Source organism: Hibiscus syriacus, unplaced genomic scaffold, assembly GCF_006381635.1.
Source record: "Hibiscus syriacus cultivar Baekdansim isolate YM2019G1 unplaced genomic scaffold, ASM638163v2 tig00116938_pilon, whole genome shotgun sequence".
Taxonomy (NCBI): Eukaryota; Viridiplantae; Streptophyta; class Magnoliopsida; order Malvales; family Malvaceae; genus Hibiscus; species Hibiscus syriacus.
In genome coordinates, this window is record NW_024063476.1 from 711,123 (window position 1) to 783,211 (window position 72,089).

Below are 72,089 nucleotides of genomic sequence, written 5' to 3' on the forward strand. Positions count from 1 at the left end.
GCTCCCAAATGAAAATATGTTGTGTTAACCAAAGTCATTACTGGTAAATGACATGCCCCTTTAAGGTCAAATTGATAGCCTCAACTAAGTTGTCGTCATGTGTCCATATCGATAGTCACTATCATATGTATTTGTCCACATTTCTTTGTTGATAAGGCCGATGTAATTGTATCCTTCATCATTATTTCCTAGCAAATCTTGAAGCATGGAGTCAAATGTTTTAGGTAATAGTTCGTAACCTTAACATCAAATGTAGAACTTTCCATGTCGATTTTAACATACCCATGCGCATAAGTAATTGGCGCTCATCATTCTTCTTAAACTTTCCATGTCGATTTTGGACATAGGGTGGTTGACACATTGGACCCAAAGAATCCATTGCTGCTATGATCTCAGCTTCGCGATCTGAAATGACACATATTTTTTCCCTTGTGACAACATGTAAGCGTAAGTTTATGAAGAAAAAACCCATGAATCAGTATTTTCTCCTTCAACAAGGGAAAAAAATTGGAAGAATGTTGCAATTACCTACCATCTTGGATAACTGCCAATAGTAAAACTTGCTGGTATTTTCCATACAAGAATGTCATGTCAATTTGGATCACGAGCTTACAGTATTTCATAGCATTAATGCACTGTGAGTAAGTCCAAAAAAGTCGGTAGAATTGGCATCGATCGTGAAGCACTCAATCATTATGGTATGCATGGTAAGTTTCGAAGTCGACAATTATCCTAGGATTTAATCTGTACACTACCCTAATTCGTTGCAAGATGCATCCCATTCACTGTAAAGTTTTTTAATGGCATTATGATTTGCCTTCTATGCTTTCCTATATGAGGCGGTACACATATATTGCTACTATATAGTTAAAATCAACACTGCAATAGCTATATGAGAGCTTGCTTTTACCATGGTTATGATGGCTTGGCAGATAATGTTAGAGTTCAAGTTGGGATGATCTTGGTTGATCCCTCCAACACAGTATGTGTGAGGACCATTATATATCATTAGTTCCCATATATTGTTTTTCCTCTTCCTCTTAGATATGCAAACCATCCAATTGCATCCGTTATCACGTTGGACACAGTGTCAGACATATTTTCGGTGGTGGAATGATCGACTCTGGACTGAACAGAATTACAAATATTGTAATTCTTAATTGTCATCATCGCTTCTTCTTTGCATGGAAATTTCATTCCTTTATATAACTCACCATGATTGACTGATGCATTAAATTCATAGTCACCGATATTAGCATATCAACAAATTCTGGCCCATACATTGCACCATAGTAACTCCATACATGTGTGCTGGAGGTTCGATGTGTACTGTATTTGTGAGAACTTCATCTACATCATCATCATCGGAGTCCATGTTGAACTGCGATGATTCTGGCTGAACGAATAATCCAATCTCAACACCATCTTCACCTGGCTCACGAAGAGGTTCTTCTGGTGGAGATGAGGGTTCCTCTACAATGTCAACATTTAGGTTGAACAAGCTGGTAGTTGAATGCCTTCCCCTTGAACTTGAAGCATCTCGACATTGAGGTCGAAGAAGCTCACAGTTGAATGCATCCCCTGGAACATGAAAATGGGTACTACACAATTGTTGCGTTGAGGGCATCTCCATATTCAGGTCAAAGAAATTGGCAGATGAATGCATTCCCCTTGAACTAGACGCAATGTTGCCTTACAGATTGCTTGTGGAGCCACCTCGATATAGATCGTAACAAGTTGCTGATGAATATCTCCCCATTGAACTTGATGGGATCATACCATGATGTGAATTTCCTATTAACGAGTTAAAATTAATACATATTACTTGAGTTTGGCTGCCAACTTGATCAGCTTGTTGAGCCAATACATAGTGGGAGCATAATAACATACCACAAATAGCACACACTTCAACAAATATCGCATACATGTGTGTATCACCGTATGAATATTGATTTTGAGAAACAACCATCATAGCAACATCGCCATCGTTGGAGAGTTTGAATGTTGTATAAGTTAACAAAAATACTGTTGTTGGAAATCTGTACTGAGGTGCGAACAATCTTCTAGTACTTCCAACATGAACCTTCCTTGAAATTTTCGTTATCAGCTCCTCAAGAGTGATATTTCTCTTGAAGGATATTCTGACGTAATGATTTGATGTGAAGACGACGCCGATTTCATCTTCCTGAATTTCTCCATCATAGTAAACAATAGCCGAAATATGCATCATTTTGAGAGTTTGAAAGATTGAGAGTCTTATATCTGCAAAATCAATAACTAAAATACTAAATACATATTATATGAATTATAATATAAACTAATCGGAAAAAAATTAAAAATTTTCAAAATAATTTAAATAAAATAATTTCATATTGTTACTATATCCATAAAAATGTCTCGAGGTATGATTCCACTTTCAATTTTACAACCGCAAAAAGTAATACAAAATAATTAATACAATAGAATTTATTCAAATAATCATATATAAAATAAATATAATATAATAAAAAATAGTTTTATCTTACAACAAAAATAGAAGGAATTGATAAAAGCAAAAACAATCAAGTAATTTTGGTGTGGTGATGTTTGCATTAGGGGAGGGTTTAAAAGCTGAGATGCTTGGGTAATAATGAAGTTCCAATAATTCAACATGCATAATGGAAGGCGCGAATGGTAATATGCACCTTACCTTATGTGGCGCCAGCTCAGACAGAACCAGATAAGGCGCGAATCGTCATTTGCGTCTTTGTTTACTTGGTGCCCGCTCGGACATACCCTGCGAAGGCGCAGATGGCGATTTACACTGTCAAAAGGTGCTAATCGGTAATATTAGGAGAGAGAGTGTCTAACAGGTAATTATTAGCTGTAGGGTGATATTTCAGTAAAAAAGCTTCTAAACCATTACCTATCCTTGTTACTCGAGCCGTTATCACCTTCACCTCTTGTACCATCTTAACTACCCAAGAATCATCATTGAATTTACACCCACCTCTATTCCTTCACTATCAAACCTCAACAATTATCCTTAAATATCGGGAAATGATCACGTGCGACAGCCTTAATATACGGCTAAAAAAAGACATTATCGGTTTTATTATTATTTAAATAACAAAACCAATAAAAAATTATCGAAAACATTATTATTTCTACTGGTTTTGTTATTTGTTCTACCGATTTTGTTATTGTTGGACACTTTACCGGAAATGTTAAAAACATTGATGTTTTAGGTAAAAATAATAATGTTTTAGGTAATTTTTTATCGTTTTGTTATTTAAATAATAAAAAAACCGATAACGCCTTTTTAGTTGTATATTAAGGGTATTGCACTGCAAAACTTCCCTTTAATACCATCCTCGACCATCATCCCAAAAACCTTTAACCACCCAACTAGACAAAAAAAATCATCCGCAACAGTAAGAGGAAAACAACAGTACTATAAGGCATTACTTTGTTAAGTTCTTAAACTATAAAGTTACAAAAAAATCACTCCATTATTTATATATTCCAAACTCCTCTTTTTTTTTATTAAAATATAATGATCGTATGAGTTAGACATTAACCTACTCACTAAGATATGATAAAATCTGATCTCAGAACCGTTTAAGCTATATTTTGTGGATAGAGTCTATGTTTACATTATGCCATCAAGTCAGTGTTTGAAATATTATGTCGTCGAGCTAATGCTTGAAAGCAACGATGATGCATATAGACATCATTAAAATATAATTTTATCATATCTATATAGCAGATTAATGTTCAATTCAAACGACCATCAATTTTTTTAACGAAAAATGACGAATTTGGAACATATGAATAATTAGGTGATCATTTTGTAACTGTTACTAGTCTAAAGACTCAACAAAATAATATCTTATAGTTCAAGAACTATTTTACAACTTTCAATAATAGAAAGACTAAACGAAACAATACCATATAGTTGGGATTATTTGTATACTTTATCCTAACATGTTATCATCAGGTATTTTTAATTGCAAAGCCCAAACTTATTAACGCCGCCTAAAGAGTCGAGTTTAGAATCTCTTACAGTGTTCCGCGCCACACCAAACCAAAGCCAGGCCGGTTCTCACTTTTAACTTACCTGTAGCCAGTAAGAGTTTAATTCTCTCCCAGAGTCTGAAATTTCATCTAAAAAAAGCTTGGTTAAACGGAAATGTCTAAGGAAAGTCCGATTAATATAAGGTTGAAAAATAGAGTGACAGGAAATTTAATAAAATAATTAATAAATTTGGTAAAGAGTTATCGAAATATTGACGGACTCATAATATTGTAAGTGGAAATAAAAAAACTATTAAAAAATTTAGTAACATGTAAACTTTGGTTATCAATAAGTATTGATACACATATATATATAAGTATCCATACTTACTTCACTCAGGAAAACATTAATTTAGGGTTATATTTTAAGTGAGTTTTAAGATATTAATTTAGTAATATAAGCGTCTAATGACTTATTTTTATGTTATTGTATATATTATTATTAAATTAAAATTAATAAACATAGATATTACATATTTATTATTATCTTTAGTTAAAATTGTTAAATTTAAATTCTAAATAATATTTTATAAAAAATCTAAATAATCAAATATTTTTTGTGTAAATGAAATTATTAAATTATTGTTGTAAGTGGAAAACATGAAGAACTATAAAAAAATTTGAAACATAAATCGCATAGCTTCTGTATGCATACTTACTCTAAAAGTATATATACTGTTTCGACAGTAAGTTATGTCCAACTATTGTCCTGAAAAAGTATTCATACATATACTATATGTATCAATACTTATATTTAAAACTTAACCAGTTAAAATAAAATAGGCGCTACATATTTTGTTAAACTACCTATCGGTTTGTTTGAAGGTTATTAATAATGTAAATGGTAAAATAAAATATGCACTACCTATTACGTTAAAATACGTACTGGTTTGTTTAAATGTTACTAATAATGTAAACAGTTAAATTAAATAAGCACTACCTATTACGTTAAACTATCTACCGATTTATTTAAAGGTTACTAATAATGTAAACGGTAAAATAAAATAGGCGCTACATATTACTAATAATGTAAAATATGCGCTACCTATTACGTTAATTAAGCACTACCTATTACGTTAAATTAGCTACCGATTTGTTTAAAGGTTAATAATAATGTAACAGTAAAATATATACAACTTAACCATTTGAAATATTTTTTTTAAATTCGAAAGTATTAATACTTGTAGGTTGATGTGAGGGCTGGAATTCAACTTTTTCAAAAATATCGATACATCAGATATCAATTATCGATATTTTAATATTCACCATTTTTTTCAAATTCTAAAGTCTCGATAACAATCATAAAAAATCTAAAATTCTAAGTATCAATACCAGATATTAATAATTTTCCTGAATATGTATGCACTAAGTATCAATATTTTTATAAAGATATTTTAATGGAATTTCGTAAATAAGTCACTTTCAATCTTAATATTTCAATTTTTTTGTTCAAATTAACAAGTTTCTAAAATGATAAAATATCGAACATCATAGATGATATTGATATTATTAAAATATCGACCATCATATCATAGTTGTAACACCCCCAACCCGTACCTGACTCGGATGCGAGTCTGAGGTGTCACATTGACCAGTCAAAGTATATATTTTTATAAAAACCATAGAAAATTTAAAACTTTTATTCTATAAAGTAATTCTTTTACATAAACATATTTAAAACCTTAACACACTCCATCAGAGCGTACATATATAATGACTTAGTTACATGCCAACGTACTAAATTATATAACAAGACATACTTTACAAAATATTTATGATCTGAACTTTGCGCAGAGGTATGCTGCTTTACGAATCCGAAGCTTGATCTGACTTTTCACACCTATGTGTAAAACACTTACACGCTAAGTCATAGACTTAGTGAGATATGTAAATGCACAATGTAACCTAACAAATACATTCAATTGTCATATAATACATATCATAATTACATACCTATAGAACCAATCATATAATATGACTACAAAACACCACAATAAATGAATAATTACCATGATCATATCATACATAACCACATAGCATTTCATATAACCATTAACCATATGCACTTGTTACTATTATTATCATATGATCCTAACTTATCACTTATACATGTCACATATCACATATACCATTTCCAGAGAAACACATATATCATTATATCAAATTATGTTTTCTTTTCAAAGCCCGTGCACACTATTGAGAACTTAAGGTATGTGAGTACATAGAGGTTGTGCACAATGCTGTCACCACAGCTCGTATAAATCCCACTAGGGGCGCGTAGAATTTGTCCCGAAGGACCATGTAGATGTCCCGAAGGACCACATATAACACATATATCCCGAAGGACCACTATGTTCCGAAGGACCACGTAGACCCTCGACTCTTGGCATGCCAACTATAACTATAGCTCTCATAACACATGACATGGGCATTATCTTTTACCTCATTATAATTTACATATTCACATCACATAGTTATTTCACATAGCTCTTTATCACATTTCATATGATCACATAGTCACGTAGTTTATTTTCACGTAGCATTTTCCCATGAAATTCACATTATTCATCCTTTTCACACATGGTCACATCACATAGTTCTTTATTCCATTTCATATAGTTCACATATATAGATGCATTCAACAATTAGACATATGCATTTTCTCATATATGATACATCTAACACCATATCACTACATGTTTATGCTTTAATTCTTATATCATATAATATCAGAATTAGACTCATCGCAAGTCTTAATTCCTTAACATAATATACACTTATGATCATGTACTCACCTGGTCTCAATGAACCCTCTTAAACTCTTATTTTCGTTGCGTATCTTACTCTGTCGACCTATCCGAACTTTGCTTTCGATCGATGTCTACACAATCATATATATATATATATACTATCAGTATCCAATTAATATACTTTAATCTATCATTTCATAGACTGAATAACGATTTATTTCATTTCCCATTGAAGTGCATCGGTGCATTCTACAATGCATCGATGCATTCTTTAACAGGTGCATCCATGCATTCTTTAACAGGTGCATCGATGCACTACCATGCATCGATACACAATTTACATTCGATGTTTCCATTTTAAGGGGATGTATCGATGCACTCCTCATGCATCGATGCACCAATTGTACTCGATGTTTATTTATTTGAGAGTGCATCGATGCACATTGAAGATGCATCGATGCACACAACCCAGAAATTACATTTTGAGCCCAAAAATTCTTACTTTGACCTCAAATTCTACTTATTAACCCCTCCTTATGCCTTAAAACTTACCTATACATATATAAACCTTCTTATAACACTATAACACTTCATCATCTCACATAATTCACATAGTTCTTGAATAAAAGAATTGCATCTAATTTTTACATGTGTTCTTAATTCAATTTTATCCCCTCTAACTTCTTAATTAACCCTTTGACAAGTCAAATCCATCTTTAGAACTTCAAAAACCTTTCCATAACAAAAGTTCATTTCTCAACCCTTAATCAAATATCCTTTCTAATTCTCTCCTTTTGGTGTTTTAAGCTTATATAAGCTTTCCTTAAGCTTATATAACACTCAAGGAATAAAACCCAACTTAAACATTCAAGAATTAATCATAACACGGGAAGAAGAAATGAAAAAGGAAAAAGAAGAGTTCTAGATAACTCTTCACATCCCACGTGTCTACTCTTAATAAGGGAAAGAAAAATATCTTTTTAAAATAATTACCATAATGCCCTTTACTTATTCCATAATTTTGATTTAATCCAATACTTAAATAGTCCTATTTAAATTCTTGAACTTATCAATTTCCTTAAATTGATCCTCAAATTCCAAAAATTCTCATTTTAGGCACTAACCCGAATTTTGGGATATTACAATAGTAGTATCAATATTTATTTTAAAAATAATTGTCATCCAAAGATACATAATATATTAAATCCTACCGATATCATTAAACACAACTTTAATATTCCAGATTGCAACCTACTTCTTTATTCAAAATAACAATATTGGGCGCAACTTAGATGTTAATATTTATTTATAACAAAATAAGAAATTAACATATTTTGTTGTCGTCGGATTTTCAATGCTCCATCACTTAAACTTTGGTAACATTTTAGGCGCTACCTAATATGTTGATAATATTAATAACAAAATAAATAATTAACCTATTTTGTTATCATCGGATTTCCATCAGCTTAAACTTTAGTAATATTTTAGGCGCTACCTAATATGTTGATAATATTGATAACAAATTAAGTAATGAACTATTTTGTAATTAACCAGTTATGTTAAAGTCAATATTGTTTTGCGCATTTTACAAAGACAATAATATTCCCGATTATTACCATTATTATTACCAACAAAAATAACATTTCTTGTGAAAATATATAACATTTTCGGTAACGCTTTTAACCAGTGAAGCCGTTTTTCAGCTGTATTTTAACTGCCTCATAGCAGAATCTGCCCGGTTAAACCCTAATCCTTTATCTCACAATAGAGTTTTGGGGTAATTTTCTTTTATCTCTTTCTTGTCATTATTTCTTTGGATTACTTATTTCTTTATTCTTATTTGAGTTACGAAATTGGCTGAAATTAATGATTATTATGCATGTTCATTCATTGGTTTGCTTCCTGATTTTTCTTTTTGCTAATTATTTTGCTTTTAAATTGGATTTTTCTCATTTCTTTATCCCCCCTCTTTTTCATTTAACTTTCTAGGTAGATTGTGGAATGTTTGTTTTCAAGTGAACTGTGCTTGATATTCTTGTTAAATTGTTATTTGATAGTAGTGATGGTAAGGGCTTGTTTACTTTGATTTGGAATGCCATGTGGGAACCTCTTGGAATGCGTTCGTAGTTGATTTTGTTTTAATTGCATATTTGTGAATTCTTATTGGATTTTTTTTGTTTTGTTTTCACTTGTCATTGTATGATATTTCTGGGTCTAATGAATTATAAACGCCCCCCCCCCCAATCCATTTTCCTGAAATTTGGCATATGCGTAGGTGTTGAGGTTAAAAGTGGTCAAAATTTAAAGGTTGAATTGGAGAATGGTGGCAGTAGGATCCTGCATCTTTCACAGGTTATTATTATTAAGGAACTGTGATTTGTGAACTTATTTGACTGTTGAACAATTAGATTTCTCTATAAATTTCACCGCTATATAACTCGCAGGTTGCTCTTGGGGAGGCGACTGGTGATAAAAAGAACGAATTGAAACTATTTGTATCTATCTCAAATTCAAAAATGAGAACTTTATAATTGGAAACTTTCCCAAGAGAAATTCCCCCAGATACCATTGGATTTGGTGTTGCATGACACGTTTGAGCTGTCTCATAACTGGAAGAATGGTCGCATCTATATCACTGGGTATTATATTGATACATCTCAAGGTGGCGCTGAGTCATTCTGCGAGTAGTTTATGTTAATTTGATATCTCTTAATACCATTTAAATTTGAAATTTATGTTTAAACTTTTACTCACAGATACCGAGTCTGAAGAGGAGCTCCCCCAACCTACAATTAATCTCACAATACCTCATGCTACAACATCTGATCCCACTGCATCACAACAGGTTAAGATTGCGGAACCAAAAAAGGATGAGGATAGTAGTGATGATGAGGATGAAGATGATTCTTCTGCTGAGGATGAAGAGTACAGTGAGGATCAGGTAGATGTCTAATCATTAGTATCATAACCAACCAATAACCTCTTTCTGGTTTTATGTGTAAATCATAAAGCTGAAATAGTTCAAAGAGGGTATTAAACTGTTAATAATATATGGTTCATTAGTTTTAAATGTCTTAATGCAACCATCCTTTTGGAATATCACAAAATTGAGACTTTACTTTGACTTGCTTGGACCAGGCCCCTTTTGCAATGCTTATGCAATGTCAAAAGCACTTATTGGTTAGTTTATGTTCTGTGGGAGGAACGAAATCGTAGAATCTTCAAAGGTTGTTCTAGAAATCCAGCTGACATCTTCAGAAGCATTAAAGATCTTGTAGGTATTAAGTTGAGGGGGAAAAACATCAATAGACTTGATCATGTCAATTCCAAACTTTGTATATCTTGGGATATAGACTAAACCGATTGATTTTGTATTTTTAGAATGTAGTTATTCCAGGTGATCGGTTAATGATTTTGTAGCATTTTTGTTTCTTTAGGTAATAAAAATTTAATTATCCAAAAAAAAAAGCACTTATTGGTCGCTCAAGTAATGCCAAACACATTGCTTTTTCATCAAAAATGTGTTGTGAAAGTTAAAAAGACCAAAAGCCCTTAATTATATTATTCTTGAACATTTTCAAAACATTTTCTTCTCTTCTCTTGCCCACACTGGTATTTAAAAAACATAACCCCCCTCCACACTTAAATAATTTTTTACGTGTACCTAAATCTTTTTTACAATATTTTATATTAATTATTTAAAAGGTATTTAGAATTTATATTTCATGTATCATTATATTAAATTATTTAAATTATTTATAATATCATGTTTAAAATGGACATTTTAACTTTAATAATTTACAACAACGTTAAATACTTCAAATTAACAAACTATACTTTTCCTCAAACAATGTTAAATACTTTGAATTAACTATTCTGAATTATTATTTCAGGAACCTGCCATGCCTATTAATGGTGAGAAGGAAAGTGACAATGATACCAGTAGTGATGAGGATGATAGTGAAGCAGAAAGCTCAGATGAGGATCAAGAGACACCTGAGAAGGTAAGCGTATATGCTTTAGGTTTGTCATTCCAGACTTTGAGGAGCTTCAGCACTGAAACTTTTACTTTGTTTTTCTAACCACCGTTGAATGGTTTGGGTTAGGCTGGACCAAGCAAGAAGAGATCTGCAGAGTCAGCTTGGAATACCCCTGCTCCCGAAAAGAAGGCGAAGGTAGTGACTCCCCAGAAGACAGGTAGATTTCCCACCATCCCTGCTTTTCTATTGATGTTGATTCTAAATTACTAATGAGGGATTGCGACAATCAGTTATAAGGTTCATTCCTTACCCCTTTTCTATCACTCTATTCTAGCTTGTTCTTTGTTATTGTTATTATTAATAAAAGCGTTGCAAGTTCTTGGTGTAGACGGCAAGAAAGTGGGTGAACATACCGCAACCCCTCACCTTTCAAAACAAGCTAAAAAAGCTGCTGCTGCTCAGGCAAAGCAGACTCCGAAGTCGGATGGTTCATCATTCCCTTGCAAGTCCAGTGGCAGGTCAGTTCTTTCTTCTTAGTAAGTATTTAATCCAACCACAATTAACATTTTGTATATATATATATGTGTTGTGATAATATCATATGCCTTCAAAACTTGAGTAGGTCATTTGGCTCTGAAAATGCTTTACAACCTCACTCCAAGGCAAAGCATGGGGGGGTGCTGATGCAGTGTAAAAAGTAACGAGTGTAATATCCTTGCTTGAATATTTTGGTTTTTTTGAATGGAGAAATGGGCAGTATGAACATTTTAAAATGGTTAAAGTAGATATGTTTGATGTGGTAACCCTATGTTTGAGAAGGGCGGCATGAATATTTGCAAATAATTAGGTTATCTTTAATGAACTTCACTACAACTGGATGTACGATTCTATTTGATTGTTGCTTGCGTTTAGTTGCAACAGAGAAGAAACTATTTTGGCTTCGTAAAATAACCAAAAAAATCAGTCCCTGCATGATATATTGGATCAATCGAGTTTTTATACGAGGCTACACTAAGTCCGGATTAATCGAATACTCAATTCTGATTAATCGATTAATATGTAAGATATTGTGGTTATATATCAAATAAGTTATTCAATGCATTAATTGTTATACACATTAACGGTCGTTAAACTAGTCGGTTGAATTTATTTTCTTTAAAATTAATAAATTTTTAATATGTTTTTAAAATATAATAATTTTGTCATAACATTTTTTTTGAAAACAATTAAATATTATTTAAAAAATAATTATGACTTTTATTTTGAAAAATTAGTGATTTTGAATTAATCTGAATTAAATTAAATGGGAGTCGCCATCGACCTTTGGGCTAGGTATGTCAAATACCTAAAAACGTTTTTTAAAACAATTTTAAGAAAAATCGTTTTGTAAGACAAAATTTGGTATGCGTTTACCAAAAATTCGATTTGAAGGGTCCGGGAGTCGGTTACGCGTGGGGAAGGAGTAGCACCCCACAACGCCCAAAATTAGTACTGTGTCACTTATATTTTTTCGTAACGGTGGAAATTACAAATCGAATTTAAAGTTAAACTATGATCCATTTATTGAAATTTAATTAATTTTCTTCGAATTAATAATTTAAAGAAAATTCTTTGACTTGATAAGAAATCTCAAGATTCGCAATCCTCCGTCAGGAAAACTATCTAGACTATTTTTTATCCGTAAAAAAGAATCTTCTATCTTTGAATATATAAAAATGCAAATCGAATAAAAAATGAATATTGGTATTTGCATAAAATAACATAAATTACAATTTAATGAAAAATGCATTTTCATTATTTGAATAATAAAAAAATAATTAGTAAAACAAACCAAATTTATTTCAAGTTCTTGTTTCGTTAAAATGCCGTATCGGATCACATCATTTCGACCAAGTGATACTTTCTACGCTCATTCTACAAATCGGTTCTTGAAATTATTCAGATAATATTAATAGTTAAGGAAATAAGTAGAAACAAACATGATTATAAATGGAAAATAAAATATTTACAACATAAAACTAATAACATTTATTTAATGTTATACATGAAAATATATAATATGTGAAATATGTATATGCATAAGGAACTGAAATAAAAACAACTAAATATTACAAACCAAAATACAATGGACAAAAAATAAGTACTTGGTAATTTTAGGGACCAAAATGGTACTAACAAAAACTTAAAGAGCTAAACAGTAATTACAAATAAACTAGAACCCAAATTGCAAATGTTAAATAATACATGTATTATAAATGAAAATAACTCATAAATAATATAAAGGACTGAAACGAAATGAAAGTAAACATACAAGATAATTCAGGATTTAACCCAAAATACAAAACAGTGACCAAAATGTAATTTTCATAAACAATGAGAACAATGTCTAACATTCATAAAGTATATATAATAACAACCAAGTGACTCATATATAGATTTTACAAATGTAGGGAATAAAGTCTAAAACAAATAAATTACAACCAATGACTGAAATAGAGGATTACAAAACCCAAACCCCAAAGCATGGTTTACCCCATACAAAAAACACAGAAATTCCCTCTCCCTAAACGACAACATTTTGGTCAGGGGATATAAGCCCAAAAACGGGCTTGCCTTTCTCATCTTCCTTCATTTGCTTCAGTTTCAAAACCAGAGGGCAGAGGGAGTTTGAGAACTCTCTCAACTCCCTCATCGGAGAAGAAAGAGACTGCCGCCGCCGGTGACGCCTCACGATGGTCGAGAGACCTAACCACCCTCAAAACCTTCCTTCGCCTCCCTCAACCCAAATCCCTAACTATTTTAGCCTAAAACCCGCTCAAGAGCCCTAGATATAGAAAATACCTTTAAAAAAACAACACTCCGGCGACCTTTGGGCTTCCCGAAGCTCCTCCGACCTAGGCATGTTCCTCTATTTCCTTTCTTTTTCTTGATTTTGTTTTTTTTTCTTTTGATTCTCTCTAATTTTTTCTTTTCGGTTTTGTTTTTTTCTTCTTTTGTTTTGAAAACTCTCTTGGGTTTTTCTTTCGGTTCCCGAATATTTCCGAATGGTTCTCTCTCTCTAGCTTTCTCCTTTTTATCTGCCTTGCATGTGATAGTTTTTTGTGATTGATAGCCTTGGACTTGCTGAGATTGCATGGGGATTTGCCTTGGTATCAATATATTTCTTTTCAATTTTTATTGGGGTTTTCTTTGATTTATGTCTATCTTTTCCACTGTTGATTGACTCCTTGTCTATGTGGATAAAGCGGTGGCGTCAGAAACGGTCGGAGGTGGCAGTAGCATCATTCAGGCAATGATAGTCTATGAGGGTTAGGGTTTCAAAAACTCTATATGACCCTGATTTAGATCCAGATCCAACGGTTGGGACGAAGGCGGCTGAGAGAGATAGGGTGAAAACCCTAATCTATTGGGCTTCGAGTCTAATCTGGATTGGGTCCTGATCCGAATTTGGGCTTCAGATCGGAGTTGGGTTAACTGTTGGGTTGGATCTTAGGGTATTGGGCTTGTACTTGTAGTTGGGCTATGGGTGAGGTTTGTAATTGAACTTGGATTTAAGCCTGAAAAAAATAAATAATAAGTAATAAATAATATTAATAATAATAATATTTTTTAGACCCTAACAAAAACGGGTGTCTACAAATTTTATAAGAACTTTTATTTTTTTAAAGTATTCTTAAAATTATATTTACAGTATTTTGATTTTTTTAATTTTTTCAAAAGAGAAAATAATACTTGTTAAGGGTAAATTATTCGTATGACCACTTATTTATTGTTTTTTTCATTTTAACCATTTATGTTTCAATTTTGTCAATCAACTATTTAATTATTTAATTGTTCCAATCAAACCAATTGACGTCAAAAGTTAACGGCACGATTGACGTATGTTTTCCATCATTTTTGTTTTGTATTGTTTGATATACATAAGACCACGTCATAATGCCACATAAAGAAAGAAGCATGGTCTTTCTCATGTTATTTAAAGTAACCTTAAATCCCTTATTTCAAAATTTTCTACATACTAAAATTTCTAAAGAGGATGATGAAAATAGAAGAAAGAAAGAGTAAAATGAAAGAAGGGAAGTCTGAAATCAAAAAATAGATGCAGAAAATATGAATCGAGTGTATTTTTGTGAGTTCGTTCAACGATAATAATTGGTTGGATTGTTGAAAACCCTAGTAGGAGGTTTTGGGGTTGTGGAAAATATGGAAAATATGATATGGTTTGCAAGTTTTTTCGCTGGTATAATCCACCATGAAATTGTTGGTAAAAAATGTTATTGTTAATCTTCTAAGAAGGATTGGAACCATGGAATTGGAACAAAAGAAACAAAATCTGCTATGGATTTTTACTTTTTTGTGTGTTATTTGTGGGGTGATATTGAAAATTATCACCACTTAACTTGGTAAAGAGATTATCGAAATATTTAGAATAATATTTGAAGGTCTAAGGAAATATTATGCTATGTGTTAACAACATTTTAATATTTATGGATTAGAAGGCTTATGTTTAAGATGTTGTGTGGATTAAACCTACCCATGTCACCCCTATTTCCTAAACAGCCACTTGATGTCAAATGAGTAGTTAAAAGTGAACAAGGTAACCCTTAATACGAGTTATCTTTGTTTTAAATTTTAATCATTCAATAAAAAATAAAAGAAAGACTAACGTGTCATTTTTGTTATTTTTTAATGATGACATGTCATTACCTTATGGTGATACATCAGAATTTTCGTTAATTTTTTAATGACGGTAACCAAAATGAAACCAAAACTAAACATTAGATATGATTTAAAAAATAATTGACTGATCAAAACGGAGCAAAAGTAATAATTTGGATACTAAACGTGTAGTTTACCCGAACATATTTAGATAAACAATTCTAAACATAGCTAAGAATAGCATCACATCAAAATGCAAAGACATAGATTGAATATGGCATTAACGATGATAATCCATAGTTTAAAAGAGGGTTAGATGAATGTAAGGAAGTTGGTGCAGCTAGCAGTCTCATCTGTCAAAACCCATTTCTTTATTCTGCAATCTCATCTTGGTCAACAAGATGTTGACCCCATTCAAAGATGATAAAGCCTCACTGATTGCTGCAAAAAAAAAAAAAAACCCATAAATTCATGCATCTTTATCGTTTCAATGCTTGTTTCAATCCCGATGACTCCTGTTTAAAAGAAAATAATGAGTTTTAGTATGAAAATGTGGAGTGGGATGATAAAATAAAATAAAATAAAAAGTAGAAAACATTATTCATACTTTGTACTTGTGAAGATGGGGTGATTCTGTTGTGCGGCGTCTAAAAAACGGTTAAAAAACGGCATGATCAGTTAAAGAAGTGACCGGTTAAAATTTAGACCGGTTATGTTATATCATTTAACCGGAAATATTATCAAGCACAATAACATATTAGATAACGCTTATATAATGTAATAGGTAGCGCTTATATAATAAAACATGCATTTAACCGGTATATTTATACCGGTAACATTGCAAATTTACCTATTGCATTATAATTATTGTTTCGTTGTTTTTTGGATCGATACAATTTTAATGTATCACACTTTATGTTTGCACCTCGTTGGGCATTCCTAATTCATTCTGGAAAAAAGTATCGACACAAACTATAAAGGTGTCGATACATTATTTAGACCTATTTTCTCATAAAACCGATATTTTATACCGGGTACATTGTAAATTTACCTATAACATTGTAATTTTTGTTTCGATGTTTTTGGATCGATACAATTTTAAATGTTCGACATGTTATTCTTGCACCTCGTTGGGTTTTCATTATGGACAAAATGTATCGACACAAATTACACAAGTGTCGATACTTTATTCTGACCTATTTTCTCATAAAACCGGTAAATGTAAACCGGTTACATTGTAAATTGATCTATTACATTATAATTATCAGTTTCGATGTTTTTGTGATCGATAAAATTTTAAATGTATCGACACTTTATGCGTGAACCTGTTTGTGATTTCTTTTGGAAAAAAATATCGACACAAACTTAAAAAGTGTCGATACTTTATGTTGACCTGTTTTATAATTAACCGGTATATGTATACTGGTTACATTGTTAATTTAAATATTACATTATAATTTTTTGTTTCGATGTTTTTGGGGTCGATACTTTTTGAAAATGTATCGTCACATATTCTTACATATGTATCGAAACAAATCTTTGTGTTTACTAACTTTGTCATTAAAAAAATATATTTTTACCACCTACATTGTAAATTTACCTATTACTTTAAAGTTATTGAATGTTGTAGTTATTGTACATACCTGAATATGTCCTGCAAATTTAATGTTGTACCCACCCTCCAACTACCACTACCAATACCACATCCTATTGAAAGCACCACTGAAAACATGTTGTTCAATGAACCTTTACTTACATCTCCATCAACTCCTGTTGGGACCACTGAAATTGCACAACAAAATTTTTCCATGGATCATACTGATGCAGACAATGTTAAGCCAACCGATGAATGCCATGAAGTACATAATGTTGATGAATCTGACATATTGGTTGGTAAGCTCTTCTCTTCAAGTGATCAAGCTTGGTACTTTTACAAGGGATTCGCAGAAGAACATGGGTTTAGTGCACGTCGGGGAACAACACGGCTTGACATGGAAGGGAATGTGAAGACACAAGAATTTTGTTGTTCGAAAGAAGGGTTTCGAGAATTAAAAGTCAATATCGTTGATCTTCAACGTGCTCATACTCCAATCACAAGAACAGGATGCAAGGCTAGAGTCATAGTTACAATAACAAATACAAACGATCAGTGGGTTATAAGTAAGTCTTATCAGAAACATAAGCATGCATTGTGCACACCTACTATGACACCATTTATACGTTCTAATAGAGCTGTAAGTAAGGCTGATATCGATGAGGCAACAACAATGAAAGAGGTCGATGTTGGCACGTCACAAGTAATGAACTATTTAACGCAGCAGGCAGGGGGCTATCATAATGTTGGATTTACACATAAAGACCTCTACAATGCACTTCAAAGAGGTAAAGCAAAGGAAATCATCGATGGGGATGTGAATGCGCTTATTGCTTACTTTGATTATAAGAAACATGATGATCCCGGGTTTTTTGTGACATACTCGGTAGACAAATCAGGGGCGTTGCATAATCTTATTTGGTCGGATTCTACATCGAGATCAAATTACATATGCTTCGGTGATGTAATTGCGTTTGACACAACGTACAAAGATAATTTGTATGTGACCAATTATGCCTATGGTCGGTGTCAATCATCACCATAACACAATTGTGTTTGCTACTGCCAATATCGCTGACGAGACGTCCCAATCTTTCAAGTAGGTGCTACATAATTTTTTAGAAGCCATGATGAACAAATCGCCTATTTCAGTAATAACCGATGGGGATAGGGCAATGCAGAGGGCAATCAAATATTTTATCCCTAATGCTAAGCACATATTATGTTCTTGGCATTTTTCTCACAATGCACAAGCTAACATTGGTGACCCAAAATTTACAACAACATTCTCAAAATGCATGGCTTCCTGGTGGACAACCGACGAATTTGATATTCAATGGCGTTCGGTTGTTTCAGAATTCAACGTCGAAAAGCATCCATGGGTGATTGAGAAGGGAAATACTCGGCACTTATGGACACAAGCATATCTAACCGATCATTTCTTTGCTAATATTCGCTCAACACAAAGGTGCGAGTCTATGAATGCTTCACTCGTAATTGCACTAAAACACAAGAAGACTTATTTAGATGTTGTTCGTGCAATTGAAGATGGAATTAGTAGAATGCGTCTGAACGAGTTGAAAGCGGATTACTTAAGTTCCCAGACGAAGCCTTCCAGATCACAAAACTGGTTGAATTTGAAAGTCATGCTTCTGAGATTTTTACGCGCAAATATTTTCATGCGTTCCAAGAAGAACTTCAACGGGAGACATTGTACTGGATTCAGGAAGAGATTCAGTCCTTATCAGATGAATGCCAATATTTTTATTTGAAAAAGTACAAAGAAAAAAATAGGACATTTGAAATTAGTTTTGATTCTCGTACGGAAACTCTAAATTGCTCATCAAAAAATTCGAGACCGTTGGACTTCCATGTCGCCATCAACTTCACGTTTTGAAGCACTTGGATTACACATATTTACCCGTGTCTTTGATTCAAAGTAGGTGGACTAAGGATGCGAAGGCTTCTGCACCCAGTTTTGTTGATTTGAATGTGCCTCAAGAAATAATGCAAATGGCAAGGTTTGCTTCTCTACGTGCAACAACAAGTTTGTTATGCTACGCTGCATCCAAGACAGACGCGTCTTTCAAAACCGCAAGAGATGAGATAAAAAGACTAACAGAAGAATTTGAGAACTCGTTTGGTTTAAATGATTCAGTCAATCAAAGAAATGTATTAAACAACGTTCGCGACCCTCAACGGAAACAACGCAAGCAAAAAGAAGTAACAAAGAACAAGGTCGAGAAGAAGATTAGGCGATGTGGGTTCTGCAACGGTGAGGGACATAACAAACTAACATGTCCTCAAGTCAAGCTGGGTTTGAATACAAGCACGCAGTCTACATCAACTGATTTTTTTGAAGACGAAATGGAATGGTTATGAACATCCAACACATGATGTTAGAGACATTTGGTTATAATTATGGTTTTCGATTTTTTTGGGATCGACACTTGTTATAAATGTATCGACACTTTTTAGTGCACTTGGTTTTGAAATACATTATGGACCAAAAGTATCGACACTTTTCGATTTGTGTCGATACTTTTTGTACATCAGTTTTCTCAAAAACGAATATATTTAGACCGATTATATTTCTAATTTACCTATTACATTATAATTATAGTATTCGATGTTTTTGGGATCGACACTTGTTACAAATGTATCGACACTTTTTAGTGCACTTGGTTTTGAAATACATTATGGACAAAAAGTATCGACACTTGTTTGATTTGTGTCGATACTTTTTGTACACCTGTTTTCTTAAAAACCGGTATATTTAGACCATTTACATGAATAATTTACCTATTACATTATAATTATGTTTTTTTATGTTTTCGGGATCGACACTTGTTTTAAATGTATCGACACTTTTATGTGCACTTGGTTTTGAAATACATTCTGGACAAAAAGTATCGACACTTGTTCTATTTGTGTCGATACTGTTTGTACACCTGTTTTCTCAAAAACCGGTATATTTAGACCGGTTATATTGCTAATTTACCTATTACATTATAATTATGGTTTTTGATGTTTTTGGGATCGACACTTGTTACAAATGTATCAACACTTTTTAGTGCACTTAGTTTTGAAATACATTCTGGACAAAAAGTATCGACACTTGTTCGATTTGTGTCAATACTTTTTGTACACATGTTTTCTCAAAAACCGGTATATTTAGACCGTTTACATGAATAATTTACCTATTACATTATAATTATGTTTTTCGATGTTTTCGGGATCGACACTTGTTTTAAATGTATCGACACTTTTATTTGCACTTGGTTCTGAAATACATTCTGGACCAAAAGTATCGACACTTGTTCTATTTGTGTCGATACTGTTTGTATACCTGTTTTCTCAAAACCGGTATATTTAGACCGATTATATTTCTAATTTACCTATTACATTATAATTATGGTTTTCGATGTTTTTGGGATCGACACTTGTTATAAATGTATCGACACTTTTTAGTGCACTTGGTTTTGAAATACATTTTAGACCAAAAGTATCGACACTTGTTTGATTTGTGTCGATACTTTTTTTACACCTGTTTTCTCAAAAACCGGTATATTTAGACCATTTACATGAATAATTTACCTATTACATTATCATTATGTTTTTCGATGTTTTCGGGATCGACACTTGTTTTAAATGTATCGACACTTTTATGTGCACTTGGTTCTGAAATACATTCTGGACCAAAAGTATCGACACTTCTTCTATTTGTGTCGATACTGTTTGTACGCCTGTTTTTCTCAAAAACTGGTATATTTAGACCGGTTATATTTCTAATTTACCTATTACATTATAATTATGGTTTTCGATGTTTTTGGGATCGACTTGTTACAAATGTATCGACACTTGTTACAAATGTATCGACACTTTTTAGTGCACTTGGTTTTGAAATACATTCTGGACAAAAAGTATCGACACTTGTTCGATTTGTTCGATACTTTTTGTACACCTGTTTTCTCAAAAACTGGTATATTTAGACCGTTTACATGAATAATTTACCTATTACATTATAATTATGTTTTTCGATGTTTTTGGGGACGACACTTGTTTTAAATGTATCGACACTTTTATGTGCACTTGGTTCTGAAATACATTATGGACCAAAAGTATCAACACTTGTTCGATTTGTGTCGATACTGTTTGTACACCTATTTTCTCAAAAACCGGTATATTTAGACCGGTTATATTTCTAATTTACCTATTACATTATAATTATGGTTTTCGATGTTTTTGGGATCGACACTTGTTATAAATGTATCGACACTTTTTAGTGCACTTGGTTTTGAAATACATTTTGGACCAAAAGTATCGACACTTGTTAGATTTGTGTCGATACTTTTTGTACACATGTTTTCTCAAAAACTGGTATATTTAGACCTTTTACATGAATAATTTACCTATTACATTATAATTATGTTTTTCGATGTTTTCGGGATCGACACTTGTTTTATTTGTGTCGATACATTTTGTACACCTGTTTTCTCAAAAACCTATATATTTGAAAAACGTAAGTAAGTGTTACCTTAGAAATACATTATGGACAAATTCATTATGCACATTATCACTAATGTTGATATTTGAAAAAAAGTAAGTTGTTACCTTAGAAATGGAATTTGATGTTTTCTCCCGATGTATCCATTGAGTAAGTTGTTTTTAGGATGGATGGAATTTTGGTTTAGGACTAAAATTTACATTTAAATTCAAACTCTAATTATAAATGAAATGAAAATGAAATGCCGTGTTAAATTGAACATGAAAAATTGCATAATTGATTCATACTGTGTAATCAAACCAAAACATACATACACAATAAATTTATAGATAACAATGTTCAAATAATGTACCTACAACGAAATTAATCCGATCGAAAAGGGTTATCGCTAACGAAGTCTGGAACATTAGGCGCCTTCAACAAAATTTCCAAATACTCGCGTATTTTACCACCTTTTGCTGAGGACATAAATAAATAATTTCAATTATCAAACTAATCAGGTGCAATTTTACTAACAAGAAACTAATTTTTTTTATAAGGAACAAGAAACTAAATGAGCATAATCAGGAATAAATTTGTGTCATACTTAGAGCATCGTCGTCCGAATGGGAAGCAGCATTGAAAGAATGTGGACATATGTAATTGTTTATCTAATAAAAAACATAAATTGTTAATCAATCAATCTATGAACAACTGTTTAACTATGAAAATATGGCATGAATGTAACTTACCGGATTATGAATCATTTTTCGCGGTGAATCATCGACCAACAGTGTATTTAGGGCGTTAAAATCAATAAATTCGTTCCAAACATCATTGAGATCTTTACAGTAGGTAAACTTATCTTCTGTTTTGCACTTACTTTGATCCTGCTTACAAACAATCGAACCATAAATATGTAAGAATCTTAGAGAAATTAAAGTTAGCAAAGCGTAATAACAATCATCTTACCCAAACGAATAGAAAGTGGTCAGAGAACAAACGTAGTTTATCAAGTACACAGTCCATGTTATGCCTGAGATTGTAATCAAGTTTGAATGTTAACATTTAATTGTATATTAATGATTTTGGCTATAGTAATTTGAATTGTTCAATAGTTCTAACCTCATCTTGGATGACCAAATGGAAACAACAAAATTCTGTAAACAAAATTGCATAAATTCATATAATTCATTTCTGAGGATAACATCTGCAACATGAAGAAAATGAGATTAAAGTTGTATGCTTATATATTAAAATAATGGATACAAATTAACAGAATTGAAACCTTCTGGATGTCTTGGGATGTAGACAATGACACCATTGACATAAAAAATTACTAGTTTTCTTGCAAGCGGCGTTGCAGACACGATATACTTGTTTGGATCATCATCAACATCATCTTCATTGTCATCTTCATTGACCGCTTGGTTGTCCACATCTGTTAAAAGAAAATAAAATACATTTCAGAACGTGTAAATGTTTAGAAACATAAATAATTAATTACCTAACTCGTTTGATGTCGTTGTCGTAATTCGTCACGCAACATGGAGACTTCATCGCGCAATGATGAAATATCGGCTCGCATTCCGCTCACAAGGGAATCAATATGCTCCGGAAAATTGACCATGTATTCCATCACTGTCGTAATTGTGACATCCTGTCCAACTTGAGCTTCTGGAGCTTCTGCAGCTTCTTCCATCATTGCGTCTCCCATTGGTTGGTCATCTTCATTGTCCTCCCTCTCTAGATCTAATTCGACATCCTTGACACGCTTCCAACCGACTTTTTCAACAAAATCATATCCCGCTTTTTTAACAAATAACATGTCAATCTTGCGGGTTAATCGAACAGGGGAGTCAAATGGAAAATCAGCTTCTTTCTTATTCAACAGATGGGTGATGACACATCCATATGGTAGTGAAGTTGAAATTGATGTTCCCTTTGTGACTATATATACAATTGTATTAAAAATCAGTTTAGTAATGTTTGGAGCCGTTTTGGCTTTGGATTTATACTTTGGTATCCACCAATAATCGCTGTCTCGAAGCATTGAATATTTTCCCCCACTAGGCCGAATAAACAAAGTCAGCATTTTGTGAAACACTCTGCACTCTAGATCTAGGTGAATTGGGCTATTTCTAGCAACCCGTTTAATTGTAGACCAATCTACATCATTTTCATCTGAATCCCCTTTATTCGCTACACCTAAACCCTTCGCAATAGTTTCCGGAGATATATATATATCCTTCCCCACGACATGGGTATTAATTCCTATTATATTACTCTTATTAGGCTCATACTCGAAGGAAGCATTGTTGCAGAAGACTCTAACTAGGTTGGGATAATATTTTGGTTCTACACCAAGAAATTCAAGCCAACCCCAAGATATAAACGTGGATTTAAAACTAAAAGCATATTTATCATCGAACAAAAAACCCAAGTCAATGAGATGTTCGGGACAAATCTTCCTTACTTTAAAACTCCTTTGCCATCTTTCTTTCTCTGCATCGGATCTAAAGTTGTCAGTTTCGAACGACCTAATTTCCTCAGAATGGGTGATTGTTTGAAAAGGAGGTTGTGGTTGAAAAGAGCTGGGTTGGGAAGAGGTGGGTTGAGATTTGAGAAAGACCCCGCTTCTGACGCTGACGTTTTGGAGCCATTTTGGGTGTGGATGATATTACATTGGAACAAAAACACATTAAGGAAAAAAAAGACCAATATGCAAATCAAATAAACCCTAATTTATGGCAAAATATCAAAAAATCTACCTGAATATCTGATCGTAACAGTTATGAACGCTGGTATTCGTCGGAGTCGATGAGTTCTTTTCTGCCTTTAGGTTTAGGGTTTTTTGATTTGGAGTTTGTATCATATTTATAATAAATGAAAAAAACGAGTAATTTAAAAAGGTATCGACACAAGTTAATAACGTGTCGATACATTATGGTAACCTGTTTTCAATTTAAACCGGTATATTTAGACCAATTATATTGTTAATTTACCTATTATATTATAATTATGATTTTCGATTTTTTTGGGATCGACACTTGTTATAAATGTATCGACACTTTTTAGTGCACTTGGTTTTGAAATACATTCTGGACCAAAAGTATCGACACTTGCTCGATTTGTGTCGATACTTTTTGTACACCTGTTTTCTCAAAAACCGGTATATTTAGACCGGTTATATTTCTAATTTACCTATTACATTATAATTATGGTTTTCGATGTTTTTTAGATCGACAATTGTTATAAATGTATCGACACTTTTTAGTGCACTTGGTTTTGAAATACATTATGGACCAAAAGTATCGACACTTGTTTGATTTGTGTCGATATTTTTTTACACTGTTTCTCAAAAACCGGTATATTTAGACCGGTTATATTGCTAATTTACCTATTACATTATAATTATGGTTTTCAATGTTTTTGGGATCGACACTTGTTATAAATGTATCGACACTTTTTAGTGCACTTGGTTTTGAAATACATTCTGGACAAAAAGTATCGACACTTGTTAGATTTGTGTCGATACTTTTGTACACCGGTTTTCAAAAACCGGTATATTTAGACCGGTTATATTGCTAATTTACCTATTGCATTATAATTATAGTTTTCGATGTTTTTGGGATCGACACTTGTTACAAATGTATTGACACTTTTAGTGCACTTGGTTTTGAAATACATTCTGGACAAAAAGTATCGACACTTGTTCGATTTGTGTTGATACTTTTTGTACACCGGTTTTCTCAAAAACCGGTATATTTAGACCGATTATATTGCTAATTTACCTATTACATTATAATTATAGTTTTCAATGTTTTTGGGATCGACACTTGTTACAAATGTATCGACACTTTTTAGTGCACTTGGTTTTGAAATACATTCTGGACAAAAAGTATCGACACTTGTTCGATTTGTCGATACTTTTTGTATACCATGTTTTCTCAAAACGGTATATTTAGACCGGTTATATTTCTAATTTACCTATTACATTATAATTATGGTTTCGATGTTTTTGGGATCGACACTTGTTATAAATGTATCGACACGTTTTAGTGCACTTGGTTTTGAAATACATTCTGACCAAAAGTATCGACACTTGTTTGATTTGTCGGTACTTTTTTTACACCTGTTTTCTCAAAAACCGGTATATTAGACCGGTTATATTGCTAATTTACCTATTACATTATAATTATGTTTTCGATGTTTTTGGGATCGACACTTGTTATAAATGTATCGACACATAAGTTTACATATTCTCTCATAAAACCGGTATATTTTACCTATTAAGTTCTCAAACTTGGACAAAATGTTGGAATCAAATCTTTGTGTTTATTAATTTTGTCATTATTATATTCTATTTTTGCCACCTACATTGTAAATTTAACTATTACTTTAAAGTTATTGCATTTTGTAAAAATTTAACATACCTAAATATTGAATGATCATTCAATCCCGCACATGATGACAATTACTTTAGTGACATTTGGAATAATGCAGACAAAAAACATGAATCCTACTGTGTATAAGAAACATATACAAAAACATTTGGATAACTTTTCTCATCTCATACATAATTACATTTACATACAAAATTATAAATCGTATACAAAATTAAAAATCTTATACAAATTAACCATGCATTTACATCATCCCTTCCTTTTGTTATTCTTGTGTAGCATGGCAGCTTTTGCCATCTTCTCTCTTAGTTGATTTTGATTGTGGCTTACGAGATCGTTTAATATTCGCATACGATCCCATTCTCCAACAACCTATATTCAAATTGTCAGTACGTTAAGTATATTAGACCACAACATTCAATCTACGACTTTTAACAATTTAACCGCAAACAATTTTTTAATTCTACTTACAAAATCACAAGTAGCCCCTCTAGAACCAATCGATTCATCCACATCATCACATAAATGCCGCAATCATGTATATTCGATTGCTCGTTCATCTTAGCTCCGAATTGAATCTTTGCAAGGGGAAATTTCCTAGAGATCTACATGCTTCTACCTAAATGCGTTTCTTATTATAATTATCTAATATTTTCATCTGCATTAAAAAATATGAAGTTATGATCCAAACAAATTATGCAATATAATTGACATAATTTCCTTTAATACATACCAATCTCTTAGCATCATTCACTCTCTGTTTAGCTGCTTCAGATGTAAACAGACTATCATATACAGTTGCAACACGGTACATATCCAACCAACAGATACCAATGTGAATTATTGTGGTTTATTGTGATCATGATTTGTAACAAATTTCACACCCAATTTGATAAAATTCAACATTATATATCCAAAAACATCATTTATGCCTATTCGTATGGTGTCTTACCTTCTCACAGTTGGTGAATTTCATATAGTTATGCAATATGGGACCCCAAAAACTCGCAATACCTTCAATACAGACGTTGTCCAACACCTGTTGCTGCAATTACGTGACAATCATTATTAATTTACCGTCTATAACATTACTTTTCAACATTTATTAATTTAACTCACCGTTAAGTGGTATGGAATGTAGCCAATCGTCCGACCTGACTTTTTATAATCGTAGCATACTGTCCAGGCGAGCAAATCAATAACCTAACAAAATTAATTACACAATCAGAATATATTCAATAGGTTTTAACTTTTAATCGATGTCTACATACCACACCGCCAACCCATTCACTAGGCTTCAACGTTGCAACGTCTGTTACACTAGCGTATTGATTTCCCATTGAGATTACAGAACATCTGTATGAATCATTAGGATTAATATATTGTCATGAAATATTTAAATATCACTCGCAAAGCAATATATTTAACTTACCCGATTCTAACCCACATTCCAAAATCACAAATTGCAGCTTTGACCGGTTCAATTCCGCTTAGAATAACCGCTTTTCAACCTACAGTTTTGCATACAAATTTTAGTCACAACAACATGATAAAATCAAATTAAGTTTTCTTTATTCAACTTACCTTTTCTTCTTATGGGGCAAGACATTCGAATCCAAATCTGCATCTATAACACTCTCCGGTGTATAGATGTTAGTGATATCCTTTCTCCTCATTTCCTCCATCTTTTCTTCTTCCTCCATCTTCTCTTCAAATTTTTCAGTTCATCATATTTTGCTCTACATAGCTCTTCATCTCTTTTATTTCACCCTTCATTTTCCCCCATCCAAGTTTTTCTTAACCACCTCCTTCAGGCCGTAAGTTCACTCCTCAATTCCACAACCTCCTTGACAACTACAAATTTTCCACAGTCAACAGATTAAGTTCCCTCAACACCTCAACTTCATTCACCACTACATCTACCTTTCCTTCCACTTCCCCTTATGGCTCAAGTGTCTTCATCTCTTGATTGTCTTTGATGAATATCAAAAAGGATTTTTTAATATCAGCCAATTCAGACATCAAAATATCGAATTTACTGTTTCCCTCACCGTAATCCCCCCTGTCATCCACCCCTCCAACCATCTCTTTCCTTCTCCACTGCCTCTCTGCTTCCTTTGCCTCCTCTAACTCCTTGACAATAACTTTCAAAATTAAATTTGTATTAAGACATTGATATTCTTAATATTATTAATTACATTTATTACCATTTCTAGCTTCCTCGGTCTATCCAACTTCAACTTCGCCATCACTCTAACCACCTCTTCCTTCCCCCATGCACGGATGCGTGCCACTCCGTTTTTTCATAAGTCGACAAACTATCACACCCGACAAAAAATGAACAGTGCAACCTGCATTTATAATAAAAGTTATCATTTTATATAACTATACTATCATTTTATATAAAAAAAAACAAAACATTCTTCAACTCAGTTACCTTTAAGATTGCTATACACCCTTTGAGGTATCTCTGGCTGCCCTTTTAAAAGGTGATTATTGATTCAATCAATCTCGAATGGACATATTCAGCCCAATTGAATTCACCCTTCAAGCCTTCATCGCAATGAGCTTCATATCGTCCTTGTTGTTGTACACCCATTGGACAAAGAAATATCCCGACAAGGTAATATAGAACTCGGGCCTTCAGGTCATCCCCCCCGTAGATCCACTTTTATATCTCTTCAACTTTAGCATATGCCACCTTTGATTCAAACTAATTTGGAGGCAAGTGCTTTCCAGTCTTACTCCTACAGACTTCTACAACACTTTTGCCATTGTTTTGTACCCCAAGATGGTGCAGCAGTCGATACCCAGAGGGAATAAATAATCACCATATTTAGCAATACATTGTTTGACATCAAATTGCTCCATCAAGGATCGACACAATTCCCTCCGAATTGGTCGATCCCTCCTATCAAAATCCAAACCCCATTTCCCTCAGCACATTCAACTGATCCTTCTTTAAGGTTCAATTAATGAATTCACCATTTTTATGTTGCACTTGTCGACACTTCCTATATTTTTTAACAATATATAATGTTATTGTTCTTATATCTTGTATCAACGTATTTACAAGTTTAATGAATACCTTCTTTTCATGTGCCTTCATCCGTTCTTTGTATTCTTTATATCATTCCTTGACTGTGTGATGTAAAGTTCCTTTTCGGCATCACTCATCGAATTACATTTCGATTCACATCTTTTGTCACCTAATATTAAGCGTAAATGTTTCTTAATCAATACATTAACGCTAAATAATACTCAATGTCAATTTCATTTACATATCGAACCGCTGTGTGTGCCATCTTCCTTCATCATTTTGCATTCGGCATACTGTCAACATTTAAATTTATAATCAGTTTAAAGTTTTAATCCAATTACCAATTTCAACAATAATAACAAAAAGATACTTACTAGAAGTACATATATCCACCCTTTGGTTGCTTTCCTCCCATTGACTTCATTTTTCCTTCATATATCAGTTTGCGCAAATCAAATCAAATCAAATACTGCTTACATACACTTATTCAATATACAAAAATCAATAACCACTCTTTGTGGTAAACGGTTGGTCTTCAAAAGAATTTGAATGGCCATACAACAAGTGTCGACACATTATACAACCTAAAATATCATTTTCTACATATAATATCATTTTTACCTATAAATATTAACTAAAAGTATCGATTCGGTCTCAAATGCTTCTTTACTTCGAAACCCCCAAACAACAACACATAAAAACCCTATTTCCCATTACTGTAATAATAAAAAACTAGGGTTTCAACAACGTACCTTTCGATTCGACTGCAGCAACAAAAAACAAACAAAACTTCACGTAGAAACGCCTTCTGAAATACAACAACAATTACGCTTCGATTTCAAAAACTCTATCTATTTTCAGAGGATAACTATGCCTTATATTTACACCGGATATGTTATTTATATTTTAATATTACATAAGTGTCGATACTTTTGTCAGTGTCGATAATTTCGATAGGATATTTACCTATTTCTTTGAAATATCGATAATTATTACGCGTACTTATTAAAGTATCGACAACGTACCTTTCGATTCGACTGCAGCAACAAACAAACAAAACTTCACGTAGAAACGCCTTCTGAAATGCAACAACAATTACGCTTCGATTTCAAAAACTCTATCTATTTTCAGAGGATAACTATGTCTTTATATTTACACCGGATATGTTATTTATATTTAATCGATATAATTACATAAGTGTCGATACTTTTATGTCAAGTGTCGATAATTTCGATAGGATATTTACCTATTTCTTTGAAAGCATCGATAATTTATTACGCGTACTTATTAAAGTATCGACACATTCAACATATTCGGTATCTATTTACCGGTTTTGTCATTTTGAGAACGGTTTTATCATATTTTTACATGTTATATTGTTTTGGATCGATACATTTTCATAAAGGGTCGACACTTTTTAAGCGTTATAACTTCTTCTCTTTTAAATTCAGAAAGTGTCGATACTTATATTAAATTATCGACACTTTCAACATATCCGGTAACTTTTTCTGGTTTTGTCATTTTTGAGACCTGTTTTATCATATTTTTACCTGTTATATTGGTAAGGATCGATACATTTTAATAAAGTGTTGACACTTTTTAAGCGCTATAACTTCTTCTCTTTTAAATTCAAAAAGTATCGATACTAATATTAAATTATCGACACTTTCAATATATCTGGTAACTTTTTCCGTTTTTTTCATTTTTGAGACCAGTTTTATCATATTTTTACCTGTTATATTGTTATGGATCGATACATTTTCATAAAGTGTCGACACTTTTTAGTTTAATTTCAGAAAGTGTCGATACTTATATTAAATTATTGACACTTTTAACATATCTGGTATCGTTTTACTAGTTTTGTCAATTTTGGGACATGTTTTATCATATTTTTACCTGTTATATTGTTGTGGATCGATATATTTTTTTAAAGTATCGACACTTTATAGGCGCTATAACTTCTTCTCTTTTAAATTCAGAAAGTTTCGATACTTATATTAAATTATTGACACTTTCAATATATCCGGTAACGTTTTACTGGTTTTGTCAATTTTGAGACCTGTTTTATCATATTTTTACCTGTTATATTGTTATGGATTGATACATTTTCATAAATTGTCGACACTTTTTAAGCGCAATATTTTTTTCTCTTTTAAATTCAGAAAGTGTCGATACTTATATTAAATTATCGACACTTTTAACATATCTGGTAACTTTTTCGGTTCTTTTATTTTTGAGACATGTTTTATCATATTTTTACCTGTTATATTGGTAAGGATCGATATATTTTCATAAAGTGTCGACACTTTTTAGGCGTTATAACTTCTCTTTTAAATTCAGAAAGTGTCGATACTAATATTAAATTATCGACACTTTCAATATATCCGGTAACTTTTTCCGGTTTTGTCATTTTTGAGACCAATTTTATCATATTTTTACCTGATATATTGTTGTGGATCGATATTGTTTTTAAAGTATCGACACTTTATAGGCGCTATAACTTCTTCTCTTTTAAATTCAGAAAGTTTCGATATTTATTTTAAATTATCGACACTCGACACATATCCGATAGCGTTTTACCGGTTTTGTCATTTTGGGACCGGTTTTTTCATATTTGTACCTGTAATATTGCTATGGAGCGATCCATTTTTCATTTGATACATCGTATATTAATCCGCTTTCGAAGATATCCTGCGAAGATGATTATTTTCAGACTAATGAAGACGATAATGGAAGCTCTTTTTAGGATTAATATTATTTTTTTCTTATAATGTACTGTCCCAAAAGCCCGCCAAAATAGATACTCCCGTCAAGTACAAAGCTGAATACAACAAAACAAGGGAAATCTTGATCTATTGATTGCTTAAATTTTGGCATAAAGACAAAAGCCTATCTTATTAAATAGTGATTTTAGTTTATATTGTTTTTAGTATTTCGACTTTCAATATTTTATTTATAATAAAAAAAAATTATCTATGAAAATTGTTAGTTAACATTCTAAAATAAGAATATTTTTATCTTAAAATAAAATTTTGAGGTTAAAATTTTTATAAAAAATAAGGATTAAAGTTATTATTTAATCAAATGTTCAAAATATTTTTAATCTAGAGTAAATTATACATTTAATATCTAAACTATTACTTTTGTTTCTGTTTTGTTACCCAAATTTTATTTTATTTTTTGAAATCATACATAACATTTAGTTTAAGTTTCAAAAGGTAATACCACAACATTATTGAAAAGATAAAAAAATGTCACATCAATATTTTTGTTAATTTTTCAGCGGTAGGTATTAAATTAAAATATAAACTAAACATTAAGTATAGTTTTAAAAAATAAATTTCAAGTATCAAAACAGAATAAAAATAATAGTTTATGTATTAAACGTATAGTTTACCCTTTAATCTATAATAAAACCTTGGGAGAAAAATACTGGAAGAAAATGGAGGGGGGGAGGGGAATGAGAAATGCCTTCAATTTTCCACTGAAAATATGGGGGCAATAACTCAGACTTACCGTAGAGGATAGGGAACCTCTTGAGCAGATAGAATTCCAGTACAGATAACGATGAAGAGAACATCATGACAAATGTCCCTGTTGCACTGGCAACCTGTTAAATTTAAAGCATTTATGGTCAAGCTGGTCTGTTTGGCTGGAAAATGATGCATTTACAGTGATAACAAAGCTACCTGTGGAATGACACCAATCTCCAGGAGAATAGGACCCAAAATGAAACCTCCACCAGAGCTGAGCAAGCCCCCCACGGTGCCACCCAAGATGCCACACACTGCACAAAATGTAATGCTCAATGGACTCCATTCAATCGAAGCTTCACATATGGCTTCACTGTTCCCTCTCCTCATCCTATTCTTTTGTTCTTTGTGCAATTTGGTTGCTTCATATCCAAATACCATTACTGTACTGGAAACTGAAAACACCAACATCAAATCAGGAGGGTATATATAGTTTTTGTAATGTTTCATAACTTTTTAATATATATATATATTAAAAAGTTAAAATTTGATGAAACATTACAAAAACTATATATACCCTCCTGATTTTAACTTTTTAATATATAGTTTTTGTAATGTTTCATCAAATTTTAACTTTTTAATATATATATATATCCAACTTGATATTTACTTGACTTGTAAAATTTTCATTTTTAAATGGATGCAATTTAATTTATTTTTATATTAATTTCAGCTTCACATGTTATAATTGTTTTGATTTGGTCCCCATCCCGTCATTTGTTTAATTTATTTAAATTTCAATTTGTAATTTTATGTTTGTTCAATTTAATCCTTAAATTATTCTTTTATCAAAATTGACTCATAATTATTTTTATTTTTAAATTTACTCCAAATCTTATACAATCATAAAATACAAATCGACGTTCATGAAATATAGAAAATAATTAACTTAAAAATGATTCGATATGAAGTTCGTCCATACCCAATAAGATCCAACCTAAATTTTATCTATCAATGATGTAATCCGAGATCCAACTTGAAGTCCTTCAAATCTGAATTAACCTGATATTTAACTAATTCATACCCGAACTAAAATTAATCCGACTAAAACCCAAACTGAAAGGTAAAATTAACCCAACCATAACCTAAACTGAAATTGTTTATTTTTATATTAATTTCAGCTTCACCTGTTACAATTATTATGATTTCATCCCTATTATTTAATTTAATTAATTTTCAATTTTTAGCTTCACCCTTTACAATTGTTTTGATTTCATCCTATATTTAATTAATTAATTTTCAATTTATGTTTGTTCAATTTAATCCTTAAAGTTATTCTTTTATCAAAATTGACTCATAATTATTTTTATTTTTTATGATTTGGAGTCTTCACCTGTTACAATTGTTTTGATTTCATCATGTTATTTAATTTAATTAATTTTCAATTTTATGTTTATTCAATTTATCCTTAAAGTTATTCTTTTATCAAAATTGACTCATAATTATTTTTATTTTTATTTATAATTTACTCCAAATCTTATACAATTACAAAATAAAATACAAACAGCCGGAGTCCATAAAAGATAAAAAATAATTAACTTAAGACTCGACCTGAAATCCATCCGATCATAATTTACTCCAAATCTTATACAATTATAAAATAAGTCCATCAGTATCCAATAAGATCCTACTTAAATTTTAAGTATCAATGATATAACCCAAGATCCGCCATGAAATTTGTCCAAACTATAAAATAAGTCCATCAGTATCCAATAAGATCCTACTTAAATTTTAAGTATCAATGATATAACCCAAGATCCGCCATGAAATTTGTCCAAACCTACTGAAATCGATCCTCAATGATATAACCCAAGATCCGCCATGAAATTTGTCCAAACCTACTGAAATCGATCCGAATTAAAATGAACCGACTTAAAATTGATCCTTAAAATTGATCCGAACTAAATCTGATTTCAAAAATCAACCTGAAATTAAGACAACTCAACTGATTTGATTGACCTACCTGAAACCTGATTACATGTCCCTAATAGTTACAATTTAAATAGGCCAAGCTTATTTCCATTTGGTTGATCAATAACAGCTGCATTCCAAGTTTTAAATGCTCCACGTGCACAAAGCACGGGTGATAGCATTCCATGCGTAGTAAATGTACCATTTTATGCAACTTCTATGTTAAAATTAGCTTCTCAAATAGAAACCAAGGGGGGGGGGGAATGATGTTATTGCGTTTTGGGCATATCTTGCATCTTTTAGAGTTGCGGGATTTTTGTGATGAAGGAATATGTGGTCAGATAAAATTTTGATAGCGGCAAAATATGCGCTCTTCATTTCCCAGATTTGGAGCCACCTCTGTAAACACCACACACATCGGCAACAACTGCCCACACACTGATTGCTCAGACAACTCAAATATATTTATTTATAACTGCATAGGGGTCATATAAAGTTGTCTTCTTTAAGTATAAAGAAACTTGAACCAACTCATCTACTTATTATGAAAGCATAATCCATGGATCAAGTCCAGGTATTGAAGATGACAGCACATACAAGCATTTCAACCCACTCCGATCAGCATCAGAATTTTGTTTTCCCGGAGCGCTCATCACTAAGACTCCCAACATCATTGAAAGCTTGTCCGCTCATCTGATCAGATGCTTTGAGTGCAGAAGCAAATGCTCCTGCTGGGGTTTCTTCTACTCTAATCCTTACCCTCTCCGAATACCCACATTTATCATCTTCTCTTGTCTCCTTCATCTCTTCCATTTTCTCTCCAGCCGAATCCTTGTTTCCCTCAACTTTTCCTATATGAAGAAATTAACCACCATTAAGCATTTAATCAAATGAGGAGGTGTAAAGTAGGGAATAACAAGATTCATCACCTTGGCTTTATCCGCAGTTTCGGATGCCGTCTGCTTTGTTTCTTCCGTCTTTCCGGTGATGAAATCCATGGCCTTCCTAGCAGCACCAGCAGCCGAGTCTTTGAATTCCCCAAGCTTACTGCCAGTGGTATCCTTGCCTTCCTTTGCTTTATCAGCTGTGTAATCTGCGTACTCTCTCATCTTCCCCGCTGAAGCATCTCTTCCTTCTCTAACCTTCTCGGCCGCATATTCCTTCCCCTCTTCCGCCTTCTCCTTTTCTTCCTTAGCCCTCTCAGCTGTCACATCCTTCGCTTCCTTGGCTTTCTCAGCTGCACAGTCTTTATACTCAGATGCCTTCCCTGCTACACTATCCTTTGCTTCTTTCGCTTTCTGAGATGCATAATCTCCATACTCGGAAGCTTTTCCCGTTACTGAATCCTTCGTTTCCTTTGCCTTCTGAGACGCATAATCTCCATACTCGGAAGCCTTTTGCTTAGTAGTTTCCGTCGCCTCTTTCGCTTTGTCTGTAGGTCGACCAGCCGTATCCCTAGTGAAATCCTCCGCCTGCAGCTGCTCGTGGCTCTTATTACCAACGACGGCGTCTTTGGCATTTCCAAAGGCCCTCAAAACGCTCCCAATAACACCGGGCCTCTGTTGCTGCGACGGCGATTGATCCCATTCCTCCTTATAAACAATCCTTTTTGCATCATCTCTCTCTCTATTAACATCACTAAGTTCATCAGCTGCTAGTCTAGCCGCCGCCGCCTCCGCCCTCTGCTCTTTCTCTTGCCTCGTCGCCATTGCTGCTCAAATCTTAAACAAACAAGTCACTGGAAACAATAATATGATGTTACAAGTAATTGAGAAGAAATGTATATTGATCTTTGGTTCTTTGTATGTTTTATATGAGCTGGTGAAATGCAATCGATCCTGGGAGGATGACACGTAGGTGAAGAACGTTTGATCTGATTGGTCGCCACGTGTTTCAGTGCGATCGTGTATTGACACGTTGCAGGTAAGTTTTGCATGCAAGTCTCGGTGATTTCATAAAGCGGTGGATGGATTGGTATTTGGTCCTGGCCGTGACAGTCAAAGTCAGCAAATTTCTTTCTTCATACATTGTGCTTCCACGTGTCCCTACACGTGTCACGATATTACTCCATCTTCCTTGTAAGAGGCTGCTTCGTTAACATGATTTCTGGACGTGATGACGTTGCGATATGGATAGTACAAAATTCGGGGTAGACTAACCAAATCAACCTTATCCATCCAATTCGATTTGATTGATTTTAACTTAATTCCATTTTGATGATTTAACTCGTGCTAAATTAGTCCGATTGCAGTTTACATTTCAAGATCTTTTAATCTGAAGTATCCGATTTTTTTAATCATTAATGATATTAAAATCATAAACTTTAAACCCTAAGTCCTATACTAAATCATTAGCCCTTCTAATTGTTATTATCAATCAGCTATTATATATCATTAATCATTATTTTGGGATAAGATCGATACCAAAATATTTTTATTTTTATTTTTCTTGCAAATTCATCATTTTATGATTAGATCAATATCAGAATATTTTTTTTTTATTTCTCTCATGAATTCATCCCTTTGTGATAAAATCAATACCAGCATGTTGAGTCAATCAAATAGATAAAATAACTAAAGGGAAGTGAATTGACAAATAAATTTTTGATAGGAACTTGAAGAGAAAATATAAAAATTGAATACAAGAATTAAGAGTGATTTGACTTTATAAACCAAAGTCTTCATCTACTACCTTAGCTATCCATAGTAAGAATTTTCACAAATTCACTAATTTGTAGCTACATTTGAGGATAAGGTGTAACCTTATAACTCTCTCAAGAATTATACCTCAAATTCTTGAGAGATTCTCTCAAAGAGAAAATTACAAATTTCAAACTTATAAAAATCTCACTAAGAATGTGTTTACACAATTTAATAACAAATAAGAACACTTAATAAATAAATAAAATGAGTACAAAAAGTGTTCTTTGAAAGCAAAAGGAATGTGAAAAATGTTAACTTGATTTTGGCTCAAATTTGTTGCTTTTGATTTTCTCTTGATCTTTTATCCTCACATATGACTTGGAACCTTGTTTTTATACTCTCTGTATTAATTCTAACCGTTTGAGTTGTTGTGGGAGTAAATAGAGTCGTTGGAAGGTAGTTTCTCACAATAAATGTTGTCAAAAGCTTGTAGTATCGGTACTCGGACTTTGAGTATCGATATTCCATGCATTAAATACAAAATATAGCCGTTGGGAAAGGTATTATCGATACTGATACAAGGAGTATCAATACTACTATAATAAGTAGTGTCAATATTTGAACTAGTATCGGTACCAAATGAGTATAATGGAATTTAACAATTTCAAAAACAAAAGGATAGTATCGGTACTACCTTTTGGAGTATCGTTACTACTATGAAAAATAATATCGGTACTGAAATAATATCAGTACCAAATGAGCATTTTGTTTTGTCAAACCTACAGGAAGTATCGGTACTACTACATAATTTTGGGCTTCAACATCGATAGTTGTATTAATACTTCAGGAACAATATCGATATTGTTCCTATAGTATCGATACTAAACACTTAAAAATAAATTTTTAACTTGATTGAAGTTCGAAACCCTTAGTAAATTTTATTTCAAATATATTTCCAATATAAGACTAAATTTTTCAATAGAGTGAGGAGTAAAATAGAGTTTTTAACCTTAAAAACAATTTGTATATTCGAATGACCGAATCGAAAATAATCTTAAAATTTATTAAAAACTATTTAACATTTTTGGTATATCAAAATATCAAAGTGCGTAAAACACAAAACATTTATATTTTTATTTTTCCTGCTAATTGAATTCTCACAAAACTCATTTAAATCAATGAAAATTCAATTACAAGTTCAACATTCTAAAATTTTGGTCTACTAGTAAAATTAGATTTGAGATATATTGTTTATCTTTTCAAAAAAAAAAATATTTTTCACTGTTAAAATTTTAGAATAAATACTCCAAATTCTTCAAATTCAAAAACAATTCTCTAAACTCTCAAAATGATGAATTTTCATATATAATTTTGTTAGTTTTAAAGAGGTTTTAAGAAAATATTATGCAATAAATTAATACAAGATGATTATTCGTTGGTGTTTAAGATAATGAAAAAAGATATTAAAGAATGACAATTTTCAATGGTGGCTAAAAATAAATTCCGACAACATGAGTGATAACATAATGTTACCCATTTGGATGGATTACCAAAAATTTCACCATCATTGACATAGTTGTACTCCTTTGGGTATGTGACTTTCCTTTCCTCTAGAGTTAAATACTTGAATACATATTGAGTTTCCTCATTCTTCATTTCTTTCAATGATGATTCATCAACTTCATTTGGATTTAAGATTCTCGCATCATCATCAATACAAGAATCATTCCTCGGAAGGAGATTATCAATACAACTTCATTTGACTCTTCTACCACTAGAGTTATTTTTATTAAAGACACGATAAGCTTCAGAATTTAAAGAATAACAAAGAAAAATTTTCTTCATCATTTTTTGCATCAAATTGTCATCATTTTTTGCATCAAATTTGTCAAGATTATCTTTTCACTATTTAAAATAAAACACTTGCATCCAAATGATGAAAATAACTAATGTTAGACTTTTTATTTTTGAAAAGCTCATATGGAGTTTTCTTTAAAATAGACTCAATCATTACTCTATTAATCACATAACAAGCGATATTTGTGGCTTCCGTCCAAAAATACTTTACAAAGCATGATCCTAGCCATTTCTTCTAAAGTTCTATTTTTCCTCTCAACAATTCTATTTTGTTGAGGGGTTCTAGGGACTGAAAAATTATGGCTAATTGCATTAGAGTTACAAAAATACCAAAACCAAGATTTTCAAATTAGATTTCATGGTCACTCCTAACACTTGAAATAGAGTAACCTTGTTCATTATGAATTATTTTAGAGAAACGATAAAATTTTCTAAAACTTCATCTTTTGTATTTAAGAAAATAACCCAATTAAACCTTGAGTTTAATTGGATTTAAGATACCCGCATCATCATCAATACAAAATCCTTCCTCGGAAGGAGATTATCATAAAAAACAATATGTATTAACTCTTCTACCTCTAGAGTTCTTTTTATTAAATACACTATAAGCTTCAGAATTTAAAGAGTAACCAAGAAAAATTTCATTTATCACTTTTTGCATCAAATTTGCCAAGATTATCTTTTCCACTATTTAAAATAAAACATTTGCATACAAAAGGATGAAAATAACTAATGTTAGGCTTTTTATTTTTAAAAAGTTCATATGGAGTTTTCTATAAAATAGGCACAATTATTACTTTATTAATCACATAACAAGCAGTATTTGTGGCTTCCGCCCAAAAATATTTTGACAAATTGTTTTCACAAAGCATGATCCTAGTCATTTCTTTTAAAGTTCTATTTTTTCTCTCAACAACTCTGTAATACCCTAATTTTGTCCGGGCCTTTTAAATCCATTTGAAGATGATCGAGAATCAATTTGAAGATATTTGTGTCCGATGAGAAATTAATTCGAATGACATGAGGGTGTTGATAAAAGATAAATCGTGGAAGCTTGCATTTGGGTTAATATGAAATCGAGAAGCTTTAGGTGTTGAATTGGATTTTAATCATATTTATTTCAGTTTGGAATTCAAGAGATAAATTGGAACAAAAGCAATCGATAAAGCAAAGCGATAGAAATATGAAGACTCTTGAGGTACATTCGAAGCAGTCCAGTGGACAGTGTACGTCATCCATATTGGTCTATAATTTTGAACCCGTTACAAGCATATTTGGATGAGGAAGTCCTCTTAACATTTAATCCTCTATCTCTTAACTTTCCAACGCACTTTGAATCGCATCAATCCGATATTGATAGCTCAAGATATGCTCAGATAAATAAGGACTGTGCAAGCTGAAAAATTAATACGGGAATTACGAATTTTCAATAAACCTTTATTTTCCATTCACTTGCACAATAGACACATTGGCAGTTTATGGAGCAACAAGGGAACACCAAAGAACATGCCCTTAATGCACGGATAATGGATTATTATCAAACATATTTCCAGCTCACTCAAATCAGCTCACCAAAACGTGCAACACTTCATGGCAATATGGACATATTGGAACCGGCTGGAAATGCAACCCACTCACCAGCTTTTGATTAATTATATCTCCCATTTAATCAAGCAAGGAAGAAGACAACTCACTCCACCTACAAGTACAGCCCATGTGCGTAACAAACAATGCAACAGCCCATGTGCATAGAATCTTGTTTGTCTCCACTTGGCTTTGTTCCCACTACACCTTGTCTTGAGGATTTTCGGCCAGCAAACATTCTCCTTTCATTGACCGAATATATGCATAGTTTATGCATAATATTGAGCTCAAAATATGTTGGATTGTATGCTAAAGGTTGCCACATCAACCAAGCACCATTCAAGCACATCAAAGTGGGACATTCGGCCAGAATATAGAAGAAAAGAGGGGGGACGGTAGGAAGACCACCAGCCCTTGTTTTGGGGGGATCCATTCACGCGTGGTGGAGGGATTTTGGAACAAGGAATCAGCAATTAACATTGAGGGTTTAAAAGAGTGAGGGAGGAGAAGAGAGCGGAGCCCTAGTTGCTGCTGGAGAACCTAGACAGAATTGGAAGGGGAAGCTCTCGGTTTTCAACAGAAAAAACAGTGTGTAAAGGGACTTTCATCTCCCACTTTTTTTATCATTCGAAAGAAGCAATTTTCGGGTGTCCATTCCCGATTTTGTTGAGTATTCATGAGCGATGTAATCAAGTGTAATTCGGGAATGAAAGAAAGCAACTGAAAAGGCGAATGGTAATTTCATGAGGTATATGTCATTATTCGTTTTCAATTTTCATGCTTGTTGTGTGTTGTTCTTGTCTCTAAATAAATAGAAAATAAAGTAGAGAGAGCCAAACAATCATTAAAATGTTATGGAAATTTGAGTGATCTTTTTGGTTTCAAAAGCTCGTATTCTAGTCCCTAAATTGATTTCTAAATTTGTTGTTTATAGCTCGTAAGTTGATATGTGTTCCGTTATAGTCCTAGATTTGGTTAATTTTAATTTTTACTTATTTATACATTGAACATGCCATTTCGGAAACTTTGTATTTTAACCCTGTGAATTTGTTTTGGTCCTTGTCTTGCATTTTCGATTCCTGATTTGTGGCATTTTTTAGCGCTTGTTATGTTTTAGTCCTTCATGACATTATTGTAAAATACATATATATACGTGTGCTTTCATGATCATTAAAAGGGTTTTCCTTTAATTATTCTACGTTGTAGTGTTAATGATGTCTAATTTCTATTGTCTTTAAAATTACTCAGGTGTTTATTTTCATAGGTTACATTCAAATGTTGTTAGTATGCTCGTGGTATGCATTCATGCATTTAGTTGTAATTGTTTGCATTAACGTCATCTAGCACGATTTGCATGATAGCCTCACATGCATAACTCGACATCGTTACATAATTGATTTAAGGGTAATACCCTTTTAATTTAAAATTGTTTTAAGTGGGTTGCCTTAACTGATTAGAGATCTGCCTTTAACAATTTTAAATTAAAATCGTATCCCATCAGTGACACCTAAGAAATTGATGTATCACTTTAAAAGTTTGGGAATGGAAGAAAAATAAATATTCGGCTATTTAAATCTATCGAGAAAAGGTTGTTATAACTGATTTAAGATCTGGTCTCGATATTTGTAAATAATCGAATATTCTTTATCTTTCTAAAGAATGGGTTGTAACACCCCCTAACCCGTACCCGACCTGGATTCGAGTCCGAGGTGTCACATTGACTTTTCAAAACATTTACTTGTATAAAATAGTGAGTAATTTAAAACTTTTATACATGTAGCTTATTCAAAAGATTTCCAGAACTATTCAAAGCTTAAATGTTTTTGCAAAACCGTTCAGTGCATATACAATTCAGACATTTATTTACATGCCAACCATTTTCAATGTACAGTATACATCTAATTCAAAACATCTTTTCTGATCTGATCTTCGGTAAGAAGTAACCGACCTGTCTTGCTCCACATTGCTCTCTATATTCTTCTCGAACCTACGTGTGAAACAATCACACGCTAAGTTGATGACTTAGTGAGGCAAAAAAAACATATAATAGAAATCATAAAAACATCCCATATAACAAAAACACATGAACATTTAATACTAACTTATCATACAAAATCATATACCTTTTTATATAACAAAGACACTCGTGTACATATATCATCATCTACTTTCTTAGCATTATCATATATATTATTATCATTATCTCTATCATTATCATCGAATTATTTATCACATAATCTTGTACTTATCATTTCTGTATATCATATCACTCATATATCATTTCACCAAAAGCATATACATTATATATATTGTATTTATGTTATCTCTTTGATTAGCCCATGGTACACTTGTGAGAACTATCGATATGTGAGTCTATAGAGGTTGTGCACTAATGCTGTCACCACAGCTCGTATCATTACACCGAAGTGCACGTAGAATTGCACCGTAGTGCCATATAATAATGTCCATAAGGACCACATATCATTCCTTAAGGACCACATATCATTCCTTAAGAATCATATACATATACCAGGGATCAAGTATGTGTCTCACAAGACTTCACACATGTTCCAAAGAATATATATATATCCTGAAGGACCACGTAGACCCTCGACTCTTGGCATGCCAACTATACCCCTAGCTCTCATGACACATAACATGGGCATTATCATTTATTTCATTTCAAATATTCATATAAACATGTAATTCACTTTCACATATCACGTATCACATAGCTTCTTTTCATATTATCACATAGTTCACTTACACGGTAGATCATTTCCATATAATTCACAGGTCACATATCTCATGTTCTTGTATTCATATAACATATAATCACATAGATTACTTTCACATCACATAATTCATAGTTATGATTTCATATATTTACCTAATTACAAAGCTAATTCACATATACCTGTTTTCATATAATTTCTATCATTTCTCACCCAATCACATTTATTCATGTAAACATACTTATCATATCTTGTTCACATATGATCATATACTTCCTATAACATATAGAAACACCTATAACACTTTCACATAGCTTATATCGTATTTCTAAATATATATATCATTTAATAGTATTTTTATTTAGGTAATAATTTAATCTATTTATTTAATTCAATTTCATAATTTCATTATAATATTTTCATATAGCTCCATAGATATTTAGCATATAACTTATCTTGCATATTCGTATCGTCCCTTTATATTCAAGTTTCCTAATTGATATATTATTCCCATTTCATTCTATAATTCAATCTTATTTAGTTCCCATAACTCTCATTAAATCAAAAGCTCTATTATACTAATTCCCATGATGGATCATATCACTATGTACTTGTCCAACTCATGTTTACCTAGTTCATATCACTTCTCATGAACTCACTCTCATCATATTTTCCTATTCTTACATCTTTTATCTCATAACCATGTATTCACATAGTCTTATATTTCATTATCATATTACTTATATTTGTTCTCCTATGACTCTTTATAAACATCTATTTCCATTTCCCTACATCTCTTGACTTATCTTCTATATTCATATAATTTCATAACTTATTTTATATTCTCTCATTAACACTTAACCGTATTTTTACATAAACCACATAGCACATACAAAACAAAACCTATCAATTCATATAATCAAACATACATACACTTCATATCGTTAACATACTTATAATCAAGACTTAATGAGCTATTACTATAGGAATAGACTTATCACAAGTCCAATTTCCATATAATCTTATACAATAAGATGCACTCACCTGGGCCTCGTTGTTTGAATCAATCTTAATCCTTAGTTTGTTCCGGAACAAGCTTTCATTCTGTATCTACATAATAATACATTAATACTTATCAGTATACTGATTGATATATTCGAAACTATCACTCCTTAGGCTCAAAGAAAAGTCAATTTCATCTTTTAATGAAGGTATGCATCGATGCACTACTGATGCATCGGTGTATAAAATGCATTCGATGTTGTATTATTATTGGGATGCATCGATGCATGCCTTATGCATCGATGCATGCCTTATGCATCGATGCACTAATTGCATTCGATGTTTCTATTTTAAAAGAGTGCATCGATGCATTACCAATGCATCGATACACCTTCAAATAATTTCTGGGTTTTAACCTTGATGCATCGATGCACTATGAATGTGCATCGATGCACTCTGCCCAGAATCCTCTTTTATGCCCGAAAATCCACTCTTTTCAGCTTAATACTTCATATATCATCCCCTTTCTTATTTTTAACTTACATACTCATATTCAAACTCATTCCTATTCATTAATCACCTCTTTAACATCAAAATCCTATTCTCTATATGAAATTAAAGAATTACACTAAATTTTCAACATGTTCCAAATTCAATTCTATTGCTTCTAGCTTCTTAATTATACCCTTGACAAGTCAAATCCATCTTCAAAATCTATTTACTCCTTTTATTTCAATAATTCTCTTAAAAACTCTTCATATTTAATCCTCCCTAACTCATCCATTTTGAAGTTTCAACATACTTTAATATCTAAATAATCTTTCTTAGCACCCCAAGAATCAAAACTAAGCTTAAAACTCAAGAATTAACCAACTGAAATTAAACTTACCTTTGCCATGGAGCTTACGGGAAGAGAAGAGGAAGAAGATAACCCAAGCTCCAGACTTTTCTTTTCTTATCACCCTTCCACGTGTTTTATAACCCTAAAAGAAAGATAAAAATCTTTCTGGTCAAATGACCAATTTACCCTTTATTTCCTTTAATAATTACTGAATAACCTTCATCATATTTCCAATAAATCATTGAACTATTCAATTATCCTACTTTAATCACCAATTTCTGAAACTTTATAATTTGGTCACTAACCCGGTATTGAGGATGTTACATGGGTAATTTTAATTTAACCTATTTTGGTGCTTTTGAATGTTGTAAATTTGTATGTTATTGTTTTGTTGGGGATCATAAATCAAATTAAAATCGAATTTGTAAACTTCATTGCAAAGACATTAATTAATCGACAAGGTACCGATTTAGGGCACTGTGGGGGTGCTAATCCTTCCCCACGCGTAACCGACTCCCGAACTCATTTTCTGGTAACGCAAACCAAAATTTGTTGTTTTAATTAAAATTAATTTTTATTTAAAATGACAAAACATTTTTGGGTGTCCAATCACACCCTAATCAAAGATTGGTGGCGACTCTTCGAACCTGTTTTTTTTTCGTGAATGAATACCAAATTTTTCGAAACGAGAGGTTTTCTAAAATCACATTGTTTTTAATTAAAAATCAACCATAAAGAGAATAATTAAAAATGATGTGGCTTTTCAAAATCTCGCTTCCCCACTGGGTTTAAAAATCGTTTCGACAGCTTGGCAACTCCGCTGGGGACCGAACCCAGAATCTCTGGGGAGGATCTACTAAGCATGATTGGGTAGCTAGCATGTGAGGGTATGATTATTTAACAAATTATTATCCTTACTAACTGATTTTCTTTTGTCTTTGTTTTATTCGTTTTGCTTTGCATTGCACTATCCATTTCATGGTGTTGATTTGGGATCGATGTCCATTAGAAGGCCAGAATATGGAACGAAAGGTTCACAAAGAGGTTGAAGACAATGCAGAGGTTTTGAGATGGTCGGAGCAACTCCAGTTGGCCAACGGAGACAGTTTGATGCCTGGGTACGTATCAGAATTGTTTGGCTACACTCACGTCAATGTACGTCAGAATGACTTGAATGAGCTCAAAGAGTTATGGGGAAGATGGGAAACGGTTGATAAAGAGATGTTTTATCAGTTATATGGCGATATAGCTTGTCTCCTGGATGTTCCAATTGATAGAAATTTGTTTAGGGCCCTAGCGCAATTCTGGAATCCCGCTTATAGATGCTTTACGTTTGGCAGAGTGGATCTGACGCCAATAATAGAAGAGTATCGAGCTTTGATCCGTCATCCAAGGTCCCAAATGGATAGAATCTATACCAAGTCACCAATCACTCCTTCGTTCAAGAAGAAATTACAATTGATGACCGGAATGAGTGAGGATTGGGTTATTAAGGGCATTAAGAAGAAAGGAGACAGTGAGTGCATCTTCTGGATTGCTCTAAAAGAAGTAATTAATTTCCACCTTGACAAGAGGAAGAAGTTTGACTTGTTTGCTTTTGGGATTTATGGGCTCGTTATCTTCCCAAAGGTGCTAGGATACGTAGACATATCAGTTGTCGATTTGTTCGAAAGATTGGACAAGCAAGTGGATCCTGTTCCCGCAATCCTAGCAGAGACGTTTCGCTCTTTGAGTTCTTGCAGGCGAAAAGGGGAATGACGCTTTATAGGGTGTGCACCCCTGCTGTTAGTGTGGATCCTTAGCCATTTCAAGCACGTCGAGAGGGCACCGGGTCGAGTGTTTCTAGATGGGTTTTCATCTTTGAAGGATTTCCTTTCAAAAGATTGGCCTGGGGGTTTTACCAAAGAAAAGTGGATGGTCATCTTCAAAGATATCAGAGACGTTGATGTTTTATGGAGAGCTTCTTGGAATGTCACTTTAGACATACTATACAGGTATGGAGAGTGGGATTGGGTCCCTTTGCCAGGTATATGAGGCTCTGTTGGATATGCACCTCTACTAGTTTCCAGACAATATGGGTCAAGGCAATTCATTCCAAGTACACGGGACTTGTCAGGATCAGATTTTGCGTTCAAGGGAGATCAATACAAGAGCAGAGTCAAAAGGGTTGCTGAAGCCTGGAAGCAAACTTGTCGTGTAAATCTGTTCACCTATGGTCTCGAACTATCGCATGAGTATGAGCAGTGGAGAAGCAATCGAGTAAACGATAATATCCCAATGGTGAATCCTGAAAACATTCAATCTATGGCAGAACATTTGAGGATAGTTCCATCTTCATTAGAGTTAGCTAAGCGCGATTTTAAGGCGAAAAGGAGACAATGGAGGACTACTTTGCAAAAGCTAGAAGATGAGGTGTTTCAGAAAGGGTTGGAGATCGATATTCAAAAAAAGTAAAGCAGATCGAGCTAAAAAAGCAGAGAAGCAACTTCGGTTAGATTTTGACGACATTCAATCAACTTACCAACGAATGGTGAAAGATCATATAGCTTCCAGTTCAAGCAAGTCATCTGTTGAGTGGAGACATGAAGTGGCAAGCTTGAAGAGAACAGCCGGTGAGAGTCAGGAAGAGCTAAAGCAAAGCAGACATCAGGTTAAGATTTTGTCGAAAGAAAAAGGTTGTTTAGAGCAGCAATTACAAGAAGGACAAGCTCATAGCGAGAAGCTGAAGGGGAAGATCTCGAGTTTGGAGGCTGCGGTACGACGATACCAGAGTCGGGAAGGTAGCTCGAGTCGTGGAGAAGTCGAAAGTCTAAAAAGAAGAGTAAATGAGCTCGAAGCTATGGTTCAGGAGTTCCAGAGTCAATCAAGTGAGTTATCAATAGTTCCTTATGAGGGGAATGCTCAGTGGCGTTTTCGATGGGAGCGAGCCCAGGCGAAAGCCAAGCGAGGAGAAAACCTTATCGCTTGTTACCTAGGGCATGCTCGGGGAATCGCACAGTATTTTGGTCGTTCTATCTCAAGAAGCTACTGCTATAGGCGGAGAGCTGGATCCTGAGGCGGAAGAAAACGAGAAGATCTTGGAATTGCTAGTCCATGTGCAACAGAAAGGGGAAACAATGCAGATTTATCTGTGATATGTTTTAACCTTGTAATCGAACGTCGTTTCTAATATAAAGAGTTGTTCTAAGGAATCGCTCCAGGATCAACACCCTGCATTTTTCATATACATCATTTTATTGTTTTCACAATGCATTTTTATTTTTCTTACATCGCACTTTATTCATTCATAATCATATACTTCATATTCATTAAATAAGATACAAACATTCACAAAAGGACTGTGTAACAGAGAAATATTGGGACCTTCTAAGCATCCATACAATACAAGAAAGAGATCAATGGAAGATAAGATTATTCAAATTGAAAAGACTCAGCTAGAGTTGCAGGAGAATTCCAAGAAAATGCAGGAAGACCTGATCAACGCTCAAAATGATATGCCTCTAGGTTAGCAAGTATGTTGGGAGAGAGAAATTCGGAACATGGGAAGGCCCCTGAGCAAAGAACTGAAGACCCACTTTATCCTCCAGGATTCACCCCAGTACAGTCTCAAAACATCCAAGGAACCACTATCCCTACCAGAGTGTACATAAACCCTGTTGGCGCCTTTGAGAACCTACAACCGGGATCTGGTTCACATCCCGAGGAAAATTCGTATCACCCGGTCCCGAACCTTGATGAGGAATCAAAGAAGAATGAAAACAAGCTATTACAAGAGCAATATAAACAATTAGCCAGTGAAGTCCAAGCTATGAAAGAAGACACTAGCCTGTACGGACTTGACGCTAAGGAATTGAGTCTAGTTCCCGATTTGATCATACCTCCCAAATTCAAGACTCCCGACTTCGAGAAATATAACGGTATCAAATGCCCTTCTGCCCACATTACGATGTTTTGCAGGAAAATGATTGGGTATATAGGGGATGATCAGCTATTGATCCACTATTTCCAAGAAAGTTTGACTGGTTCAGCATTGCAGTGGTATAATCAACTAAGAAGAGCTGATGTTAAGTCGTGGAAAGACCTGGCCAAATCATTTCTTGACCAGTACAAACATGTGAAGGATGTCAGGCCAAATAGAATGGTGTTGCAAGCAATGGAGAAGAAGCATAGTGAAAGCTTTAGACAATATGCTCATCGGTGGAGGGAAGTAGCAGTTCAAGTCCACCCACCATTGGTAGAGGAGGAGACGAACCTGCTTTTTGTTAATACCTTGAGGGCTCTATTTTTCTCACACTTTATCGGTAATCCTTCTTGAAGTTTTGCTGATATAGTTACAGCGGGAGAAATGATCGAAATGGTGATCAAAAGTGGGAAGCTTGAAGGAGGAGAGTCTAGCAAGAAACCTCCGATGAGGAAGAAGGAAAATGAGGTTAGCAACGCAAGGCAATATGATTCCCACAAATATCACAGTCTCTCGACCTTAGGGGACAACAAAGCCATCCCAAAATAATAACAGGCAAGGGGCAAGGGATCCAATAAGAGAGAGGCCTCAATTTGATCCAATTCCGATGACCTATAAGGATTTATTTCATGAATTATACGAATGACATGTGGTCTCATCGTATCATATGCCACCTATACAACCCCCATATCCCAAATGGTACGACGCTAGTGTTAAATGTGAATACCATACGGGGAATCCTGGACATCCCATTAAAAAATTGCACTACATTCAAAAGGGTCGTCCAAGCATTGAGAAGGAGGAATGTCATCAATTTTGGTGACAGTGAACAACCGAATGTAGCCCAAAATCCATTGCCCAACCACGCAGGGGCAGGAATTAATGCAGTTACTGAGGAAAAGGGAAGGAGGATTATAAAGAAGGTTGGTGAGGTGGTATCACCCATGTCTTGGGTATGGTGCCAAATGGTTAAAGCGGGATTGTTGAAGACCAATCTGTCAGGTGACCAATATAAACAGTGACGAGGTGTGCCACTACCATAATTACATAGGACACAATATACAGTAATGTCCTGATTTCTTAGAGTTGGTGCAAGAAATGATGGACAATAAAGAAATTGAATTTTTTAAAGAAGTGGCTGAAGAAGAAGAATTAGAAGTTTGCGCTTCTGAGGGATCGTCCAAAGGGTGCTGGTTGTCCTCTCATCATTATCCCTAAGAATCGAGTGATTGAGAAGATAATTCCAAAGGTGATTATTACACCTCCATCTCCATTCCCATACAAAGATAATAAACAAGTGCCCTGGAGATATACTTGTCAAATAGGAGAGGTGGCAAAGCAACAAGAAGACATAGACGAAGTGGGACATATGACCAGGAGTGGTAGATGCTCCGGAAAAGAAGATTGTTGCTGAGAAAGGAAAAAGTATTGACTTGCAGATAAAAGAAGATGATCCCGTTGTCAATGAGCCGATAGCGGAGAATGAAACAGTGGAATTTCGAAAGTTCTTGAAACATAGTGAATACATCATTGTTGAACAACTACATAAGTTGCCTGCCTGTATTTCTGTCATATCACTTCTTTTGAGTTCAGAGGCTCATCGCAACGCTTTGTTAAAAGTTTTGAACCAAACCTTTGTCCCGAAGGAGATACCAACAGAAAAGCTGGACCGCCTGGTTGCCAATATACAAGCCGATAACTTTCTATCTTTTTCTGAAGATGAGATCCCTTCAGGGATGATTGGCAGTCATAAGGCTATGCACATCACTGTGAGATGCAAGGGACATGTTTTATCTAGAGTACTGATAGACAACGATTCAGCGTTAAATGTGATACCCTTAGTGACTCTGAAAAAGCTGTCAATGGACAGTACTCTGATGAAAAGTTGTCAAAGTGTGGTTCGAGCTTTTGATGGAACGAAAAGAGAAGTGTTAGGTAAGATTGATATTCCTCTGACTATTGGTCCATCAATATATGAAGTAGAGTTTCTTGTGATGGACATCATGCCTACATACAATTGCTTGTTGGGAAGACCCTGGATTCATCAGGCCGGCGCTGTCCCGTCAACTTTGCACCAGAGGATAAAATTTGCAATTGATGGGAGGCTTATATGCATTCACGCTGAAGAGGATATTATCGCTTCAGTTTCGACTACGACTCCGTATGTTGAAGTGGAAGAACAAGCTGTTGAGTGTTCTTTCAGATCGTTAGATTTTGTCAATGCAACGTTTGTAGCTGAAGGCAAAAAGATCCCAAAACCTAGATTGTCAAACTGCACCAAAATGGGACTCAAACTGACTCTCGGAAGAGGAGCGAAAGCTGGCAAAGGGCTTGGACGTCGATTCCAAGGACTGATGAGTCCGATATACCCTATAACTAAAAGAGACAGGTTTGGTTTAGGGTATCAGCCAACTTTAAAAGAAAAACTGAGGGGCATCAAGAAGAGTCAAGAATTGAGAAAAGCAAGACTGACTGTGAAGAACCAAGCTGGGAACCCATGACTTTCCCGCCATTAAGCAACACTTTTGTGTCAGGAGGGCAAATGTTTCAAGGGACTTTGGGAAGTGGTAAAGTGATAGTTGAGAAGGCCTTGGAGGATTTAGGCATTAATGTTATAACTAATGAGGGGTTCGAATAAATGAGAGATGTGGGCATTTACCCTGCGCCACCAGGCTTTGTGTTGAACAATTGGACTGAAGAAGAACTGCCTGTAGTTTACAAATCTTTTGCAGAGTAATACACTAGAACTCTTCCCTATTGTTCATACCCTGTGATAGTAGGTGATCTAATGTAAAGGGTTAAGCTGTGTGTTTTTACTTGCTTTCAATAAAAGATGTGTTCTGTTAATTCCCAAATGGCAAACATTTTCCATGCATATCATTCTTGGTTGTATATGTATATATTATTTCTTTCTATTCATTAATATGGGAAAAGATTCTCCCGTATGCATATATGTATATATATCATCTCTTCCGTTATTCTTTCAGGAACTCAGATATCAATGATGCAAAGGCTAATGACCCTGACCCGGAGATTGATTTCGAGATGCCCATATGTAAAGGGGAAATCGAAGGTTGTGATGATGATGAGGCATATGAACTACCTTTTGAATTGTTAAGGATGGTGGAACAGAAGGATAAACAGATTCTGCCTCACGAAGAGCACACAGAGATTTTGAATTTGGGTACGAATGAGGATAGAAAAGAAGTAAAGATTGGTACTACCCTATCTATTGAGGGAAGACAGAGTTTGATAGAATTACTTCAAGAGATCAAGGAGGTATTTGCTTGGTCGTACGAAGATATGCCAGGTTTGGATACAAAGTTGGTTGTCCATAAACTGCATATAAAGCCTGATTGTAAGCCTGTTCAACAAAGATTGAGAAGAATGAGACCAGAGATGCTGCTCAAAATTAAAGAAGAAGTGAATAAACAATTTGAAGCTGGTTTTCTTACGGTGGCCAAATATCCTAAGTGGGTAGCAAATATTGTCCTAGTGCCGAAGAAGGATGGGAAAATGCGAATGTGTGTTAACTATAGAGATCTTAACAGAGCCAGTCCGAATGATAAATTTCCTTTGCCTCACATAGATACGCTGGTAGACAACACTGCCGAAAATTCCTTATTTTTATTTATGGATGGATTCTCCGGCTTCAATCAAATTAAAATGCACCCTGAAGATATGGAGAACACAACGTTTATCACTATGTGGGGAACCTTCTGCTATAAAGTCATGCCGTTTGGATTGAAGAATGTAGGGGCGACCTATCAGAGGACTATGGTGACGTTATTTCATGACATGATGCATAAAGAAATTGAAGTCTATGTCGATGATATGATCGTCAAAGCCAAGACAGAGGAGGTACATATCGAGAATTTGAGGAAGCTTTTTCAAAGATTAAAGATGTGCCAACTAAAACTTAACCCAAATAAGTGTACTTTTGGGGTGACCTCGGGAAAACTGTTGGGATTCGTAGTGAGCAGAAAGGGAATTGAAATAGACCCTGATAAAGTAAGGGCCATTCAAGTTTTGCCAGCCCCAAGAACACAGAAAGAGATTTGAGGATTTTTGGGAAGATTGAATTATATAGCCCGATTTATTTCACAGTTGACAGAGAAATGTGATTCCATATTTCTCCTTCTTCGGAAAAATGATTCAGGAGAATGGAGTGAGGATTGTCAAGAGGCTTTTGAGGCGGTAAAGAGATATCTATCGAATACTCCGATCCTGCCCCACCCATCTCAGGCAAACCTTTAATTCTTTACTTATCAGTTTATGATAATTCCATGGGATGTGTGTTGGGGCAACATGATCAAACTGAGAAGAGGAGAGCGCTATCTATTATCTCAGTAAGAAGTTCACTGAGTGCGAGGCAAGGTACTCACCAATTGAAAAGATGTGTTATGCTTTAGTATGGGCTACCAGAAGACTTAAACAATATATGTTGTATCATACTACTTGGCTCATATCCAAACTGGACCCTTTAAAGTATCTAATGGGTGTACCTGCTTTGTCAGGAAGATTAGCCCGTTGGCAAATCCTGTTGTCCGAATTTGATATCCAGTATGTAAGCCAGAAGGCGGTTAAAGGGAGTGCCATAGCAGAATTCATTGCAAATACGGCTTATGAAGAATATGAACCGTTGAACTTCGATTTTCCAGATGAAGATTTAATGGCTATCTCAGAGGAAGAAACAATTGCACCCATTGGTAAATACTGGAAGATGAACTTTGATGGCGCTTCAAACGCCTTAGGGCATGGGATTGGGGCAGTTTTGGTTTCACTAGATGAAGATCATTATCCGTTTACCAGTCGACTTAATTTTGATTGTACAAACAACATGGACGAGTATGAGGCCTGTGTTATGGATCTTAGAGCTGCTATTGAACTCAAAGTAAAAATGCTGAAGGTGTATGGAGATTCAGCTTTGGTAATTTATCAGCTCAGTGGAGAATGGGAAACAAAAGATCCTAAACTGGTGGAATATCGTAAATTAGTCCTCGAACTCATTGAAGAATTTGAAGAAGTGACTTTCAATTACCTCCCCAGGGAAGAAAATCAAATGGCAGATGCCTTGGCTACTTTGGCAGCAGCCTTTAAGATGAACGAGCATTCAAATATGATGACTATTGAGATGAAGGCTTATGAGTATCCAGCTCACTGCTTTAACATTGAAGAAGAAGAAGATGGAAGTCCTTGGTACTATGATATCTTGCAATATATAAGGTATCAAAATTACCCCGAAAAGGCAACTCAGAATGACAAAAGGACTATTAGGAGAATGGCAGCATGATATGTGCTTAATGGTGAGACATTGTATAAGAAAAGCATGGATCTAGTCTTATTAAGGTGCGTGGACACTAAAGAAGCCAAAATGATCCTTGAAGAAGTACATGAAGGGATATGCGACACCCATGCTAATGGGCATGTAATGGCCAGGCAGATTATGAGATTTGGGTATTATTGGTCAACTATGGAAACTGATTGCGTTAATTATGCCTGAAAGTGTCACAAGTGTCAAATCTATGGGGATAGAATGCATACCCCTCCTCATCCGTTGCATGTGATGACAGCTCCATGGCCGTTTTCTATGTAGGGCATGGATGTTATTGGACAAATTTTACCAAAAGCATCAAATGGTCATCGCTTCATTCTGGTAGCAATAGATTATTTCACCAAATGGGTAGAAGCAGCTTCATATGCAAGTGTTACCCAGTCAACGATATGTAAGTTCTTGAAGAAGTAAATCATCTGTAGATATGGCTTACCAGAGAGAATTATTTCTGACAATGCATTGAACTTAAACAACAAGATGATGGACTCTGTCTGTGAGCAATTTAAGATAAAACATCATAATTCCACTGTTTATCGCCCAAAGATGAATGGAGCAGTAGAGGCGGCAAATAAAAACATTAAAAGGCTTATAGAGAAAATGACGGAAACTTATAAAGATTGACATGAGAAGTTGCCATTTGCTCTGTTTGCCTATCGGACTTCAGTACGAACATCGATTGGGGCAACTCCATTTTCTTTAGTTTATGGCATGGAAGCCGTCCTCCCTATTGAAGTGCAAATTCCCTCACTTCGTGTTTTGTCAGAGGTGAAGCTGAATGAGGCAGAATGGATACAGGCCAGATATGACCAATTGAATTTAATTGAAGAAAAGAGATTGAAAGCTATTTGTCACGGTCAGATGTACTAGAAGCGGATGATACGAGCACGCGACAAGAAAGTTCGCCCTCGAGAAATTCACGAAGGAAATATGGTGCTCAGTAGGATATTGCCCATTCAAAAAGATTTCCGGGGGAAATGGATGCCCAAATGGGAAGGACCCTATGTTGTCAAGAAAGCCTTTTCTGGGAGAGGTCTAGTCTTAACTGAGATGGATGGGTCAGAATTACCCTATCCAGTGAATTCTGACGCAGTTAAGAGGTATTTTGCTTGAAAATGAAAAAGATAAAAAAAGAACAAAAAAAAGAACAAAAAAAGAAAAAAAAAAGAAAAGGAGGGTTCAAGATGAAAACTCGAGAAGGGCGTCTTGAAACCAAAAGAGGCATCAAGTTGAAAACCCGCAAAGAGCGGCTTGAGTTTTAAGATTTAGAATTCATGCATGGTGGAGGTTCTGAATTGTTTTGAAAATGGAAAAGAGCTCCTGACATGAGTAACAACTATAGTGGATAATCAGGAATGAAACCAAAGATTAATGAGTCTCAATGGAGACAACCAGGGGAGGAATTGAATGCACATGAGATTCAATACTGGTTTAGGGCATCCAACAATGGGATATTTGGGGAGTTCAGAAAAAGGTTTCACACTCGTAGGTATCATCACAATTTTGGAAGTCTTTTTGACAGAAGCTACACTCGAGTCATTCTAACAGTGTGTCTGTTCAAAAGCATCCGGTCATTGATATTTGAGGACGCCTGTCCTTTTGTTTTTCAATTCAAAAGTTTGCCATGTAGTTGTCTAAAAATTCTCTGTATTTCTATAAATAAAGAGATATTTTTCATTTCCAATTTCCCTTTTACGAGCATCTAATTTTGGAAAGAGTTAAAACGCATAGTTTAACTTGTTGTACATGAGGTCATTTTGTATTATTATGCAAAAGGTTTTGGAAAATGCAGGTATTCTGAAGGTAACATTGGTTTTTAATATGTAAGCTTGTATGGTTGTGAGAAGCTACAACCTGAGAATTCATAGAAAATCCCAGTCATTAAGAGATGAATCAAAAAGATTGTTATTTTTTCAAGAAGTGGTCCTAAATACTGATAGGTTTCAGGAAGGAAAGAAGTCAAAGTCCTATCAAGCTGAAAGTTATGGCATTGAGATTGTCAATTGGGGTGAACTGGCCAAATGTTCTGTGCCCAAAACGAAACCAAGGTCCATCGAGATTGAAGGAGGCAGTTTCCTTTGAAGAAAAAAGTACATTAAATTACATGATTGCATACATCGTAGGCATAAATAGGATCATAACATTGCATGATGATATAAATGTCTACAGGGTTCCCAATGATAGTTGAAGATTGAAGATATTGAAGCATGAAGATGAGAATGACTAGTTTGGTGATCTTGAAGCATGAAGACGAGGATGACTAGTTTGGTGATCTTGAAAAGATTGATGATGACGATTGAGCCAGAACGGGTTCTCGTATCTAAGGGATCTTAAACAAGTTTCATGATGAAGACAAGTTTTCAAAAATTTTCTTGAACTCTGAATTGTTGAGTATAATAATTTGAAGCATACATTAATGAGTGATAATGTTTGATTTTCAGGTTTAACATTCGAAGAAAATCAAACTTAAGCCTTCACAAGAAAGTAGTGAAGCAGAAGAAGATTATTCGAGTTCTATACTCCCTGAAAGAAAGAGGGAGCGAACCCGCTTGCAGAAGATCGTTCGAGTTCTTACTCCCTAAAGAAAGAGGGAGCGAACCCGAAAGCAGAAGATCGTTCGAGTTCCTACTCCCTAAAGAAAGAGGGAGCGAACCCGTAAGCAGAAGATCGTTCGAGTTCCTACTCCCTAAAGAAAGAGGGAGCGAACCCGAAAGCATAAGATCGTTCGAGTTCCTACTCCCTAAAGAAAGATGGAGCGAACCCGTAAGCAGAAAATCGTTCGAGTTCCTACTCCCTAAAGAAAGAGGGAGCGAACCCGAAAGGAGAAGATTGTTCGAGTTCTTACTCCCTAAAGAAAGAGGGAGCGAACCTGAAAGCAGAAGATCGTTTGAGTTCCTACACCCTAATTCCTACTCCCTAAAGAAAGAGGGAGTGAACCCGTAAACAAAAGATCGTTCGAGTTCATACTCCCTAAAGAAAGAGGGAGCGAATCCGTAGGCAAAAGATTTTCGAGTTCCATACTCCTTAGAGAAAGAAGGATCGAACCCGTAAGAAGATATTCGAGTTCTATACTCTCTGAAGGAATAGGGAGCAGACATGATTGTTGAAGATTGTTCGAGTCTTATACTCTCTGAAGAAATAAGGAGCAAACACGATTGTTGAAGATTATTCGAGCCTCATACTCTCTGAAGAAATAGGGAGCAAATACGTTTATTGAAGATTGTTCCGATCTCATACCCTCTGAAGGAATAGGAGTGAGCATGTTTTCCAAGGATTTTTCAAGTCTCACCCCGGGGAAAGAGTAGAGCAGATCCCTTATCAAGTTTTAAAGCAGAGATGGAACTGGACAAAAACTTGTTATTTTTTTTATCTTTGCTCTATTCTTGTTAACACAAGAATGAACAAAGAGGGACAGCTGTAGACACCCGTTTTGTTCGGGATATTATTATTATTATTATTATTTTATTATTTTATTATTAATAATAATGTTAACGTTATTTATGTTATCATTTTACAGGCCAAGGTACACCAAGCACAAATTAGGCCCTAAATTACAAACAGTGCACATCATCCATGTTGATCTCCAAGTTTGAACATGTTACGAGTATATTTGGATATAAAGTCTTCTTAACATTTAATCCTCTATCTCTTAGCTTTCCAACGCACTTTGAATCACATCAATCCGATATCAGTAGCTCAAGATATGATCAGATAACTGAAGACTGTGCAAGCTGAAAAATCAATACGGGAGTTATGAATTCAGTTCGATAAAACCTTTGTTGTTCTTTGCACATAAGAGCACTAAGGAGTGTCTAAACAGGCTGAAATTGGACATTAACAGCTTACAAGGATAATGTAACACGTGGGAGCACATTTGAGACATTTCCAGCTCATACACGGCAACAAGCACATGTGGGGGAAAGTTTAAGTTGGGGCACACTCACAAAGCATAAACAGCACATTAAAATTATTAGAGAGAAAGGCAGCACGTGGGATACAAAACTAGTTGAATAAAATCAGTCCCGATGACTCATCTATCCACCCATACTGTCCATGCCCCTCGTGAAGACCCCATGTTCCTGCAAAACACATTAGTATATTCAACACATGAAGTGGGAGCAGCATTATTATGGGAGATAATAAAAAATTTCATCATCAACAGATTCACGGGCAGAAGACCCGAGGCAGTGCGCCGTTCACCAAGTACCCACTTGCGTTTGTCGGCTATTCACTGAAACACTACCGCCGTTCACTTGGCTCGAGCCCATAACTGGCAAGGATGGAATATAATACGGGGGACGGAGAGGGAAAAAAAGAAAACGGTAGCCATCGTGTGAACAAAGGGGCAACAGACGAACCAACAAAAAAGGAGAAAAACCAGAAACTATCAACCACCATCACGAAAGAAATACGCGCAGAAACAAAGTTATTACCCAACCAAAAACAGTCCAAAAATCCCGAAAGAAAGGAAAACTTACCTTTTGAATCCAGGAGCTTTTATTGCCTTTGCTAGGAACCCACGACCCGTGATAAGGTAAACCCTTTATTTTTCAGTCATGCATGTCGAGTTTAAGCCATGGATTTTAGGGATTTTAGGGATTTGATGGGTTTTAAGTAGATCTCGAGGGTTTGGGTCATGATCTAGGCTTTGGGGTTGTGGTTTAGTGGATGAGAGGTTTGTTATCGGAGTAGTTTGGGAGGTGGCAGCCGTGGTGGCTGCCATAGCTAGGGTTGCGGTGGCTGAGGGTTTCGAATGGGGTTGGGAAGAGTTGAGAGAAACGGCTGGGGGGCGTCCCTATTTGGTTTAAGGCTGAAAGATAAGAATGAATTAGGTTAAAGATTCATCTCAAAAATCCCTTATATTTGAGGAGCCATACGACGTCGTTCCAGTGGTATCAAAAACGGTCTCGTTTGAGTTTGTAGGAAATATCCCGTGTTTTACGATAAGGGCTAATTACATTTCAAGGGTTTGTTGATGTTAACTTTTGTATTTTGGTCATTAAATTGAAGTTTTTGTGATCTTAACTTGGATATTTATATTGTAACCGTTTTAATTTTAGTCCAGAGTTTATGTTATTCCTCATTTCTTTTTATTTCCACATTTTATCTACCATGTTTGTTACTTGATGATTTAGTCCCGTAGCATGATGGTTTAGTTTTCTGTTGGATTTACGTTTTGAATGTTTATTTTTGGCATTTATTATTTTGGTCCTTTTGGGTAGTAATGAATAAAAATTATTATCATAAGATCTTATTTTTTTGTTTATAATAAATGGTATTATTAAATTCAAGATTTAGTTATCGGCGGTAAATTTTATTATAATGAATAAGCCTTTTGTATGTATGCATGTATTGTATGAGTCCCCTTTAATCTAGATAAGATTTTAGTAAGATAAATGTTATTTTAGTTGCTAATCAATCTAGAATAAAAACTCTTGTTGTATGTAAATATGATTAGGATATGTTTAATATTTTAAATATAAAAAGTTAAAAATTTCCTTTAGTAAAAAGTTAATAAATGCATGTGAATATTTTTTTTACAGACATAGAAGTTTGTTTGAGTGTATGGCATATTTTAATTAGTTTTCGTATGGTATCCTCATGAGCATAACTCGACATTATTACATAATTTGACTAAGGGTAATACTCTTTTAGTTTAAAATCATTCTAAGTGGGTTGTCATAATTGATTCGAGGTCCGTTTTTTACGATTTTAAATTAAAAGTGTATCCCATCAGTGACACCTAATAAATTGATGTATCACTTTAAAAGTTTGGGAATGGAAGAAAAAGAAATATTCGGCTATTTAAATCTATCGAGAAAAGGTTGTTATAATTGATTTAAGACCTGGTCTCGATATTTGTAAATAATCGAATATTCTTTATCTTTCTAAAGAATGGGTAATTTTAATTTAACCTATTTTGGTGCTTTTGAATATTGTAAATTTGTATGTTATTGTTTTCTCGGGGATCATAAATCAAATTAAAATCGAATTTGTAAATTTCATTGCAAAGACATTAATTAATCGATGAGGTACCAATTTAGGGCACTGTGGGGGTGCTAATCTTTCCCCACGCGTAATCGACTCCTGAACTCATTTTCTGGTAACGCGGACCTAAATTTGTTGTTTTAATTAAAATTAATTTTTATTTAAAATGACAAAAATGTTTTTGGGTGCCCAATCACACCTTAATCAAAGATTGGTGGCGACTCTTCGAACCTGTGTTTTATCGTGAATGAATTCCCAAATTTTCAAAACGAGAGGTTTTCTAAAATCACATTGTTTTTAATTAAAAATTATAATCTTAAGAGAATAATTAAAAATTATGCGGTTTTTCAAATCTCGCTCCCCCACCCGTTTAAAAATCGTTTCGACAGCTTGGCGACTCTGCTGGGGACTTTTTAGAGAGTCAGGCCTATAGTCGATTAATTGATTGTCTTTGCAATTGAAAGTTATAAATTCGATTTAATTTGTTTTTGATCCTCTGTTTGGTTTTAATATCGTTTGTTTGTAATTTGATTAACAAATAAATAGTTATACTGATCTGTTTGTTAATGGTTTCAGATTAAGTATGTGTATAAAAGGGTTTGATTTTTTGGGTGTTATGTGAATATGTGTTGTTTTATTTTCGCTTTTCCTCACACACTGCACAACTGCATTTGCATAACATGAGCTAAAACCCCGCTCCGTCCTATTTAAGTAGGAGTGAGAGACTACTCCCTCGTGTGGTTTTCACCTCCGCATGGGATAGTGGATCACTCATAGAGCTCACGCCTTATGGTCCTTGTGATGGTATTCACCTCCGCATGGACATAAGGAGGTGTGTTCCCTCGAAATTGATCTTGGTCCCAAAAGCCTGTGATGGGCCAGGATTAAGGGTTCGGCAGCCCAATGGGGCACCAACAAGGACAATTCGAGAACCTAATACTTTAGAACTGAACCTAGCATATAGTGAACATAGAGCCTGAACTTAGGTCGAGCCTAACCCGAACCTTAAGAATCCCGCGTGGAGTGTACACAAGGAAAAGCTTTTTGGGTCATTTATTTTCGTTTTGTGAATAAATGCATGTGAACTAGAAATCATGCGGTTAGGTTTATTTTCTCGAACAAGCATGCGAATTAGATATCATACGGTTAGGATTGTTTGTAAATAACAAAGCATGGGGGTAGATATCATGTTGGGTAGGATCTACTAAGCATGGTTGGGTAGTCAGTATGTTAGGGTAGGTTTTATTTGATATTTACGATACTTACTATTTTATTGTTTATCTTATGAGTACTAACCCATTTTTTGTTTTATGTCTATTTTATTTTGGAGTTATTGCATTCATCTTCATGTCATTCAAATGTGTTAATTGCAAGTGATTGACTATTTTCATTGTTTCTTATGTCTATTTTATTTTGGAGTTATTGCATTCATCTTCATGTCATTCAAATGTGTTAATTTGCAAGTGATTGACTAATAAGAAGGTTGGTCATATCGAGGTAAGAAATTCTTAGCCATGTAGTCAAAATCGGGAGATCTAGAGACATTCAAGCTATTCATGAAGATGGACATCTGATGAATGAAGAAATTTGAAACTGATTAAAGACCGATCCGCAAAGAAAGACATCCGATGAGTGAAGTTAGAAGTTGATCGAAGACTCTTTTCAAATGAGCAAAGGCAGAAGATGTTCCCTCAAGAGATAGATGCAGTAATACCAAGGACGAGAAGATGCTTCACAAAGACATGAAGACTACTTTGCATTGAAAGTAAAGACGAAGATCCCAAGATTCAATTTAAGGACATCCGACGTCATCAAAGGTAACGATATACGCCGAAAACTTTGGAGGTGCAGCGCCAGATTCCAAGAAGAGTATGACTCAAGGAAATGAAGAGACGAAGAATCACAATTGTATTTTGGCTACATGATGTAATGAAATCTTGTTGTCTAAATGAAGGTTGTTCTATAGTGGTCACTTTTGGAATTAACACCTTTTGCATTTGCATTTGCATTTGGCATTTGCATTTGCATTGCATGTATTTGTTTAAGCATTTTACATGCATTAATTATGAAAACATGGAAATAACTTATGAAAGATTATGTGAGTAATAACAAGATCATCATTCATTCTTTCCTCATCATCATGAGCAAACAAATGGAAGCAATGGAGCAATCCAAATGAGAAATCACAAGATCAATTGGTCGAGTTACAACAAGATACGAGGAATCAAACATCGGGTTCTTTACAAGGCGCATCGAATCAAGTGACCCAGATGTTGGCACCACAGGTTGCGGGTAAAGAGAAAGTGGAGGATAAAGGAAATCAATCTCATCATACTGGTACATCACGAGCGATAATTTGCCCCGGAGCATCTAACTCAAACCAGGGGAAGAGCTTCGTCACAATGAATTTAGGGTACCTAATTTTGAGAAATATGATGGCACCAGTTGCCCTTAATTCATCTGAAAATGTTTTGCAGAATAGGAAGGGTACTTAAATGATGTAATCTGTTGATCATTACTTCCATGATAGTCTTGCTGGGCCAGCTGTGGTGGTATAGCTGGTTGAACAGAGCAGATCAAGACGAGGGTCAATCTAGCTGATGCTTTTCTAGGGCATATCGATATGTTAAAGGCTTAGCCCCAAAGCTCATTACCTTCAAGAGATGAGAATGAAAGCTACTGAGAGCTTTAAAGAATATGCCCTGAGATGGAGAGGAGTGGCGGCACAAGTTCAGCCTCCTTTGCTAGAAGAAAAAATATCATGTATTTTCATAATTCTCTCTCAGCTCCTTTCTTGTGTTAATTGGGAAACTCGATGAATGGCTTTAAGGATATTATGCTGGCTGGAGAATCAATTGAAGATGCAATCAGCAAAGGAACTTGAAGTCACTTCCAAAGCTCGCTCAATATCGAAAGATACTTTGAAGGTGTTCCAAATTCCTATCTCGGATTTGTACCCACATTTGATTAAACGTCAACACCTCAAACCGAAGCCAATAAAATTACCAGCAAACCCTTCTACTCACAGCTATGATCTCGATAGTGCCTGTGATTTTCACTTAGGGGTATTGGGGCATGCTACGAAGAATTGTAGGATGTTGTTCAAGGAGATAGAGAGGCTCGTTGAAAATGGGACATTGACTCAGGAATTGGTGAAACAATGGATGACGAGCTCGAGTGGGGCACCAGAGCCAAATGCGTAGCGCCCGATCGAATCAAACACCACTGCATCGGAAGAATAAATAGGGCATCCTAATTAAAAAAAATCATTTTGTTCATCAAGAAACTTTTTGTCATTTGCAACATCTTGTTTGAACACGTTTTTCGTTTTTCTCAACTTTTTGAAAGGATTTTTTTAAATGAACTTACATCATTTTCCAAAGGTCATGAGCAACGAATCAAGTTTTAATCTTGTAATTCTTTGAATATCAAATGAGTTAAAGGTTGTTTTGCTACTTCATTAATTATATGCTTTTGAAAAGAGGCAAGATTAGACCTTCCATATCCCATATAAAGCTTAAAGAACCGTTGTTGGGTTCCTTACCCGAAATAACACCGAGACTGAACATTAACATCACTTCCCCAGCCTCAATAAATCTTGGAGGCATGACGAGGACCTTTCCAGCAAGAAAGACAAAATGGAGTGTTACAGATCAAAGATATGCTAGGAACACGTAAAAAGAATAAGAAATAAAGGGAATCATTGAAATAATTCTATCGTACATTAATTATATTGTTTTTCGTGCAAAAAAGGTTAATCCTGAATATTCGTCCCCCTGGGGATACCTCTTTTACGAAGACATCCATGTATGAGATGATGAATGGCTTTGTTTCATTTATCCCTTCAAATATATGTATATATACCCCTTGTTGTCCCCTTTTGAGCCTATAGTATTTTTCTTCAGATTCAACCCAAACCAAGGATCACCCTCCACACTGGGGGGGCAAAGGTGAATAACATCTGCTCGCACAAGTGAAGATTATCAGTCTGGATTTCGCTACAAAAGCAAGTCATGACACCATGAGGAAGACCAAATACAAAGCGCTCTAAGATCAAATTGAGTTGACATCATGAAGAGAAAGAAGAGAAATATAGAATGAAAGAATGAAAGAAAAAGAAAAAGAAAAAGAAAAAATTTGAAAATGAAAAAAAGGAAAATAAAAAAAAAGGAAAGAAAATTCACCCAAGACTTCAAGACGAGCGGTTCAAACATCTCAAGTCTATCGTGAAATATTGAAGGAAACAAGAAGAATAAAAGATGCACAAGCATATTCAAATAAGGCAGAGCAAGGTTGAAGACAGCAGAACAAATTGATCCTTGGTTCGATCACCCTTAAACACTTGTTTGAGCCTATTTATCCTTTTCTTTCAAAACCATGAGCCCTAGCCTACATTACGTGTCTGAAAAGTCCCTTCTAATCATACATGGATTTCTAAGTGGAAAGACTATCTTCAAATTTCATTCCGCCCTTCAGGTTTAATTTTATATTTGTAAATAGTTTTTTGAAAAAAATCATGAGCAGCATTATAGGAAAAAATAAAAGGAGGGTTCGAGATGTAAAATTGTAGATGGCATCTTGAAACTAAAGGAGAATTCAAGTTGAAAACCTAAAAAGGCAGCTCGAACATAAAGATCGTCAACCACTGCACAGAAGGGGATCTTATACGGCTCTCGATAAAGCATTGCACAGTCCAAAGGCGCTCATGAAGGCTAAGAACCAGTGAATATTCCCAGAAAAAAAATATAATGGTTGCCTCATCAGGCCCAAAAAAAAAACAGAATCAAGGAGACAAGAAGCCAAACTGAAACACATTACCTTCCCAAGTCAGCTTAAGCCTTTTGTCAGCATTAATCTTTACTCATTTCAAATGTACATAATTTTTGAAGGATTAAAAGAGAATTTAACTTGTTTGATATTCATTGAACTCTTGTTTTAAAATTTGTTTTGATTGTGAGTCTGAAGAAAATGACAGTATTCAAATTTTTCATATTTTCAAAATGGAGAAGGGGAAATATTTTCAACAGGACAGTTTCAGATGTGAAAGGTCCTTGAAGCTGGTGAGGCTCATTATGCCTCTATTGGAGAAAAAGATAAGCGGTGCTAGAACATGAAGCATTCTACGATCTTGAAGCATATGATCCAAGAGGTCAGAATGGATGAAGGAAGAAATTGTAATATTTCCTTGTGATGTTATCAGTAACCCGTCAGGAAGAATACACGATGACCAGAATATGAAGCATTCCATGATCTTGAAACAGATAGTCTAAGAGATCAGAATGAAGGAATAAATTGTAATATTTCCTTGTGATGTCAGTAACCTATCCGGAAGATAAGCGATGCCAGAACATGAAGCATTCCGTGATCGTGTAGCAGATGGTCTAAGAAATCAGAATGGATGAAGAACACTTTCTTGGGTTGCCATCGGTAACCCATCAAGAAATAGATGCTCGCCATATTTGAAAGGGGCACATATCTCAGCTCAAATGAAAATGCAAGACATTGTGTTAGAAGGGTTGATCACTTCTTAAGTACCATGAAGAAAAGCCCTAAAACTATTTGACAACACTACTGTGTAGTGACACCAGAATAAGAACATTCAAGTTATGATATGTTGGGGCACGACTGAACCCACATCATGTTGAGATGACGAGATTCAGATCAAGGAGGCATAAAGAATGAGCCTTACAATTTGAGGTGATGGGGGATTTTGAAGGCCCGTACCAGTATAATACAGTGTTGGGGTACGACTAAACCCACATCATGTTGAGATGACAACATTCAGACCAAGGAGGCATGAAGAATGAGCCTTACAATTTGAGGTGATGGGGCATTTTGAAGTCCCATACCAGTATAAGATAATATTGGGGCATGACTGAACCCACATCATGTCGAGATGACAAGATTCAGACCGAGAAGGCATTGAGAATAAGCCTTACGATTTGAGGTGTTGGGGCATTTTGAAGGCCCGTACCAGTATGAGATATATTACAGCAATAGTGAAGTCTTGTTTCAGCCGGAGGTATTAATGTGAGGTATCTTTCGAAGCCTATGAAGACCTGTGGAACGATCATTAATTTGAACAAATAGTTCCAATGTGATAGAAATGTGTGAAGAGTGAAAATGGTGAAACAATGACAGTGGGGTTTATAGCATATGATCATTTTGTTCATCATCGGTTGTATTACTCTTGTGATTTCCACTGGAATTTGGTATCCTTGTAATACCATACAAAAACTTTGAAGGTTATGAAAAGAGCTCCTCTGGTTAAAAGATATGAACATAAGCTACATGAAGAGATGGATGTGTTGTCAAATGTTCTACGAACCAGTGAGTTGGGCGGTGAATCAATGTTGAGATCATATGTTGTCTCCATTACCTGAGATGAAGGTTGTATTAGCAACTCCAAGGTTAAAATGAGAAATGATTTGGTGACATGAAGAATTGGGGTAGAACTTCCTTGGGATGTGCTGCAAGAGTTAAATCAGAATAAATGTTGTTATTTCATTGATCTTTGCAGAGTTTGACATAGTCATATGCATACGAAAATGGGGCAACACGATCATGTTTATGACCATGGTAAGAAGTTAAGAGAGAATGATTTATTCGAAATGATGATAGAAGACGGACAATAAGATGGAAGAAGATCAGAGGGCTCGTAAAAAATGCAAGTTGGAAATTGTGAGTTGCTACACGGGTATATGAAGTAGACCTGGAAAGAATGATCAAGTAGAAGAAGAATGAGCTCGCCGCTCTGGAGCCAAGTGAAGATTGATTCAACATTTATGCATTCATGAAAACATCATTTGCATAAAAGAAAAAGCATTACACTGATACATTGAATTGCATTTGTGTTTCATGCATAAATACATGATTTTGACAGATCTTCCAACGAAAAGAGAAGATGCAGAATGTTAGAATTCTGATGATTAAAAAGAAGATTTCAAACCTCAAACGCAAATACCTGCATTTAAAGAGGCATACCCCGAAGAACAGAGAGGTCTAATCCACAAAAGAAGCATTGCTTTGAAGTGAAGACCATCATATGTAGAAGAAAAACAAGGATTTTTGTGTATGAAGAAGTTAATTGATCAATGGGAAGAACTTGCACACATGAGATTGGGGCAAGTTAATCCTAAGCCTTCACCAGAGAATAGTGAAGCAAACCATCTGAAGCCTTCATCAGAGAATAGTGAAGCAAACCATCTGAAGCCTTCACCGGAGAATAGTGAAGCAAACCATCTGAAGCCTTCACCGGAGAATAGTGAAGCAAACCATCTGAAGCCTTCAGAGAAGAGTAGTGAAGCACCATCTCAAGCCTTCACAGAAGAGTAGTGAAGCGCCATCTCAAGCCTTCACAGAAGAGTAGTGAAACACCATCTCAAGCCTTCATAGAAGAGTAGTGAAGCACCATCTCAAGCCTTCACAGAATAGTAGTGAAGCACCATCTTAAGCCTTCACAGAAAAGTAGTGAAGCACCATCTTAAGCCTTCACAGAAGAGTAGTGAAGCACCATCTTAAGCCTTAACAGAAGAGTAGTGAAGCACCATCTCAAGCCTTCATAGAAGAGTAGTGAAGCACCATCTCAAGCCTTCACAGAAGAGTAGTGAAACACCATCTTAAGCCTTCACAGAAGAGTAGTGAAGCACCATCTCAAGCCTTCACAGAAGAGTATTGAAGAACCATCTCAAGCCTTCACATAAGAGTAGTGAAGCACCATCTTAAGCCTTCATAGAAGAGTAGTGAAGTACCGTCTTAAGCCTTCACAGAAGAGTAGTGAAGCACCATCTTAAGCCTTCATAGAAGAGTAGTGAAGCACCATCTCAAGCCTTCATAGAAGAGTAGTGAAGCACCATCTTAAGCCTTCACAGAAGAGTAGTGAAGCACCATCTTAAGCATTCATAGAAGAGTAGTGAAGCACCATCTTAAGCCTTCACAGAAGAGTGGAGCACCATCTTAAGCCTTCACAGAAGAGTAGTGAAGCACCATCTTAAGCCTTCACAGAAGAGTGGAGCACCATCTTAAGCCTTCACATAAGAGTAGTGGAGCACCATCTTAAGCCTTCACAGAAGAGTAGTGAAGCACCATCTTAAGCCTTCACAGAAAAGTAGTGAAGCACCATCTTAAGCCTTCACAGAAGAGTAGTGGAGCATCATCTTAAGCATTCACAAAGGAGTAGTGAAGCACCATCTTAAGCCTTCACCAAAGAGTAGTGAAGCAATCATCTTAAGCCTTCACAGAGGAGTAGTGAAGCACCATCTTAAGCTTTCACCAAAGAGTAGTGAAGCAAATCCATCCATAAAACCTTCGGCCTTTTCAGAATAATGTTGGAGCAAACCATCATATCATCAGATGTGGAGGGAAACCTAAGATTCTCGGGTACGAAGAAGCAAAGCAATCGATTAAAAGGGTTTTTGTGCACGTGAGATGGAGGCGAAAGTCAACAAGAAGATAGAAGAAGGGAAAATGACGCCGGAATCAGACAAAATTAGGTCATTATTTGTCTTTGCTACGTTCTTTTAAATCCATTTGAAGATGATCGAGAATCAATTTGAAGATATTGGTGCCCGATGAGAAATTAATTCGAATGACATGAGGGTGTTGATAAAAGATAAATCGTGGAAGCTTGCATTTGGGTTAATATGAAATCAAGAAGCTTTAGGTGCTGAATTGGATTGTAATCATATTTATTTCAGTTTGGAATTCAAGATATAAATTGGAACAAAAGCAATCGATAAAGCAAAGCGATAGAAATACGAAGACTCTTGAGGTACATTCGAAGCAGTCCAGTGGACAGTGTACGTCATCCATATTGGTCTATAATTTTGAACACGTTACAAGCATATTTGGATGAGGAATTCTTCTTAACATTTAATCCTCTATCTCTTAAATTTCCAACTCACTTTGAATCGCATCAATCCGATATTGTAGCTCAAGATAGCTCAGATAAAATAGGACTGTGCAAGCTGGAAAATTAATACGGGAATTACGAATTTTCAATAAACCTTTATTTTCCATTCACTTGCACAATAGACACATTGGCAGCTTATGGAGCAACAAGGGAACACCAAAGAACATGCCCTTAATGCACGGATAATGGAGCATTATCAAACATATTTCCAGCTCACTCAAATCAGCTCACCAAAACGTGCAACACTTCATGGCAATATGGACATATTGGAACCGGCTGGAAATGCAACCACTCACCAGCTTTGATTAATTATATCTCCCATTAATCAAGCAAGGAAGAAGACAACTCACTCCACCTACAAGTACAGCCCATGTGCGTAACAAACAATGCAACAGCCCATGTGCATAGATCTTGTTTGTCTCCACTTGGCTTTGTTCCCACTACACCTTGTCTTGAGGATTTCGGCCAGTAAACATTCTCCTTTCATTGACCGATATGCATAGTATATGCATAATATTGAGCTCAAATATGTTGGATGTATGCTAAAGGTTGCCACATCAACAAGCACCATTCAAGCACATCAAAGTGGGACATTCGGCCAGAATATAGAAGAAAAGAGGGGGGACGGTAGGAAGACCACCAGCCCTTGTTTTGGGGGGGATCCATTCACGCGTGGTGGAGGGATTTTGGAACAAGGAATCAGCAATTAACATTGAGGATTTAAAAGAGTGAGGAGGGAAGAGAGCGGAGCCCTAGTTGTGCTGGAGAACCTAGACAGAATGGAAGGGGAAGCTCTCGGTTTTCAACAGAAAAAAAAGTGTAAAGGGACTTTCATCTCCCATTTTTTTATCATTCGAAAGAAGCAATTTTGGGTGTCCATTCCCGATTTTGTTGAGTATTCATGAGCGATGTAATCAAGTGTAATTCGGGAATGAAAGAAAGCATTGAAAAGGCGAATGGTAATTTCATGAGGTATATGTTATTATTCGTTTTCGATTTCATGCTGTGTGTGTTGTTCTTGTCTCTAAATAAATAGAAAATAAAGCGAGAGAGCCAAACAACATTAAATGTTAAGGAAATTTGAGTGATCTTTTTGGTTTCAAAAGCTCGTATTCTGGTCCCTAAATTGATTTCTAAATTTGTTGTTTATAGCCTTAAGTTGATATGTGTTCCGTTATAGTCTAGATTTGGTTAATTTTAATTTTTACTTATTTATACATTGAACATGCCATTTCGGAAACTTTGTATTTTAACCCTGTGAATGTGTTTTGGTCCTTGTCTTGCATTTTCGATTCCTGATTTGTGGCATTTTTAGCGCTTGTTATGTTTTAGTCCTTCATGACATTATTGTAAAATACATATATACGTGTGCTTTCATGATCATTAAAAGGGTTTTCCTTTAATTATTCCACGTTGTGTTAATGATGTCTAATTTCTATTGTTTTAAAATTACTCGGGTGTTTATTTTCATAGGTACATTCAAATGTTGTTAGTATGCTTGTGGTATGCATTCATGCATTTAGTTGTAATTGTTTGCATTAACGTCATCTAGCACGATTTGCATGATAGCCTCACATGCATAACTCGACATCGTTACATAATTGATTTAAGGGTAATACCCTTTTAATTTAAAATTGTTTTTAAGTGGGTTGTCTTAACTGATTAGAGATCTGCTTTAACAATTTTAAATTAAAATTCGTATCCATCAGTGACACCTAAGAAATTGATGTATCACTTTAAAAGTTTGGGAATGGAAGAAAAAGAAAATTAGCTATTTAAATCTCGAGAAAAGGTGTTATAACTGATTTAAGATCTGGTCTCGATATTTGTAAATAATCGAATATTCTTTATCTTTCTAAGAATGTGTAATTTTAATTTAACCATTTTGGTGCTTTGAATGTTGTAAATTTGTTGTTATTGTTTTGTTGGGGATCATAAATCAAATTAAAATCGAATTTGTAAATTTCATTGCAAAGACATTAATTAATCGACAGGTACCGATTTAGGGGCTGTGGGGGTAATCCTTCCCCACGCGTAACCGACTCCCGAACTCATTTTCTGGTAACGCAAACCAAAATTTGTTGTTTTAATTAAATTAATTTTTATTTAAAATGCAACATTTTTGGGTGTCCAATCACCCTAATCAAGATTGGTGGCGACTCTTCGAACCTGTTTTTTTCGTGAATGAATACCAAATTTTTCGAAACGAGAGGTTTTCTAAAATCACATTGTTTTTAATTAAAAATCAACCTAAAGAGAATAATTAAAAATGACGTGGCTTTTCAAAATCTCGCTTCCCCACTGGGTTTAAAAATCGTTTCGACAAACTCCATTTTGTTGAGGGATTATAGGGACTGAAAAATTATGACTAATTCCATTAGAGTTACCCACTGGGTTTAAAAATCGTTTCGACAAACTCCATTTTGTTGAGGGATTATAGGGACTGAAAAATTATGACTAATTCCATTAGAGTTACAAAAATCACCAAACCAAGGTTTTCAAATTCGGTTCCATGGTCACTCCTAACACTTGAAATAGAGTAACTTTTTCATTCTATATTATTTTAGACAATGCGATAAAATTTTCTAAAACTTCATCTTTTATTTAAGAAAAGAACCCAATTAAACCTATAGTAGTCATATACCAATACGAATGCATATCCTGACCCAATTAAACTTCATCAAGTTTCTTTTGATGATCATCATAAACCTTTGAAATTATGTTGTGCAAGTCATGAGTTTTTTTTTCAAACTCTAAAAGTTTTTTGAGCATCCTTGACCTTACTTTCAAGTTCATTGTTGGTCTTGAATAAGATATCGTT

The 72,089-nt window shown here is 34.5% G+C and overlaps 1 protein-coding gene and 2 pseudogenes across 1 annotated transcript; 1 reads left to right on the forward strand and 2 right to left on the reverse strand.

The window, feature by feature from the left end:
• The first annotated feature begins 8,549 nt into the window (after window positions 1-8,549).
• LOC120188094 lies at window positions 8,550-11,576 on the forward strand (annotated as a pseudogene).
• A 20,112-nt stretch (window positions 11,577-31,688) lies between these two features.
• Window positions 31,689-32,923, reverse strand: LOC120188082 (sulfite exporter TauE/SafE family protein 4-like). Its single transcript, XM_039191613.1, has 3 exons — window positions 32,661-32,923; window positions 32,488-32,581; window positions 31,689-31,792 (listed from the first exon to the last, which is right to left on the reverse strand). Exons 1-3 carry the CDS (start codon window positions 32,913-32,915, stop codon window positions 31,737-31,739), a joined length of 405 nt encoding a protein of 134 aa, XP_039047544.1. The 5' UTR covers window positions 32,916-32,923; the 3' UTR covers window positions 31,689-31,736.
• A 2,087-nt stretch (window positions 32,924-35,010) lies between these two features.
• Window positions 35,011-36,161, reverse strand: LOC120188078 (annotated as a pseudogene).
• Between the last annotated feature and the right edge of the window lie 35,928 nt (window positions 36,162-72,089).

Coding starts and splice junctions, on each gene's coding strand:
- LOC120188082 (XM_039191613.1), bottom strand. CDS start 32,915: ATGTTGGTGTTTTCAGTTTCCAGTACAGTAATGGTATTTGGATATGAA. Junction 32,582..32,660: donor AGATTGGTGTCATTCCACAG/GTAGCTTTGTTA, acceptor TAAATTTAACAG/GTTGCCAGTGCAACAGGGAC. Junction 31,793..32,487: donor GAGGTTCCCTATCCTCTACG/GTAAGTCTGAGT, acceptor TGTTGTATTCAG/CTTTGTACTTGACGGGAGTA.